The sequence below is a fragment of the Bos taurus genome, chromosome 20 (assembly GCF_002263795.3).
Source record: "Bos taurus isolate L1 Dominette 01449 registration number 42190680 breed Hereford chromosome 20, ARS-UCD2.0, whole genome shotgun sequence".
In the NCBI taxonomy this organism is placed as follows: Eukaryota; Metazoa; Chordata; class Mammalia; order Artiodactyla; family Bovidae; genus Bos; species Bos taurus.
Window position 1 is genome coordinate 22138583 of NC_037347.1, and position 59836 is coordinate 22198418.

A 59836-nucleotide genomic window follows, 5' to 3' on the forward strand; every position below is an offset into this window, starting at 1 on the left:
AAAAGAAAGAGCAGTCACTCAGTGAAACTGGCGTAAGTAGGAAGAAGGCAATGAGTTGGCTGACACCTCTAAACTGCTTATTGTTTTATTGGTAGTTGATGCGATGCGAGGTCCATGTGTTTAACTGGTATCTTTGGACTCTCTCTTTCTTGACTCTGCTCTCCTCAGTTAGCTTCATCCTCAGGTCTAGGCCTCATGTCTCAGGTTTCTTCCCTCATGCGGTGGCCACAGACGTCCCCGAATGCCTTGTTTTAACATTGCTGGTCGTTGAATAGTCTCATTCTTAATGGTTCCAGAGAAAGTCCCAGTGCTCTTGTTGGTCTGAGTTGCATGAAGCATTTTTTTAAAAATTATATTTATTTCTAATTGATTGATGATTGCTTTACAATATTGGTTTGTCATACATTAACATAAATTAGCCATAGGTGTACATATGTCTTTTTCCTATTCGGAACCAATCTGTTGTTCCATGTCCAGTTCTAACTGTTGCTTCCTGACCTGAATACAGATTTTTCAAGAGGCTGGTCAGGTGGTCTGGTACTCACATCTCTTTCAGAATTTTCCACAGTTTATTGTGATCCACACAGTAAAAGGCTTTGGCATAATCAATAAAGCAGAAATACATGTTTTTCTAGAACTCTCTTGCTTTATTGATGATCCAGCAGATGTTGGCAATTTGATCTCCAGTTCCCCTGCCTTTTCTAAATCCAGCTTGAACATCTGGAAGTTCACGGTTCATGTATTGTTGAAACCTGGCTTGGAGAACTTTGAGCATTATTTTACTAGCATGTGAGATGAGTGCAATTGTGCAGTAGTTTGAGCATTCTTTGGCATTGCCTTTCTTAGGGATTGGAATGAAAACTGACCATTTCCAGTCCTGTGGCCACTGCCGAGTTTTTCAAATTTGCTGGTATATTGAGTGCAGCACTTTCACGGCATCATCTTTCAGGATTTGAAATAGCTCAACTGGAATTCCATCACCTCCACTATATTTGTTCATAGTGATGCTTCCTAAGGCCCCCTTAACTTCACATTCCAGGATGTCTGGCTCTAGGTGAGTGATCACACCATCGTGATTATCTGGGTTGTAAAGATCTTTTTCATACAGTTCTGTGTATTCATGCCACCTCTTAATATCTTCTGCTTCTGTTAGGTCCATACCATTTCTGTCCTTTATCGAGCCCATCTTTGCATAAAATGTTCCTTTGGTATCTCTAATTTTCTTGAAGAGAGCTCTAGTCTTTACCATTCTATTGTTTTCCTCTATTTCTTTGCACTGATCACTGAGGAAGGCTTTCTTATCTCTCCTTGCTATTCTTCGGAACTCTGCATTCAAATGGCTATATTTTTCCTTTTCTCCTTTGCTTTTTGTTTCTCTTCTTTTCACAGCTATCTGTAAGGCCTCCTCAGACAGCCATTTTGCTTTTTTGCATTTCTTTTTCTTGGGGATGGTCTTACTCCATGCCTCCTGTACAATGTCACGAACTTCCGTCCATAGTTCTTCAGGCACTCTGTCTATCAGATCTAGTCCCTTAAATCTATTTCTCACTTCCACTGTATAATCGTAAAGGAATTGATTTAGGTCATACCTGAATGGTCTAGTGGTTTTCCCTACTTTCTTCAATTTCAGTCTGAATTTGGCAATAAGGAGTTCATGATCTGAGCCACAGTCAGCTCCTTGTCTTGTTTTTGCTGACTGTATAGAGCTTCTCCAACTTTGGCTGCAAAGAATATAATCAATCTGATTTTGGTGTTCATCATTTGATGATGTCCACATGTAGAGTCTTCTCTTGTGTTGTTGAAAGAGGGTGTTTGCTATGACCAGTGTGTTCTCTTGGCAGAACTCTATTAGCCTTTGCCCTGCTTCATTCTGTACACCAAGGCCAAATTTGCCTGTTACTCCAGGTGTTTCTTGACTTCCTACTTTTGCATTCCAGTCCCCTATAATGAAAAGGACATCTTTTTTGGGTGTTCTAAAAGGTCTTGTAGGTCTTCATAGAACTGTTCAACTTCAGCTTCTTCAGCGTTACCGGTTGGGGCATAGACTTGGATTACTGTGACACTGAATCACAGTAATCTGTGACACTGTTTGCATTGGAAATAAACAGAGATTATTCTGTCGTTTTTGAGAATGTACCCAAGAGCTGCATTTTGGACTCTTTTGCTGACTGTGATGGCCACTCCATGTCTTCTAAGGGATTCTTGCCCATAGTAGTAGATACAATGGTCATCTGAATTAAATTTGCCCATTCCAGTCCATTTCACTGATTCCTAAAATGTCGATGTTCACTCTTGCCATCTCCTGTTTGACCACTTCCTAGCCAGCAGTCTAAGGAGCAAGGGACTGGCAGTAGTTAGTCACCAATTCCTGTCTGTCACTGGCTGAGGTCTGGTCCTGGGGTGTGCTCTTTCTCTGTTACATTTGACTTTCCCTGATGGTGCTTGCAGCCGTGAAATTAAAAGATGCTTACCCCTTGGAAGGAAAGTTATGACCAACCTAGACAGCATATTAAAAAGCAAAGACATCACTTTGTCAACAAAGGTCCGTCTAGTTAAGGCTATGGTTTTTCCAGTAGTCACGTATGGATGTGAGAGTTGGACTATAAAGAAAGCTGAGCGCCAAAGAATTGATGCTTTTGAACTGTGGTGTTGGAGAAGACTCTTGAGAGTCCCTTGGACTGCAAGGAGATCCAACCAGTCCATCCTAAGGGAGATCAGTCCTGGGTGTTCATTGAAAGGACTGATGTTGAAGCTGAAACTCCAATACTTTGGTCATCTGATGCAAAGAGCTGACTCATTTGAAAAGTCTCTGATTCTTGGAAAGAATGAAGGCAGGAGGAGAAGGGGATGACAGAGGATAAGATGGTTGGATGGCATCACCAACTCAACAGACATGAGTTTGAGTAAACTCTGGGAGTTGGTGATGGACAGGGAGGCCTGGCGTGCTGCAGTCCATGGGGTCACAAAGAGTTGGACACGACTGAGTGACTGAACTGAACTGATACATACGTCCCCTCTCCTTTAGGTTGTCACAGAGCCCCAGTTTGAGTTCCCTGAATCATACAACAAATTTCCACTGGCTTTCTATTTTACATGTGTTAGTGTATATGCTTCCATGTTACTCTCTGCACTCATCTCAGCCTCTCCTTCCTCTCCTCCGCCCTTGTCCGTTAGTCTGTTCTCTACGTCTGTGTTTCTGCAAATTGCTGCTCTGAAAATAGGTTCATAAGTACCATCTTTCTAGATTCCATATATATGTTTTAATATACAGTACTTGTTTTTCTCTTTCTGACTTACTTCACTCTGTATAATAGCCTCTAGTTTCACACAGCTCATTAGATCTGACTCAAATGTGTCCTTTTTTATAGCTGAGTAGTATTCCATTGTATATATGAACCACAGCTCACAGGTAGCATTTTTGAACAAGTCACCGTGGTCATGCTGCAGTACAGGCATTCCTGAAAGACACTGTAGGTCTGGTTCTAGACTTCCACAATAAAGCAAATATTGCAATAAAGCAACTTGTTAATTTTTGGATTTCTTAGTGCATATGAAAGTTATGTTTATACCATACTTTGGCCACCTGATGTGAAGTGACTCCTTGGGAAAGACCCTGATGCTGGGAATGATTGAAGGCAGGAGAAGAAGGGGGTGACAGAGGATGAGATGGCTGGGTAGCATCACCAACTCAATGGACATGAGTTTGAGCAAGCTCTGGGAGATGGTGATGGACAGGGAAGCCTGGCGTGCTGCAGTCCATGGGGTTGCAGAGTCAGACACACAGAGACTGAACTGAACTGAACTGATACCATACCATAGGCCACTAAGTGTGCAATAGCATTATGTCTAAAAAAATGTACATACCTTAATTTAAAAATACTTTATTGCTGAAAAATGCTAACCATCATCTGACAATGCTGAGTTCCCACAAGCTTTCAGTTTATTAAAAAAGCAATATCTGGAAGCACTATAAAGTGAAGTGCATTAAAATGTGATATACCTCCACTTTCATTAGTCAGGACCAGGTCATGTGACCACCAGTGAAGTCAGTGTTGAGGTCAGTTCCACCTGAAGTACCATTGGAAGATGAGGAAGAGAGTTTCTCTAGAAGAAAACTGAAGGGTAGTTTCTAGAAGAGGGAATGCTGAAGGGGTGAAGATAAACATTTACTCTGTTAGGTTAGAATCTTATTACACACTCTTATAGCACTATGGACTTTTCCCTCTGGTACTATTCACAGCTGTAATTTTATAGTTTTATTTGTGTGATGATTTGATTAATGTGTATTCTTCCACTAGGCTGTAAGATTCATTTGGACAAGTATGTTTTTGTTTTGTTTTACCTTATTATTAAATCCCCAGTGTGTACCTGCTGCCAGTGGGAGCACAACAAATATCTTTTGAATAAATGAATAAACTATGTTTGGATATGTATTACATCATGGTGATTTTGGAGTTAGATGAATCTGAATTTCAGTGTTGACTCTATCACTAATTTGCTGTTACAATAATTAATAAGTTGACCTAAGATTTACTTCTCACATCTGTGAAATCAAAATAATTCATGGTTCATTGGACTATTTTGAGGATTCAATCAGGTCATGAATGCAAAGGGTTGGTATACTATAAGAACTGATTATTCTTTTCTTCCATCTGTTGCCAAGAAAACTGGTTATCCATACACCCATGGCAGAATTGCCGTATAGTTTACTCCCCAAACCAGACACTCCTTTAACTGTAACCATGGCATATATCCCAGTATTTTCTATTCCATAGGGCTCCACCCTTTAATCTGTTTCTGGAGAAAACTCAAGCTGCACTATAAGGTTCATGGACCATCCTCCAAGTGACTGCAAGAGACAGCAAGGGACAAGTCTAGTCCAAGCAACAGGCAGTGGTGGGGTGGGAGGGTGGCGTGGGGTGGGGGTGATGGGCTGGTATGGCTCTTGTCTCTTCCAGTCGGCAGTGGCTCATGCTTGCGCTTAGTCGTGTCCAACTCTTTGTGACCCATGGACTGAAGCCCACCAGGCTCCTCTGTGCATGGGATTTTTCAGGCAAGAAAACTGGAGTGGGTTGCCATTTCCTATTCCAGGGTATCTTCCTGTCCCAGGGATTGATCCAGTCTCATGCTTGGCTTTGTACATACTCAGCAATCAAACTGATTACACAACGGTCTTTTACTTACAGTCTCCACTTCTATTTGCATTTCTGTGCTTGTTTATAGCTTCATCTAACCGAGGGGGTCCATCCCACACCGAGTATCCAGTCTGCTGTAATAAGCAGGGAAATGGGTAGGTTTCACACCAGCTTGGGTGCTAAGCACCACAGATACCTGGTGCAATAGTCAGCGAACCGTAAGAACCTTCAGGCTGAGCGGTGCTAAAGGAAAGCGTACCACACGCCGGGGAGGTTCCGGCTACCTGGAGTGATGGAGTTATACTTGTTTCTCCCTCACTTTAAGTATATGGAGGTCAGTAGCTAGTAAAACACCAGATCTGGATAAGAAGAGAACAAATTCCCTGAAAAGGACTGGTATAGATATTGAAGTGGGCAGGACAAAACACTGGAAAGCTGGCATTGTATCAGTATAAGGACAGAGCTATGAGAGGTTAAAGGTGCTGTAGGAGAGGAATAGAAATGACCTGAACAATTGCTTTGACCCAGTCTGGGCCTTGAAAGAGTTATCAAAGGAGGCAGACATGAAAAATTACAATAATACAAAATAAAATTTTAATAAAAGGTTGTATAAAATTTTGTATGAGAGAGTCAACCTCTGTTTGGAAGAATTAGAAAAATGTTTAGTAAAGATTTCAAGAGCAGGGGACTTCTCTGGCAGTTCAGTGATTAAGATTCTGCACTTTCAATGCAGGGGATATGGATTTGATCCATGGTTGAGGAACTAAGATCCCATGTGCCACACTGTGGGGCCAATAAAAAATAAAAATAAGCCAAATAAAAAGAAAAAAATATTTCAAAGACAGAAAAGTATTTGGGATAAACTTCAAGCAAAGTGAGGTTTCTTGCATATCTGGTGGACAAGGGTGATCCAGTAGAAGTAAGAGTATGGGAGTAAGAGTATGGGGCCATACACGGCTAAGTGTTGGGCAGGGAATTTAGATATGGCTGAAAGTTAAGCTATGTTTGCAGGGATAGTAGGCATAGAGATTAGACATAGGACAGAGTTCAAAGCCGGGTTATTCAGAGTTTGAATGTGGCAGCAGAACATTTAAGCTTTAGACTTGAGCTTTAGAGAAACTCAAATGCAGTGTCAGGATGACACATTGTCATTCCAGTCCCACATCTTGGAATGTGACTCTCTGTGCAGGTAGCTGTTGAAGGCCTCAGATTCACAAAACAGGTGCTTTTCTCATGGGTCAGCCCCATGAGAGCTGATCTCTAGTCAATGGTTCAGTGATTCATGGGTGCTATATTATTAGCAAGGTTGTCTGCCTGGAAAATCCCATGGACGGAGGAGCCTGGTAGGCTGCAGTCCATGGGGTCGCTAAGAGTCGGACACGACTGAACGACTTCACTTTCACTTTTCACTTTCATGCATTGGAGAAGGAAATGGCAGCCCACTCCAGTGTTCTTGCCTGGAGAATCCCAGGGATGGTACAGCATGATGGGCTGCTGTCTTTGGGGTCACACAGAGTCTGGACACAACTGAAGCGACTTAGCAGCTGCTCTGGTTTCTTTAAGACATAAAGCCAGTTGACCCTATATGTTAGATATACCCTTTTATATACCCTTTTATACCCTGGAGAAGGAAATGGCAACCCACTCCAGTGTTCTTGCCTGGAGAATCCCAGGGACAGAGGAGCCTGGTGGGCTACCATCTATGGGGTCACACAGAGTCGGACACGACTGAAGTGACTTAGCAGTAACAGTAGCAGTATACCCTTTTAAGATTTTACTTAGTGTCAAAGATTAGAAAAAATTCAGAAAGCAGAAAGTTGGGTTGCAATGGTGAATGGATGCAACAGGAAGTGGAAGACAGTGTTGCAACAGACAATATCTGCTACTTCTGCCTTTATTTTATTCTTCTAAGCTTTATTTTGGTAAGCACTTACTTGGCAAATCCTTTTGTTCTTCCACAGAACTTTGGCTCATGGGACCCCAACGTTCTCATTTAGGCCAGGAAAAGCCTTCTGGTATACCTCTGACTTTACAGCTTACATTGATCTGGCACTAGACCTCAGATCTTCATTGCATTTGCCATGAGTGAGAACTTTGAACACACTGCCTGACACAAGACATTTGGGCACTAAGTAGTTTGTGATTAGTTAATGTTTCACCCATGTTGCCAAATACTTACACACACCTAAGATACCCTTTTCTATTTCATTCTTTTTTTATTCCAATTATTATTATTTTGCTAGAAATATGAGAGTAAGTTGCTGAGATCATGGCCTGTCACTCAGCTAGTAAATATTCATAAATTTTTTAATTAAAATATAGTTGATCTACAATGTTGTATTAGTTTCAAGTATATAGCAAAGTGATTCAGCTACATATATATTCTTTTAATACATTAATATATATATATTTAGATTCTTTTCCATTATAGGTTATTACTGGATACTGATATAGGTTACTACATGATACTGAGTATAGTTCCTGTGCTATACAGTAGGTCCTTGTCAGTTATCTACACTATGGAGTAGTGTGTATATTTTAAACCCAAACTCCTGACTTATCCCCTCCTCCCACTGATAGTAAATCTCAAGAACAAGAACATTCAGATAGAAAACTGCAGAGTGGGGGCTTCCCTGGTGGTTCAGTGATTGAGAATCTGCCTTACAATGCAGGGGACATGGGTTAGATTCCTGGTTGGAGAAATAAGATCCTGCATGCCTTGGAGCATCTAAGCCCTTGACTTGCAACTACTGAGCCCTTGTGCCACAACTAGAGAGTCTGTGTCCAACAACCAAAGATCTGGCATGACCAACAAAGATCTTGTGTGTTGCAGTTAATAAATTAATTAACTTGGGAAAAAATCTAAACATTTAAAAATAACTGCAGGGTGATGATCTAACTCAAGAAATTTAATGTTGATAAAATACTATTATCTAATATATGTCCATATTCACTTTATGCTGATTGCTTCAATATTATCCTTAATGGCAACTCCCCTCTCCCCCTAATCTAGAATTCTGTCCTGTCTCATTACTCTGGAACACTTCTTCAACTTTTCATTGAAATAGTGAAAGATATATTGAAAGATTCATTGAATATTCATTGAAAGATATTCATTGAATATTCACTGAAAGATATATTAATAATTTTTATGAATAAACACAACACAAATAATATAAGTAATGAGATGTGCTGGGGAGAATATTTTTGGTATCATTTCATAATAGGAGACCTTTGCAAGAGTCCATGAAAGAGATGATGAAGTTAAACCAACTAAAAAGATACAGTTTCTAAAATAGCCACAAAAGGACTCCATTTAGTGGGAGAGGTAAATGAGAAAGATTTGTGAAGACTCCCCAAAGTTTCTAACATGGTAGTCAGTGTGGACAATGATGCTGCACACTGCTAGAAAGAATACTGGGAGAAATCATATTGAAGAGGAAGAAGATCAATGAATTTCAACTATGTTGAGTATTAGGTGCCTCCAAAGTCATTTGAGTTATTTAATAGTAAGGTGACCAACTTATCTTAGTTTGCTTGGATCTTTCCTGGTTTTACCAATGAAAATTCATGTCCTGGAAGTCCCCTCATTCCTGGGCAAAATGAGACAGTTGGTCACCCTATAATCAGGAGGTTATTTGTGACATTAAGTCTATAGCTCAGAGAGTAGATGAAGTTAGTGACTTCATAGAGAGGGGCATATCCATGTAAAGGCTACAGTTGGAAACATTGGCAGGACTGAGACAATTCAGGGAGAAAAGACAAATGAGAAGGCTTCAAAGCCTAGACTGGAAGCTGAGACCCAGAGCGTCTCTCTTTCCAGACAGGCAATTTCCTTAGCCAAGCAATCATAAAACAAGCACTGATTTCCTTACTGTGTACAGGTTTCTCTTGCTATCCACAAGTAGAGTTCCTATGAAGCTTTTCCTAAATTGAAACAGCATAAAGCGAAGAAGCAATTATCTTACTTCACATCTTGCTAAGGGATGCACAAAATAAATGGAGAAAAAGCAAGGATGCTCACAGACACAGTTCAAAGCTAGGGCGGCTTGATGCTGAGATATGAATGTAAGCTCCTGGGACTGAGTTTGGCGGTGTCACTCTAGCTGCTGAGGGCGCCCTGCTTGCCACAAAGCAAACGCTGAATGCTATTTTTGCCTTTTTTTTTTTTTTTCACGTAAAAGGAAATTGTCATCGGATTTCTTTCAGTTATCGAAAATCTGTACTAAGTGAAGGATAACTGTATATCGCATTATATCTCATACCACTGCAAACTGTTCATAAACCTGCCATCAGGAACAGAAATGAAATCAAATTCATTATGCATCAAGGTGGTTATCATCACCCCTTCAATCTTTGACTTCTTTACTAGACTCAATAGCAATTTGGGAGATGTCACTCCCTTTTTAGTATCACTCATTCTTCATTCATTCACTCAGTTTTCCACATAATAAGTATCCCAGCCCCTGGACTTTTTGGAGGAGAATTGAAGTTTAAACGCTTCCATGCCCAGTGCGGCTCACCTTCATGCCCCTGCCCAGTCAGGTCTACTTGCTCCGGGATTGCGCGCTCACCTGGCTCTCCCGGTCGTGTGCTTCCCCGGTCTCTAGGTCATGTGCACACACACGCCTATCCCCAGGTCACGTACCCCTGGGGTCTGTGTTACGTGATTCCAATCTCCAGGAGTTGTGTACTTCCACACTCCTATATCCGGGTCACAGGCCCCTTGGCCTCCAGATTACTCCTCCACCCCCAACTTCTGGCTCACGTGCTCCCCTACGCCTATCTCGGGATTACATTCCACGTAGCCCGGTCACGTGCGCCACCCCTGCCTCTAGGTCATATACCCTCCACCCTTCTCCAAGGGTCACGTGCCTCCCTGGCCTTGGGGCACACGCCATCCCCTCTCACGCCCCCCTACACACACATGCACATGTGCGCCCGAGCACACTTCCCCCGCTTCCAAGGTCACAAGCTCGCCTGGCCTCCAATCTCAGGGTCTCATGCTTCCTCCCCCACAACCCCTGTTAAGTGTTTCCGGGCACAAGGTCAAGTGCCCCTCCACACCCCATCTCTGGCTCACCGACTCCACATCAGTGTGGCCCAGCTCTGGTCAAAGGCATCTCCCCTGCTGACACCTGCATGCTGATATGTGCACCCTGGCTGCGGAGTCACCTGAAGGAAAAAGGCATATCTCTCACCCTGTTCTTAAATATTTTTCAGTTTTGAACTCAAAGACAGGCATTGCTGCCTGATGGGAGGGACGCTTGAGCCAGGATTGCAGGTCCCACCAGGACAACTGCCTAGGTTCCAGGGGATGGCTGGGTTTGCCACCACGTGGATCCCCAATTTTGAATTGCTAGCAAAACCCTTTGAATGACTCTTCTAAAGAAGAGACCATGACCCTCTAGACTGAAACCGTCGAGGATAAACGTCCGGAAGACCAGTTACATCCCTGCTGGATGGGACCTTGTGACAAACGCTAGTGAGAATGGAAAATGCGCTGCTAAAGAAAAACTGTGACTACGATCATCCAGAACTGGGCTAGTTCCGGAATCCAATGCTGACTTCTCACAGGGGGCAGATGAACCCTGACGGATTATAAGTTGCTTTCCTGAAACTGTGAGAAAGGCACCAAGGTGAGTGGGTTTGCTGCAGTGTTGGATTTGCTCAAGTCAGACTCTTAAGAAGGCAATTTCAGTTGCTTGCTGGGGTATAAGAAAGTCTGGTGTTTTGTTAGTCCTTTTTTTTTTTTAAGATTTATTTATTTAATTAAATTTTTGGTTGCACTGGGTCTTCACCGCTGCGTGTGGGCTTTCTCTAGTTCCTTGCGGTTCACAGGCTTCTCATTGCAGTGGCTTTTCTTGTTGCGGAGCATGAGCTACAGAGTGCGGGCTCAGTAGTCATGGCCCTCGGGCTTAGCTGCTCCTTGGCCTGTGGAATCTTAGTTCCCCAACCAGAGATTGAACCCAAGTCCCCTGCATTGGCAGGCAGATTCTTAACGACTGGACCATGAGGGAAGTCCTCTATTTGAGTTTCTCAGTATAGCCTTTTCTACAACATGGTCCATTTTTTGCATTAAGAAGTTCAGCAGAGTGGAACTTTGGTTGAATACAATGAAAATACATTTAAAAGCTTGCTAAGCTCTGTACCTTATAAAAATCATAAGAGCTATGATTTTTTATTATTTTTCAAAAAGAGTGCGTATACCTGGACCTCGGTCTACCTCTAGATTCACTGTATTAATATATTAAACACAGCTTTGTCATTTGTTAGTTGACTCACACTTCGGCAAAACTGTTTTGATTTATGTCAGGCATAAGTAATTTGTTGGTTCAGGGCCTCAGTTACAGATATGACAGGGCCTCAAAGGTCACATATATTGCATTCCCATTCAAAGCTGCTCCTGCTTTTGCTTCTGTACTTTAGCCCTCTGAAGAAAACAGATGCTCAACTTGACACTTTCGTGTAGCACTGGAAAACCTTATATTTCCACAGCAGTTTCTCATACTTAACCTTATTTGATTCCTCCAGGTCAAGGGTTGCAATCATTCTCATTTCAAAAAGGAGGCACTTGAGACCCAATGTCACCAAGTGTCACAGGATGAATCAGTGGAGATATCAGCAGTGTTTATGAGACAGGTGCTGCTCACCATGCAAAGAGGGCTGCCTCCAGCCACATTTACACGTGTTCAAGTCTCTCCCACCACTCTCAGCCCTCTGTGCCTTTTCACACTTGAATTACTTTACTTTTTATTATTTTTAACTTTAAAAAGTTAACATATACCCAAGAGTAATGAAAATATATGTCGACACAAAGATGTGTAAAAAGGTTCAGAGAATCTTGATTTATAATATCTCCAAACCGGAAATAAATGTCTGTCAATAAATCAAAAGATCAATGAATTGTGGTACATCCATACAATGGAATACTACCCAGAGGTGAAAAGGACCAAACTGCTGAAAAATGCTATCACATGGGATTATCTCAAAAACATTATACTAAGTGAAAGAAGCCAGACACAAAAGAGTACATGGTGTATGCTTGCATTTCCATAAAACTAAAACTAATCTATCTCATGTCAGTTGTTGCCCAGGGCTAAGGAGCAGGTGGGGTTGATAGAAGCTTTTGAGAGTGATGGATATGTTTTATATCTTGATTTTGTAATGGTAGTTACTCAGCTTGTATATATTTCTTGAAACTCAAGGAACTGAGTCTTAGAATGGTACATTCTATTGTATGCTAATGATTTCTTAATGAAGTTGCTTTTAAAAATTAAAAATATTTTGAAATAATAAATACAGAAAAATGTACAAGCCATCAGAGAACAGTGTTGGATTATCACAAAATAAAAGCTGACCATCTTCCAGGTCAAAAACGTGAATATTGCTAACAGCCAAGAAGCCCCTCTCATATTCCTTCCCAGTTACCCCCCAAAGTAATCTCTTGACTTTAACACCACAGCTTAGCTATGCCTGTTTAAACTTTATATGAAATAAAACTCATATTTTGTGGCATGACAAGAAAAAATTTAAACATAAAGTTCTCTGCCCTTTGGCCTCCTTTCTCCCACTATGCAGTGTGTATCTGCATTTTAAGTATCAACCAGACCTTCTTTCCCACCAGCAAGAATACCTGCTCAACCATAAAGAGCAACATTCTCCCAGTTCCAACAAAATAACTCCTTAGAAGATAACATTCCTTCTTGATCTTATAAGGGACACATGACCCACCATGATGGCGATTAGATCTGAATTATGTAAACTGTCAATAATATGCCATTTGATGTACAGCCCTCTGTGTCAAGGAATTTATATAACTGTATCTTGACTTCTTTAAAGTGGAACAGTTCTCAGAGCTTTCTGAGATGCTCTTCCAGGGTAATAATCCCTAAATTTAGTTCAAATAAAAATTTCCTTTCCTTTCTTAGTTCAACTGATTAATTTTTCATCAATATTTATGTAAGCAGAATTATGCAGTACGTAATCAATGTCTGACTTTTCTTGTTACTCATGTTTGTAAGATTCATCCATATTGATTCATGTAGCTATTTCTATGTAGTATTTCACTGTATGTACATTCCACACTTTATTTATACATTACATTTTTGATGGGCATTGTGTTATTTTTTGAATATCATAAATATATTGCTATAGACAATTCAGTACATGTCTCGGTTAATTTTCTATTAGATATGTATCTGGGAATGGAATTGCTGGGACATAGGTATGTACATGTTTGGCTTTAATGCTATGCTATGCTATGCTATGCTAAGTCACTTCAGTCGTGTCCGACTCTGTGTGACCCCCTAGACGGCAGCCCAGCAGGCTCCCCTGTCCCTGGGATTCTCCAGGCAAGAACACTGGAGTGGGTAGAGAATGCCAAATATTTCCCATATTTCTACCATTGTGCACTCCCACTAGGAGCAGATGAGTTTTCTTTGCTTCACATCCTTGTTAAAACTTTTGTTGTTGTTCAGTTGCTAAGTCATGTCCGACTCTTTGTAACCCAATGGATCACAGCATGCCAGGCTCCAACTCTTCTGTCCTTCACTATCTCCTGGAGTTTTCTCAGATTCATGTCCCTTGAATCAGTGATGCTTTCTAACCATCTCATCCTCTGCTGCCCCATTCTCCTTTTGCCTTCAATCTTTCCCAGCATCAGGGTCTTTTCAAATGAGTTGGCTCTTTGTGTCCGGTGGCCAAAGTACTAGAGCTTCAGCTTCAGCAAGTTTGTCTGTTAGAGTTAAGTTTGTTGAAACGTAATACTGTGAATCATTTTAATTTTAAGCTGTATTTAAAGGTGTAGTCTAATGTTGGAACTTTACTGGTGGCTCAGTGGGTAAAGAATCTGCCTGCAATACAGGAGACACAGGTTTGATCCCTGGGTTGGGAAGATACTCTGCAGGAGGAAATGGCAACCCATTTCAGTATTCTTGCCTGGGAAATCCCACGGACAGAGGAGCTTGGCAGACTACAGTCCAATGGGTCACAAAGAGTCTGATATGACTGAGCAACTAAACACAACGAGTATATCACTAGAGCTTTAATTTGGATTTCTTTGATTATTAATGAGTTCCAGCATATTTTCATATGTCACTGGCCATTTGTGTATCTTTTTATGTGAGGTGACTTTCAAGTCTCCTGCCCATTTTTTCATGGATATAAATTTTTAAAAATTGAGCTTTTTAATGGGAGTTTTTTTTTCTTTAACATATCTGAGATATGACAACAAGCTTAGTTGTTCTGTGGCACTTGGAATCTTCTTGCACCAGGGATAGAGCCCTTGTACCCTGCTTTGGCAGGCAGATTCCTATCCACTGTACCACCAGGGAAGTCCCTCCAATCTTCTTAAAAGGTTTTTGACTATTCTTAGCCATTTGCAATTTCATGTAAATTTTAGTATTACCTTCTCAAGTGACAAAATTCTTGTTGAGGTTTTGATTGAATTTACATTAAACTGAAAGTCAATTTAGGAAGACTTGACATCCTTTTAACATTAGACCTGCTAATCTAAGAACATGTTATATCTCTCTATTTTGTTTTTTTTTTAATTTATCCCAGTAACATTTCATTTGCTGAATTTGCTACCACATATTTGATGTTTTGAAAGTGTAGAAAATTGTCTTTAAAAAAACTTATTTCTATTTGTTGCTTGGGTATCAAGATAGAATTGAGCTTTGTATATTGATTTCACACCCATCAATTTTATTTGATTAAAAAAATGATTTATTTGGCTATGTAGGATCTTTGTATGTGGGTTCTTTCATTGTGGCGAGCAGGCTCAGCAGTTGCTGCTTGTGGGCTTAGTTGCCCTTCGTCATGTGGGATATTAGTTCCCTAACCAGGAATCAAACCCACATCCCCTGCATTGAAAGGCGGATTCTTGACCACCAGGGAAGTCCTGTACCCATCAATTTTAATGAAATTTTATTAATTCCAATTTATCTATGGGCTATTTTGAATTTGTATGTTTAAAATTATATTATTTGAAATTAATCACACATTGTTTCAGTTCCAATCTTTGTAACTTTTATTTCTTTTTCTTGGTGCTGTCAAAATCTTGGCTGTCTGTGCCCTGATGCCAAACAGAAATAGGGAGACAGAGTTATGGAGGAGAAAGGGGGAACACAGTAGGCTAGTGCCTCAAGAACTGGGATCCCTCTCCCTGGGAAACAGGGAGAGGTTATATAGTCAGTCAGGGCTATGTGATAAGGGTTAAGGCAGTAACAGTTTTGTGTTCTTTCTTCTGCAAAGTTTCGAAAGAATGGGCTTGCTGACAGGTTTATGACAGGGCGTGTGAAGAGTATCAGGTGGTTAGGTCTCCTAACCTTGATGAGATTCTCTGGTCCCTTTAATCTTGTCTCAGGTGGGTTCATGACTGTTCCTACCTTGAACAGCAACTGTTCTGTCTTTTGGAACTCAGAGAAGGTCATGAAGACTGAAGTTTTACCTGTAAGAAATGGGGGACGAAAAGTTCTCTGGGCCTGGGAGTCCCACAGGGCCCTGCTTGGCATCACTGACTAGTGCAACATTGAATGGAGAGCAGACATCCCTTTCTCATTCTTACCTCAGAGAGAAATCTTTCAACGTTTTACTAATAAGTATATAGTTGTTCTAGGTTTTTTTGTAGATATCAATTGTCATATTATGTAAGTCCTGTTTAATCCCTGGTTTTCTTAGAGTTTATTATAGACATATAATTGCAGATCTACAGTCAAAGGCTGTTCCCACTATCCCTTATTTTGAATTATTTTAAAATAACTAGTTATTTTTTAATTGAAATTTTACACAGAACTGTCATATACAGAGGATAGAAGTTGAGCTTCTCCACTCACACTCCTTCCCCCTCCTCTTCTGGCTTCTGCTGCCCCTCCCCTCCCCCGCTTTCTCCTCCTCCTGCTTCTCCTTCCCCTCCTTCTCCTTCTTCCACCAAGCAGCAGCCTCAGCAGCAGCTCTATAGAACCATTGCATTAAACAAACTTGCTTTCTTCACATCCTTGCCTTGCTGTTTAAAGCTCTTGTGTGTGTATCCTCAGTCAGTCGGGTCCAGCTCTTTGTGACTCCATGGACTGTAGCCCACCAGGCTCTTCAGTCCATGGAATTTTCCAGGCAAGAATACTGGAGTGAGTTGCCACTTCCTCCTCCAGGGGATCTTCCTGACTCGGGGGTCGAACCCGAGTCTCTTGCATCTCCGGTACTGGAAGGCGGATTCTTTACCACTGCGCCACCTGGGAAGCCAAAGCACTTACATATGCAATTCAGAAACGTGGAAGAATAAGCAGGTAACGTCTGTGGAACGTTTACTCTGTACCAGGTGTGTTTGTTATTAAGGGTTTACATGGATTAACTTGTTCAATTGTCACAACCATCCTAGGAAGTACATACTATTATTAGAGATAATTTCTCAGTTTATTTTAAAAATTATTTTTATTTATTTCTGGCTGTGTTAGGTCTTTGTTACTGTGCATGGGCTTTCTGTACTTGCAGCAAGCAGGGGCTACTCTTGGCAATGCGTGAGCTTCTCTTTGCGGTGGTTTTCTTGTTGCAGAGCACGGGCTCTAGGCACATGGGCTTCAGTAGTTGTGGCTCACAGGCTTAGTTGCCCCCTGACTTAGTCCCTTAGTTCCCAGACCAGGGACTGAACAAATGTCCCATACGTTGGCAGGTTCACTCTCAACCACTGGAGAACTGGGGAAGTCCTATTTTCTCATTTTATAGATGAGAAGTCTGAGGCTTGGAAAGTTAAGTAACTTAGCTCAAGATCACATAACTAGCAAGTGGTGGATTTTATTCCATTATCTACCAGTCTTAATGGATAAACTAAGCTGTTCTCTAGTGCAGACACCTTTCATCTCCAACCAGTGTAGCTAGCCATGTTTGAAAACATCTCATGCTTTGAGTTCTAGGAACATCTGTTACATGTTTGCTTTTGCTTGCATAGCAGCACATCTGGCTAAATAGGTGACGAAAGACACATAATGGGAGGTGGCAATAAGAAGTGCTGTTTATTATTTGAAAATTTGCATCCAGGATAACACATCCCTTCTAAAAATGTATTATTGATGCTAAATATATTATTCAGATGTCATCTCAGATGTGGTATTTGTCAGAAATGGAGAGAGCTGTTTTCTCAAAACACATCACACTCGATCCTAATATCGGAAGCTGTTTATGTTCATTCTAAATTACTTCGGTGGTTCAGTTTGGACCTTATCTATTAAGTATGCATTACCTTAGGTGAGTTATTTAGTTGTGTTAAAATATCTAGGGACTGAGATACTGATTTATGTTCCAAAACGTTGCAGTATCAATGACACAGAACTTGGTCTTTTTTTTCTTTTTCCTGGTAGAATTTCTGAAGGATTACTTCCTCTCTGTCTCTCTCTCCCACTCCCTTTGCCTCTTCTTTCCCTCTCCTCCTTTCTTTCACAAAAACCAATTCTTGTATTTACTTCCAGAGATTCATTCTTCGGGTTTTGTTTGTTTTTGGCTGCACTGGCTCTTTGTCGCCGTGCTTGGACTCTGTTGAGGTTGACAGGCTCTGCAGCACGTGGGCTTAGTAGTTGCGGTGCACAGGCTTCTCTGATCGTGGTGCGCGGGTTTAGTCGCCTGGAGGCATGTGGGCCCAGGGATTGAACCTGTGTCCCCTGCGTTGGAAGACAGACTCTTAACCACTGGACCACAAGGAAAGTTACACATTCTTTTTGTTTAACATATCCTAACCTGGAGGTGTATAACGCTGTATATTTATTTATTTGGCTGCGTCAGGTCTTAACTGCAGCACATGGGACCTTAGTTGTACATTATGTAGAATCTTTCATTGCAGCGTGGCTTAGGCTCAGTAGTTGTCTCCCGCAGACTCCGGAGTGAGAGGGCTTCAGTAGTTGCAGTACTCAGGCTCAGTTGCTCATGCTGCTGCTGCTGCTGCTGCTAAGTCACTTCAGTTGTGTCTGAGTCTGTGCAACCCCATAGATGGCAGCCCACCAGGCTCTCCCATCCCTGGGATTCTCCAGGCAAGAATACTGGAGTGGGTTGCCATTTCCTTCTCCAATGCATGAAAGTGAAAAAGTGAAAGTGAAGTCGTTCAGTCGTGTCCGACTCTTCACTACCCCATGGACTGCAGCCTACCAGGCTCCTCCATCCATGGGATTTTCCAGGCAAGAGTACTGGAGTGAGTGCCATTGCCTTCTCCTCCGTTGCTCATAATTCTGTGCATTTAGGTGTTAGACTACAATGGCATTTTTCTATTTATTTACATTTGTGACCAACATTCTTTTCAAGACAAGGCAGAGAACTCTTCTTTCTGAGCGAGAGGTATGCTGATGGAAGCCCCCCAAAGGAAATTCCACATGACCTTATCCAGGACGCAACCCCCGTTAATGCATGTGTCATTCTCGCTCCATTTCCTCCCGCCTTGGGCATTTCTAGTCTTTTTCACCCCTCTTCTACTCCTCTCTCTTTCCTTTACTCTGACAAAGATTCTTTTAGTTCCTCCCACTCTTTCTATCCTGAGTGTAGGTCAGGGCCAAGAGAAATAAAGTCCTAAAAAAATGTATCCGTTTATTACTTGATGGGAATGAGCAGGTGAGGTATATATACAAAAACAGTGCTTTGGGTGAAAATATGACATGGACGGAGGAGCCTGGTGGGCTGCAGTCCATGGGGTCGCTAAGAGTCGGACACGACTGAGCGACTTCACTTTCACTTTTCACTTTCATGCACTGGAGAAGGCAATGGCACCCCACTCCAGTACTCTTGCCTGGAAAATCCCATGGACAGAGGAGCCTGGTGGGCTGCAGTCCATGGGGTCTCGAAGAGTCGGACACGACTGAGCGACTTCACTTTCACTTTTCACTTTCATGCATTGGAGAAGGAAATAGCAACCCACTCCAGTGTTCTTGCCTGGAGAATCCCAGGGACGGGGGAGCCTGATGGGCTGCCGTCTATGGGGTTGCACAGAGTCAGACACGACTGAAGCGACTTAGCACTTAGCAGCAGCATGACTAATTCAGGCCTCTGCTGCTGCTGCTAAGTCACTTCAGTCGTGTCCGACTCTGTGCGACCCCAGAGACGGCAGCCCACCAGGCTCCCCCGTCCCTGGGATTCTCCAGGCAAATCTAGGCCTCTATCAGTCTTTAAAATTGGATTCTCCACAGACCACTGGCCATTCAGACCTTTCTCCTAGCTTTAGAACTATCTTTACTACTTAGATCCCTAAATAGTTCTGTATCTAATTATTTTAATGTTCTTTTAAAGAAAACAAATTGTTTTTGTTAACAGCTCATGTTAGGGTTTAACGGTTCTGCTTTGATCACAGGTAATTATTTTCATGAAACACTTGGATCTGTATTTCAAGTTATGCATACATGAGTAAGAGTCAGTCTCATTTGATTTTGTCTTCTCTGGCTGCACTTGGGGAATTAAAAAAAAATACTGCACAAGTGTCTAGGATGCTACCAAATAAAAATTATAGGGAAAACAAGACAGATTAGTAAATACAGAAAATTGACAGAAGGATACTTCTGGGTAGCAAATGAAAATCAAACATGAAGCTAAGTTTCTGGAGATGGGAGGTGGGTTATACATGAAGAAAACAAACTACTCAGCAAGAGGGGAAACCTGTAAAACAACAGAACCAGAGAGGGGGAAGAAAAAAATTTCTTCTCTGTTCTCTTAGAGCCTCCAGCTCAGCCTAAGAATTAAACTGGTCGAACAGAGTCAGACATGACTGAAGCAACTTGGCAGCAGCAGCAGCAAGACAGGTTAACAACAGGAAAACATAGGAATTTTATTAGAATTTTACATATACATGGGAATCTTCACAAGAAAATGAAAGCCCAAAGAAGTGACCCTTTAGAGAAAGAGACAATACATTTCTGAAGAACTGATAAGTCAGAGGTTTGAAGTGAAAGTGAAAGTGCTAGTCACTCAGTTGTGTCCAACTCTTTATGACCCCATGTACTATAGCCCGCTAGGCTCCTCTGTCCATGGAATTCTCTAGGTAAGAATACTGGAGTGGGTTGCCATTCCCTTCTCCAGGGGATCTTCTGGATCAAATCTGGGTCTCCTGCATTGCAGGCAGATTCTTTACCATCTGATCCACCAGGGAAGCCCAAGAGGTTTGAAATAGGGGCATACATTGTGGGGAAGTGACCAGAAGATACACAGGGGAAACCAGGGCAAGATGAAGGGTTATTCTAGTGAGTTCTGTGTGTGTTGTTGCGTGCATGTGTGCTCAGTCATGTCTGACTCTTTGCAACCCCATGGAGTGGGGCCCACCAAGCTCCTCTGTTCATGGGATTCTCCAGGCAAGAATACTGGAGTGGGTTGCCATTTCATCCTCCAGGGGATCTTCCCAACTGAGGGATCGAACCCGTGTCTCCTGGGTCTCCTGCATTGGTAGGCAGATTCTTTACCACTATGCCACCTGGTAAGCCATTCTAGTAAGTTTATACAGATCCAGTTGAGCGTCAGTTTCTAGTGATAAGGATGTTCTTTTCTTCCTGCTATAGGAAGGGTATTTTCTTCTCATGGGAGATTTTATGGCCTGTTTTTCAGGAGAAAAAGAGAGATCAGAGAGCCCTCCCTGCACCTGTTTTTTCTTAAGTGCCTTCAGTTCAAAATAGTCACTATGGCAGAGTGGCGTATTTTGGGATGGTGTGTCCTGAATTGTTTGGGGAGATGTCTGTGTGGAAGTCAGGGGGATGTTCTGAATATCTGTTGCTCAATGTACCAAATCACCCCAAAGCTTAGTGGCTTTTTATAACGGTAGTCATTTATAATTTCTTATTGTTTTCATGGGTCAGAAATTTGAGTGACTTGATCAAAGGGTTCTGGCTTAGGTGTCTCATGAGGTCACAGTCAAAGGATGGCTGGGAGTGGTGTCAGAGACAGAGACACAGAGGAGAATTAGAAGAAAGGGAAGCCAGGCCTGAACCTTTAAAAATTTCCACCATGTATAGATGATTTGGCAGTGAATAATGAGAAGCTCTGATTGAGAGACTGAAAGGCAGTCAGGAGAGTGTGATGTCATAGTAGCAGTGGAAGAGAATGGCTTCAAAGAGGATCCCCAACAGACGCTACTGAGAGGGCCAGTATGATGAACACTGATGCACAGAACACATCTGATTTGTGGTATGGAACTTAAGGGGGACTATTTTATTCAGGTAGTGGGGAATGGATTGAAGAAGGAATGGGAAACAAGGAAATGGAGACGAGTGTGGACACTCTTGAGAAGTTTGGCTCTATGTAGGGTGAGAAATGGGCTCCCCTCGTAGCTCAGCTGGCAAAAAATCTGCCTGCATTGTAGGAGACCCCAGTTTGATTCCTGGGTCAGGAAGATCCCCTGGAGAAGGGATAGGCTACCCACTCCAACATTCATGGGCTTCCCTGGTGGCTCAGATGGTAAAGAATACGCCTGCAGTGTGGGAGACCTGAGTTTGATCCCTGGGTTGGGAAGATCCCCTGGAGGAAGACATGGCAACCCACTCCAGTATTCTTGCTAGAGAATCCCCATGGACAGAGGAGCCTGGTGGGCTATAGTCCATGGGGTCTCAAAGAGTCGAACACCAATGAGAAACTAAGCACAGCACAGCACAGAGTGAGAAATAAGAGCTAGGCTCTTTCTCCTCAAAGGTTGATTCAAGGATTTGCAACATCAGCATCTCTTCATCTCCTAATTAGAAATTCAGCATCTCGGGCCTATCGCCAACATACTAAATTTGAATCTGCTGTTTAACAAGATGCCCAGGTGATTCTTATGTTTATGAAATTTTCAGAAGCACTGATCTGGGGTGGATTGTTTTTAATTTGTTAATGTATTTAAATACTGGTGAGAAGAATCCAGTAGAGAGGGAGGGATGGAAAATGAGAGAACATTGTCTGGAATTTCCAAGAAAAATGGTCCACTTAATATCTCCAATGTTGTGTCTCAATCTCTGGACTGGTGCTAGAAGGAGTAATCATAAAACCTGAAGTCTGATAGAGAGTGTTGACTTGAGGTGGCTACTTCAAGAAAAGCAAAAAACGGAAGTGCATCCTGATCCTTGAATCTAGTAAGAGAAAACTATAATTTAGGCTCAAACTTTGCAAACCTATTCCAAATTATGGAGAATAGCACATAATGTTTCAGTTTGTTTTTTTATTATGGAAATTTCCAAAATTATTCAGAAATGTAAAAAAGATTAACAATGTACTCTTCACTCAGTTAACAATCTTTTTTTTAACAAGCACTTTTATATTTTTTTGCTAGAATATTTTAAAGCAACACTTAGGCATCATATCATTTCCTCCCTAAATAATCCAATAGGCCACCCTAAAAATAATAATTTTTCATAAGTAACAAAATAAAAAGTAATTTCTTAATGTAATCTAACACCCATTTCTTATTTATGCTTCTCTGATTGTCAACAAAGTTTTTTTTTTTTCTTTCAGTTAGTTTGTTCCCAAACAATAACCATATAGTGTATTTGGGTATTATGTCTCTCAAGTATTTTTTGTTTGTTTGTTTTGGCTTGGCTTGCCAGGCCACTTGGCTTGCAGCATCTTGGTTCTCCTACCAGGGACTGAACTGGACGCCTGGCATTGAAAGCACTAAGTGCTAACCACTGGACCACCAGGGAATTCCTTCTCTCAAGCAGTTTTAATCCAGAACAACATTCCTCCCTTCTCTCCCCTACTCTTTTATGCTACTGATTTGTTTTAGAAACTGGTGAGCCGTGCTGTGGGATGTTCAGCAAAAGAATTTGAATGCATATTTCTTCATGGTGTGGTTTAACTTGTTTCTTTAGCTTCTAAATGTTCCGTGTGTTGAAAATTAGATCTAATCCCTTGAGAAGGTCTTTTTGGCGAGAATATTTCATAGGTAGTACTATGTACTTCATAATCCATCATATCAGGATGTACATAATGTCCAATTATCCCACTCAGGTTTTTTTTTGTTTTGTTTTTAATTTTTGGCTGCACTGTGAAGGATGTGAGATCCTAGTCCCCCCTGACCAGGGATGGAACCCACATGCCCTGCATTGGAAGGATTGAGTCTTAACCATTAGACTTCCAGGAAGTTCCCAATTATCCCTCTTTGACAGATAACACAAGTGGATTCCAGCACTGAAAGCTTGAGTCTTTCATTATAAAGTTTCCTATTAATCATTTACTCATTTTTTAAATATCCACTTATTTTTACCTTAATTAGTTATTTTATTAGAGGTTGAAAAATAATGCCTTTAAAAATTTTATGTGGAAAATGTAAAATATTTACAAAATTAGAGAAAATAATACAATGAATTTCCACATAGCTATCACCTAGCTTCACTATTTATCAGCACAGTGCCAATATCTATACCTTCCATTTCCACCACCCTAGATTATGGTTTTTCCAGTGGTCATGTATGGATGTGAGAGTTGGACTGTGAAGAAGGCTAAACACTGAAGAATTGATGCTTTTGAACTGTGGTGTTGGAGAAGACTCTTGAGAGTCTCTTGGACTGCAAGGAGATCCAGCCAGTCCATTCTAAAGGAGATCAGTCCCGGGTGTTCTTTGGAAGGAATGATGCTAAAGCTGAAACTCCAATACTTTGGCCACCTCATGCGAAGGGTTGACTCATTGGAAAAGACTCTGATGCTGGGAGGGATTGGGGGCAGGAAGAGAAGGGGACGACAGAGGATGAGATGGCTGGATGGCATCACTGACTCGATGGACGTGAGTCTGGGTGAACTCCGGGAGTTGGTGATGGACAGGGAGGCCTGGCGTGCTGCATTTCATAGGGTCGCAAAGAGTTGGACACGACTGAGTGACTGAACTGAACTGAGATTGTGTTATTTATTAAAACAAATCCCAAATGTCATAGAATTTTATCTGTAAATAACTTAAATATGTATTACTGAAGATGTAGAATTCTTTTAAAAAACTTAACTGTATTGTTCTTCTACCTAAATAGTTTTTAAAAGAATTCATTTATATCATCAAATAACCTGTGTTCGAATTTTTCTTATCCTTTTCCTTAAAAAAATTGTTCAGTTGTTTTGTCAGTATTAGAATCCAAATATGTTCCATTTATTATTGACATATGTCTTTATTTATTTTTTAAATTTAAATTTATTTATTTTAATTAGAGACTAATTACAATATTGTATTGGTTTTGCCATACATCAACATGAATCCGCCACGGGTGTACACGTGTTCCCCATCCTGAACCCCACTCCCACCTCCCTCCCCATACCATCCGTCTGGGTCATCCCAGTGCACCAGCCCCAAGCATCCTATATCCTGCATCAAACCTGGACTGGCGATTCATTTCTTATGTGATATTATACATGTTTCAATGCCATTCTCCCAAATCATCCCCCCGCCCCACCACAGAGTCCAAAAGACTGTTCTATACATCTGTGTCTCTTTTGCTGTCTCACATATAGGGTTATCATTACCATCTTTCTAAATTCCATATATATGCGTTAGTATACTGTATTGGTGTTTTTCTTTCTGGCTTACTTCTGTATAATCGGCTTCAGTTTCATCCACCTCATTAGAACTGATTCAAATGTATTCTTTTTAATGGCTGAGTAATACTCCATTGTGTATATGTACCACAGCTTTCTTATCCATTCATCTGCTGATGGACATCTAGGTAGCTTCCATGTCCTGGCTATTATAAACAATGCTGCGATGAACATTGGGGGACACATGTCTCTTTCAATTCTGGTTTCCTCGGGTGTGTATGCCCAGCAGTGGGATTACTGGGTCATATGGCAGTTCTATTTCCAGTTTTTTAAGGAATCTCCACACTCTTCTCCATAGTGGCTGTACTAGTTTGCATTCCCACCAACAGTGTAAGAGGGTTCCCTTTTCTCCACACCCTCTCCAGCATTTATTGCTTGTAGACTTTTGGATCGCAGCCATTCTGACTGGCGTGAAGTGGTACCTCATTGTGGTTTTGATTTGCATTTCTCTGATAGTGAGTAATGTTGAGCATCTTTTCATGTGTTTGTTAGCCATTTGTATGTCTTCTTTGGAGAAATGTCTAATTAGTTCTTTGGCCCATTTTTTGATTGGGTCATTTATTTTTCTGGAATTGAGCTGTAGGAGTTGCTTGTATATTTTTGAGATTAGTTGTTTGTCAGTTGCTTCATTTGCTATTATTTTCTCCCATTCTGAAGGCTGTCTTTTCACCTTGTTTATAGTTTCCTTTGTTGTGCAGGAGCTTTTAATTTTAATTAGATCCCATTTGTTTATTTTTGCTTTTATTTCCAATATTCTGGGAGGTGGGTCATAGAGGATCCTGCTGTGATTTATGTCGGAGAGTGTTTTGCCTATGTTCTCCTCTAAGAGTTTTATAGTTTCTGGTCTTATGTTTAGATCTTTAATCCATTTTGAGTTTATTTTTGTGTATGGTGTTAGAAAGTGTTCTAGTTTCATTGTTTGACAAGTGGTTGACCAGAGTTCCCAGCACCACTTGTTAAAGAGATTGTCTTTAATCCATTGTATATTCTTGCCTCCTTTGTCAAAAATAAGGTGTCCATAGGTGCGTGGGTTTATCTCTGGGCTTTCTATTTTGTTCCATTGATCTATATTTCTGTCTTTGTGCCAGTACCATACTGTCTTGATGACTGTGGCTTTGTAGTAGAGCCTAAAGTCAGGCAGGTTGATTCCTCCAGTTCCATTCTTCTGTCTCAAGATTCCTTTGGCTATTTGAGGTTTTTTTGTGTTTCCATACAAATTGTGAAATTATTTGTTCTGCTGCTGCTGCCAAGTCGCTTCACTTGTGTCTGACTCTGTGCGACCCCATAGACGGCAGCCCACCAGGCTCCGCTGTCCCTGGGATTCTCCAGGCAAGAACACTGGAGTGGGTTGCCAGTTCTTTCTCCAATGCATGAAAGTGAAAAGTGAAAGTGAAGTCACTCAGTTGTGTCTGACTCTTAGTGACCCCATGGACTATACAGCCCACCAGGCTCCTCCATCCATGGAATTTTCCAGGCAAGAGTACTGGAGTGGGGTGCCATTGCCCTCTCCTAGCTCTGTCAAAAATACTGTTGGTAGCTTGATAGGGATTGCATTGAATCTATAGATTGCTTTGGGTAGTATACTCATTTTCACTATATTGATTCTTCCAATCCATGAACATGGTATATTTCTCCATCTATTAGTGTCCTCTTTGATTTTTTTCACCAGTGTTTTATAGTTTTCTATATATAGGTCTTTAGTTTCTTTAGGTAGATATATTCCTAAGTATTTTATTCTTTTCATTGCAATGGTGAATGGGATTGTTTCCTTAATTTCTCTTTCTATTTTCTCATTATTAGTGTATAGGAATGCAAGGGATTTCTGTGTGTTGATTTTATATCCTGCAACTTTACTATATTCATTGATTAGCTCTAGTAATTTTCTGGTGGAGTCTTTAGGGTTTTCTATGTAGAGGATCATGTCATCTGCAAACAGTGAGAGTTTTATTTCTTCTTTTCCAATTTGGATCCCTTTTATTTCTTTTTCTGCTCTGATTGCTGTGGCCAAAACTTCCAAAACTATGTTGAATAGTAGTGGTGAAAGTGGGCACCCTTGTCTTGTTCCTGACTTTAGAGGAAATGCTTTCAATTTTTCACCATTGAGGATAATGTTTGCTGTGGGTTTGTCATATATAGCTTTTATTATGTTGAGGTATGTTCCTTCTATTCCTGCTTTCTGGAGAGTTTTTTTTATCATAAATGGATGTTGAATTTTGTCAAAGGCTTTCTCTGCATCTATTGAGATAATCATATGGCTTTTATTTTTCAGTTTGTTAATGTGGTGTATTACATTGATTGATTTGTGGATATTGAAGAATCCTCGCATCCCTGGGATAAAGCCCACTTAGTCATGGTGTATGATCTTTTTAATGTGTTGTTGGATTCTGATTGCTAGAATTTTGTTAAGGATTTTTGCATCTATGTTCGTCAGTGATATTGGCCTGTAGTTTTCTTTCTTTCTTTTTTTTTTTTTTTGTGGCATCTTTGTCAGGTTTTGGTATTAGGGTGATGGTGGCCTCATAGAATGAGTTAGGCAGTTTACCTTCCTCTGCAATTTTCTGGAAGAGTTTGAGTAGGATAGGTGTTAGCTCTTCTCTAAATTTTTGGTAGAATTCAGCTGTGAAGCCGTCTGGACCTGGGCTTTTTTTGCTGGAAGATTTCTGATTACAGTTTCAATTTCCGTGTTTGTGATGGGTCTGTTAAGATTTTCTATTTCTTCCTGGTCCAGTTTTGGAAAGTTGTACTTTTCTAAGAATTTGTCCATTTCTTCCATGTTGTCCATTTTATTGGCATATAATTGTCTATAGTAGTCTCTTATGAGCCCTTGTGTTTGTGTGTTGTCTGTTGTGATCTCTTCATTTTCATTTCTAATTTTATTGATTTGATTTTTCTCCCTTTGTTTCTTGATGAGTCTGGCTAATGGTTTTTCAATTTTATTTATCCTTTCAAAGAACCAGCTTTTGGCTTTGTTGATTTTTGCTATGGTCTCCTTTGTTTCTTTTGCATATATTTCTGCCCTAATTTTTAAGATTTCTTTCCTTCTACTAACCCTGGGGTTCTTCATTTCTTCCTTTTCTAGTTGCTTTAGGTGTAGAGTTAGGTTATTTATTTGACTTTTTTCTTGTTTCTTGAGGTGTGCCTGTATTGCTATGAACTTTCCCCTTAGCACCGCTTTTACAGTGTACCATAGGTTTTGAAGGAGATCAGCACTGGGATTTCTTTGGAAGGAATGATGCTAAAGCTGAATCTCCAGTATTTTGGCCACCTCATGCAAAGAGTTGACTTATTGGAAAAGACTCTGATGCTGGGAGGGATTGGGGGCAGGAGGAGAAGGGGACGACAGAGGATGAGATGGCTGGATGGCATCACTGACTTGATGGACGTGAGTATCAGTGAACTCTGGGAGTTGGTGATGGACAGGAAGGCCTGGCGTGCTGTGATTCATGGGGTCGCAAAGAGTCGGACACGACTGAGCAACTGATCTGATCTGATAGGATTTGGGTTGTTGTGTTTTCATTTTCATTTGTTTCTATGCATATTTTGATTTCTTTTTTGATTTCTTCTGTGATTTGTTGGTTATTCAGCAGCGTTTTGTTCAGCCTCCATGTTGGAATTTATAATAGTTTTTCTCCTGTAATTGAGATCTAATCTTACTGCATTGTGGTCAGAAAGGATGCTTGGAATGATTTCAATTTTTTCGAATTTACCAAGGCTAGATTTATGGCCCAGGATGTGATCTCCTGGAGAAGGTTCCGTGTGCACTTGAGAAAAAGGTGAAATTCATTGTTTTGGGGTGAAATGTTCTATAGATATCAATTAGGTCTAACTGATCTATTGTATCATTTAAAGTTTGTGTTTCTTTGTTAATTTTCTGTTTAGTTGATCTATCCATAGGTGTGAGTGGGGTATTAAAGTCTCCCACTATTATTGTGTAATTGTTAATTTCCCCTTTCATACCTGTTAGCATTTGTCTTACATATTGCGGTGCTCCTATGTTAGGTGCATATATATTTATAATTGTTATATCTTCTTTTTGGATTGATCCTTTGATCATTATGTAGTGACCATCTTTGTCTCTTTTCACAGCCTTTGTTTTAAAGTCTATTCTATCTGATATGAATATTTCTACTCCTGCTTTCTTTTGATCTCTATTTGCATGGAATATCTTTTTCCAGCCCTTCACTTTCAGTCTGTATGTGTCCCCTGTTTTGAGGTGGGTCTCTTATAGACAACATATATAGGGATCTTGTTTTTGTAACCATTCAGCCAGTCTTTGTCTTTTGGTTGGGGCATTCAACCCATTTACATTTAAGATAATTATTGATAAGTATGATCCCATTGCCATTTACTTTATTGTTTTGGGTTCAAGTTTATACACCATTTTTGTGTCTCCTGTATAGAGAATATCCTTTAGCATTTGTTGGAGAGCTGGTTTGGTGCTGCTGAATTCTCTCAGCTTTTGCTTGTCTGTAAAGCTTTTGATTTCTCCTTCATATTTGAATGAGATCCTTGCTGGGTACAGTAATCTGGGCTGTAGGTTATTTTCTTTCATTACTTTAAGTATGTCTTGCCATGCCCTCCTGGCTTGGAGAGTTCCTATTGAAAGATCAGCTGTTATCCTTATGGGAATTCCCTTGTGTGTTATTTGTTGTTTTTCCCTTGCTGCTTTTAATATTTGTTCTTTGTGTTTGATCTTTGTTAATTTGATTAATATGTGTCTTGGGGTGTTTCGCCTTGGGTTTATCCTGTTTGGGACTCTCTGAGTTTCTTGGACTTGGGTGATTATTTCCTTCCGCATTTTAGGGAAGTTTTCAACTATTATCTCCTCAAGTATTTTCTCATGGTCTTTCTTTTTGTCTTCTTCTGGGACTCCTATGATTCGAATGTTGGAGTGTTTAATACTGTCCTGGAGGTCTCTGAGATTGTCCTCATTTCTTTTAATTCGTTTTTCCTTTTTCCTCTCTGATTCATTTATTTCTACCGTTCTATCTTCTACTTTACTAATCCTATCTTCTGCCTCCATTATTCTACTATTTGTTGCCTCCAGAGTGTTTTTGATCTCATTTATTGCATTATTCATTATATACTGACTCTTTTTTATTTCTTCTAGGTCCTTGTTTCTTGCAGTTTCTCAATCCTTGTCTCCAGACTATTTATCTGTGATTCCATTTTTATTTCAAGATTTTGGATCATTTTCACTATCATTATTCGGAATTCTTTATCAGGTAGATTCCCTATCTCTTCCTCTTTTGTTTGGTTTGGTGGGCATTTATCCTGTTCCTTTGTCTGCTGGGTATTCCTCTGTCTCTTCATCTTGTTTATATTGCTGAGTTTGGGGTGTCCTTTCTGTATTCTGGCAGTTTGTGGAGTTCTCTTTATTATGGAGTTTCCTCACTATGGGTGGGGTTGTATCAGTGGCTTGTCAAGGTTTCTTGGTTAGGGAAGCTTGTGTCAGTGTTCTGGTGGGTGGAGCTGTATTTCTTCTCTCTGGAGTGCAATGAAGTGTCCAGTAATGAGTTATGAGATGTCATTGGTTTTGGAGTAACTTTGGGCAGCCTGTATATTGGAGCTCAGGGCTGTGTTCCTGTGTTGCTGGAGAATTTGTGTGGTATGTCTTGCTCTGGAACTTGCTGGCCCTTGGGTGGTGCTTGGTTTCAGTGTAGGTATGGAGGCATTTGATGAGCTCCTATCAATTAATGTTCCCTGGAGTCAGGAGTTCTCTGATGTTCTCAGGATTTGGACTTAAGCCTCCTGCTTCTGGTTTTCGGTCTTATTTTTACAATAGTCTCAAGTCTTCTCCTTCTATACAGCACCATTGATAAAACATCTAGGTTAAAGATGAAAAGTTTCTCCACAGTGAGGGACAACCAGAGAGGTTCACAGAGTTACATGGAGAAGAGAAGAGGGAGGAGGGAGTTAGAAGTGACCCGAATGAGATGAGGTGGAATCAAAAGAGAGAGCAAGCTAGCCAGTAATCAGTTCCTTATGTGTGCTCCACAGTCTGGACCACTCAGAGATGTTCACGGAATTATACAGAGAAGAGAGAGGGAGGAAGGAGACAGAGGTGGCCAGGAGGATAAAAGGGGGGAATGAAAAGGAGAGAGACAGATCCAGCCAGTAATCAGTTCCCTAAGTGTTCTCCACCATCTGGAACACACAGAGATTCAGAGAGTTGGGTAGAGAAGAGAAGGGGGAGGGAGGAGACAGAGGTGACCTGGTGGAGAAAAAGGAGAGTCCAAAGGGGGAGAGAGCAGTCAAGCCAGTAATCTCATTCCCAAGTAAAAATGGGTACTGAAGATTGGGTTCTTAAAAGTACAAAATTGATAACAAATACCAAAAAGCAAAGATTAAAATTCTAGATTAGAGGTTGGATTTTCAAAAATACAATATTAAAGAAAAGAAGAAGAGAAAAAAAACAAAGTCACAAAAATTATTTTTAAAAATATATATATGAAGTTTGCTTTAAAAAATACTTTTTTTTGAAAAGTAATAGTAGGTTATAAAAATGAAAATTAAAGGAGTAATAGAGGACTTAAAATTTTTTTTTAAAGTTAAAAAAAAAAAGAAAAAGAAAAGAATGATCGTAAAAATAGTAAAAATATATCTAGAACTTTCTCTCTTGTTATTGTGGCCAGTGTGGGGTCAGTTCATTTTCGGATAGTTCCTTGGTCTGGCTTATATTTCTCAAGATCTATAGGCCCCTTCCTATGTAGTTGGTACGAACTACAGGGTTTTAATCTATTGCACCTGTCACTTCCAAGGTGGTTCCCTCGGTTTTAGTTTCTTCTGTTTGCTGGTCTCTTCAGTGTCTGATTTCTGCCCTGACACAAGGGGGGCGGTGGAGGACACTTTTTTTTTTTTTTAGGCTCACTTGTTCAGTCGCGCTGTGGGGAGGGAGGGAAGCTGCAAACAAATAACACTGGCGTGTGCTCGCAGTGCCTCAGCCTCACTGGGTCTGCCCCCGCTCATGGTGCATGTACCCTCCCTGCCCACACAAGCTCAGGCTCTAGGTTGCTCCGCCGGTAACCGTCTGAGGCCGGCCCTGGGCTGTATGCACCTCCCAGGTCTAAGCCGTTCAGGTTCAGGCACTCGGGTAATCCTCAGAGGCGCAGACTCCGTTGGGCCTGCGTTTTGTGCCCTTGCCAGGTCTGAGCAGCTGAGATGATGAGGTGTTTGGCCAGCCCGGTCACTGCAACTTAACGCCTCTCCCATCCCTGCGGGTCGGTTTTCTGGGTTTACAGCCGGCGCACCTTCTCAGGCAGATGATGACTCCTTTCGAAGACAATGGGCTGCTTTTCTGGGTGCCTGATGTCCTCTGCCGGCATTCAGAAGTTGTTTTGTGGAATTTACTCAGCGTTTAAATGATCTTTTGATGAATTTGTGGGGGAGAAAGTGGTCTCCCCGTCCTATTCCTCTGCCATGTTAGGACTGCCCCTATTATTGACATATGTCTTTAGTTAATCTCTTTCAATCTAAACTTACCCCATTGTGCTAGATAATTTTATATGTCAACTTGACTAGGCCACGGAGTTCTCAGATATTTGGTCAAATACTATTGTGTTGTTTCTGTGAGAGGTTTTTTGGTTTGTTTGTTTTTGGTGGTTTTAACATTTAAATGAGTAGATGGAGTAAAGTAGATTGCTCTCTCTAATGGGGGTGGGTCTCACCCAATCAGTCGGTGGTCTGGATAGAACAAAAGGCTGTCCAGCTCCTGAATAAGGGAGAATTCCTCCTACCCAACTGCCTTTAGGGCTTCCCTTGTGGCTCAGCTGGTAAAGAATCTGCCTGTAATGCAGGAGACCTGGGTTCGATCCCTGTGTTGGGAAGATCCCCTGGAGAAGGGAAAGGCAACCCACTCCAGTATTCTGGCCTGGAGAACTCCATGGATCATATAGTCCATGGGGTCGCAAAGCTGGGTTATTTTTCCCCCTGCCTTTGGGTTCAAGCTTCTTCAGCTTCAGCTTCTCCTAGGTCTAGAACCTGCTGGCTTTTGGAGTAGAAGTATGCTATCAGCTCGCCTATGTTTCTGGCTAGCTGACTGCAGACCTTAGGACTTGTCAGTCAACCTGTAACCAAGTGAGCCAATTTCATAATAGTTCAGTCTTCTCTAGATCTGTGTGTCTGTCTGTCTGTACTATAGATTCTGTTTCTCTGGAGAACCTTGATTAACGCTCCCATAAATCTCCTTTTCTCCCCCCTTCTTTTTGCCCTTGTTGTTTTTTGTGTTGAAGAAACTGGGTTGTATTTCCACTGCCCACTGGAGTTCGCATCCCAGTCTTGTCATTTGACATGTTTCTCTGTCCTTTATATTTCCTGTAAATTGAATCTAATGATTAACCAGATTGACATCGGAGTTTTAATTTCCAAGAGAGTTTTGTGAGTGGTGATGTGTGTGCTTCTGTCATGTGGTACGGAAATCCAGTTGTGTTCTTTGTGATGTTAGCAGCCTCACTGATGATCACTGACCAGATTAATTCATTAGAGATGGTAAGATGCTGATATTCTAATTCTGTTGTTCCTTTTTTCCATCTGTAATTCTATAAAGACCAAATTTAATCATCAAGTATTGGTTACTCTGAGGTAGTGTGTATAGGAAATACAGGAGTAATGATGAAATCTTTGCTCTGTTTACCAGTTTCCAAATATAATGAATCAGTTCACTAGCACCTTCCAAAAGTGACCAATTAGTTGGATTTTTTTAATTTAAATTTTAATTTTTTTTTGATTTTTTTTAAAGTATCATTTTAAACACAAGGCTTACATACACTTGATGTGTTTTAATCTGTTGCAGTTATTAACCTCAGTAATGTTCAAATTTACCATTCTTGGCCAGTGAGAGCTTAGTCTAGAAGGTTCCTAAGTTCTTTTGATATGAACCTAGTAGCGGAGAAGGCGATGACACCCCACTCCAGTACTCTTGCCTGGAAAATCCCATGGATGGAGGAGCCTGGTGGGCTGCAGTCCATGGGGTCGCTAAGAGTCAGGCACGACTGAGCGACTTCACTTTCACTTTTCACTTTCATGCATTGGAGAAGAAAATGGCAACCCACTCCAGTATTCTTGCCTGGAGAATCCCAGGGACACTAGGAGGAGCCTAGTGGGCTGTCGTCTATGGGGTCGAACAGAGTCAGACACGACTGAATCGACTTAGCAGCAGCAGCAGCAGCAGTCTCTGGAATCAGCCACTCCTCCACAGAAGCTCTTAATGAGGAATGGTCTGTAGCGAACACAGTCTGGCCACTAGGGTTCTCCTCGCTCCATGTGAGCTCAGAGATCTCCTTTCCTGATTCTTGGACTGAAGAATTCCTATAGAAAGTCACTTTGCCTTACAGACAAAAATTTATCCAATGTTTAAGGGTTAGATAAGAAAGAGATTAGAGGTGGAGAGAGCTGGTGTGGATTCTGGCAGATACCTCCAGTTTATAATCCCTGTCAGAAAAATCAAGTGTTTCTGATCTGAAAATACCCTGGGGCAGAACTTAACTATGGCTTCCGTGGGGAGTGGGGACAATGTAAAGGGGACATCCCATAGTCTACCTAGGCCATCCTCAGGGTCTGCATGGCTTCAGACTGTGCCCACAAGCTAGTGTCTACTTGGGATGAAAAGAAAAAGGCCAAAGACTCAAAATTTAAAAATAAATATTTGTTGTTTCCAACAATTGCATGGCAATTAGGAAGCAAGGAAATGCTTACCAGCAAGTAGCCAAAAAACCATCACAGCCTGGTTCCTTAACACACCAAGATTATATGATTCATTTTATTCTCAAAAGGACAACTTGAGATCCTGTGGTCAGTGGGGATATTGAAACCTTGAGACTCTCTCAGGTAAGGAGAAGAGGACATCCTGACACTTAGGAAGCAGAGATGAAATTCTGTGATATTCATGAGGGAAGAAGAAAGTGGACTTTATTTATAACTGTAAGTTAGAAAAGGTGAAAATGCTGCTCTATGTTATTCTTATTTATTTATGGCTGCTCTGGGTCTTCATTGCTGCAACGTGGGCTTTCTTTAGTTGTGACAAGCACGGCTCCTCTCTGGTTGCAGTGCATGGACTTCTCATTGTGATGGCATGGGCTCTAGGGCAAGGGTTTCAGTAGTTATGGCTCATGGACTCTGGAGGGAGGGCTCAGTATTTGTGGTGGATAGGCTTAGCTGCCCCGAGGTATGTGGGATCTTCCCAGACCAAGGATTGAACCTGTGTCTCCTGCATTGCTGGGCAGACTTTTAACCACTGGACCACCAGGGAAGTCCAAAAAAATGCTATTTTAAAAAGAGGCCGAAACATGTGTTTGAATAAGATCACAGTGTTAATCCCGTAAAATATTAAGGATTCATTTTGTTGAGACTTCAGCTCTCTTTCTGTCATTGCAACCGTTTACTTTCTTGCAGAGGGACTGATTTTATCTTCGTTTATCAATCAGAACTTGCATCCGAGAACTGCCCCTTCACCCCTTCTCTGGTACACTGATTATATTGCCCCTTGCCAAGACTTTCTGATTAGGTGGCTCTTTTGTTCTTCTCATGAAGCAGGAAAACCAGTGTAGGCCGTCTTATAACCGGAAGGATCCCACTGTCCAGGATGCAGTAGGGAGTGTTTTAATAATGTTGGTCACCTCTCTTTCTTAGGTTTGATCTACAGTTAGATAGCCCAAATTTCAGATCCTTCTTCCTTATCTACAGAGCCATCTCATCAGAGGAGCTGTGATCCTCTTAGATCACCTCCAAGAACCCGGGTCTGAGGAATAGTGACTGACACTCATGCACCCGCACCATGGGGAGGGTGGGTTCTGGCATCGGATTGCCTAGGTTCAACTTCTAGCTGTCACTTACCAGCTGGGTGACCTCAGCCACGTATTTAACTCTGTTTCATGTGTTCTTGCATCCTCACCTCTAAAATGGTGATTATATTATTTCTCTGCCTTGTATGACTGCTATGAAGAATGAGCCAAACACTATGAAAAATTCTTAGCATGATGTTTTAAGTTCTGGTATATTAAAAAAAATGCTCGATGAATGATATCTGTTATAATTTTTTTTAATATTTGTTTATTTTTGGTTTTTGGGTCTTAGTTCACATGCTCTTCATTGTAGCTTGTGGGCTTTCTAGTTGTGGCACACAGGCTTAATTGCCCCCTGGCATGGGGCATCTTAGTTCCCTGGCCAGGGATCAAACCCTAGTCCCCTGCATTGGAAGGCAGACTCTTAACCACTGGACCACCAGGGAAGTCCTGATAATTGTTATTATTATCCTTCATGTGGTAATGTAGTCTACTGAAGCAGAAACAGTTCAACATCCCTGGAGGGACAATTCCAGCCTTAGTCATTGTCACAAGTGCTGCTTTGATATTGGATTACATTCTTTTGTTTGAACGAATAACCTTTGTTTCTAGAAAAGAAGAGTTGGCTTCTCTAATTTTACTTTTCAGAAATCTTTAAGGGGCCAATTGAAGAGAAAAAAGAAAATGGATACTGTGAATGTAAGGAACACCTAAGGAGTTTACCTGGGAGTGAGAGGAGAGAATGGATATAAAATAGGTTTTCCAGAATGATCAGCAGGAAAATTCCTTAAAACAAGCATGATTATGGCCAGGGAGACAGGGATGAAGGATGAAAAAAGCAACCTGTGTCCCAGAATCTGGTGCAAGAAGAAAAGACAAGTCAGTTAAGACTTTAGCATGAATTTTTTGTGTTTTTAGACATGATAAAATATATATAAGATCATTTTGTGTATTATGATCCATACATATAAGTCAGCTATAGTTAGATAACATTAATACAGTACAAGGAAAAGTTAGTGAACAATGTATTATTTTTTTATTCCTTATTGAGGTACAAAAGGAGGATTTTTGAAAAATAGTGTAACCATTAATTTTAATTTGTCTTCAGTTTCTGTACCCCAAATGAAAGGTTTTCTTGCCCTAACACCAGGGTAATAATTTTCTTCCAGTAATTGAGCCCACTGACAGTGGCAACATTCACATGAACTCCCCGCCCCGCCCGGCCACCACCCTGAAGAGGACAAAAAAAAGCTGCTCCTAAATACAAGGTAAGTCTCATTCAGCCCTCCTTTCCTTTGCTTGGTTCCTGTTTTGTTTTAGATAATAGACTAAGGATTTTTTGGTTTTGGTTTTGATTTTTCCTTTGTTGACTCTTTCTAGAAACTCTTGAATCCTAATTCTAAAATGAAGCTTCCGGCCAGGGAGCACCATCACACTTTCATTCTTTGTCTTCTACATCAAAGACCACCTTTACTGGACTTTGTTATCATCTCGTTTGATTTTTCTGGTTTATTGCATTTATCTTTAGTCAGTGAGTTGAAACATTCCTTATGTACAATAAATCTCCCCAATTTCAGTGGGTTGCTTCTTGATGTTTTTAAGGTACCTATAGAGTTCTTTGTGGCTTCATTTTATATAAGAACAAACAACTACCACAGAGATGTGGGGCTTGACTAAGTTTACGTATCATTAAAAAAAAGCCAGTCTTGCAGATAAGCAACTATTACCTTCTGTAACTTTAAATACATGTTATTTATATTTAATAACTGAATAAAAGATGCAAGGATAAGTTATGAGGATATAATATAACTTATTATTAAATATAATAAACACATTTTTGTTTCTAGGGTTTATATGAGATGAACATGACTACTTATTCATTTTGGTTTATGTTTAATGTGTTTGATTTCAGAGCTTTGTCTTATGAGTGAATGTTCATAGAACAATTTATACACTGGAATATAAAAGCATATATAGAATTTTTAACAGCTTCTGTGAATCCTTCATATAATTTTGAACTAAGTGGGAAACAAAAAATAGTAAATATTTTTCTTTCTAGTTTACAGAAGAGCAAAGACTAAAGTAACTTTTTAAATGATCTCATTAGTTTAAAAGTAGGGAATTAATTGTATAATTAAAACTGAAAACAGTTTGATTTGTGGTAGCATTGGGATTATGAATGAAATTTTCTTCATTTTATTTCAATTTATGTTAAGGCTGTATGGCTATTATATGTGACAAATAAATAAAATTAGCTATTGAAAAAACAGCATTATATATGATATATATATAAAGTAAATTATTTTTCAATTCTATGTTTAAAACATTGAAAACTATTAAAATGTCTCTATTTTTATAATTGCATCTGAAGCTAATAATTTTAAAAAGATTGGTTATTATCATAGACAGTGTTAAACCAGGTAAAGAATCTGATTTGTCGTTAATAATTGACTAGTAGAAAGATATAGCTATTATCTAAAGAAAATGCTGAAGCATTTTAATTTAGTTGCATAGCATAGAATACAGTGAATTCTCAATTGGAACAAAATAAACCCACAAATAATCAGAGTTTTCTCCGGTCAATGTTTTAAGGAGAAGCAGGAAAAATTAAGAACGTATGTATACTGTGTGTCTATCTTCAAATTTCCAGTAGGTGTTTGGCTCCATTAGAAACTGAGGTCAGTTGTTTTGTCTAGATTTAGACAATTTTTTATAAAGTTTGAAGTTAAAGGTCAATACTGAGTTGAACAAAAATCAATTAAAAACACTGATGTCCTCAAAGAAAATCATTATTCTTTATTCACTATGAATTAAATAATATGTAGCAAGATAAACAGATGGGTTCCAAATTGGGAAAGGAATACATCAAGGCTGTATTTTGTTACCCTGCTTGTTTAACTTATATGCAGAGTACATCATGAGAATTGCTGGACTAGATGAAGCATAAGCTGGAATCAAGATTGCTGGGAGAAATCTCAATAACCTCAGATATGCAGATGACACCACCCTTATGGCAGAAAGCAAAGAACTAAAGAGCCTCTTGATGAAAGTGAAAGAGGAGAGTGAAAAAGTTGGCTTAAAACTCAACATTCAGAAAACTAAGATCATGGCATCGGGTCCCATCACTTCATGGCAAATAGATGGGGAAACAGTGGCAACAGTGAGAGACTTTATTTTTTGGGGCTCCAAAATCACTAAGATGGTGACTGCAGCCGTGAAATTAAAAGATGCTTGCTCTTTGGAAGAAAAGCTATGACCAACCTAGCAGCATATTAAAAAGCAGAGACATTACTTTGCCAACAAAGGTCCATGCAGTCAAAGCTATGGTTTTCCAGTGGTCATGTAGGATGTGAGAGTCGGACTATAAAGAAAGGTGAGTGCTGAAGCATTGATGCTTTTGAACTGTGGTATTGGAGAAGACTCTTGAGAGTCCCTTGGACTACAAGGAGATCCAACCAGTCCATCCTAAAGGAAATCAGTCCAGAATATTCATTGGAAGGGCTGATGCTGAAGCTGAAACTCCAGTACTTTGGCCACCTCATGCGAAGAGTTGACTCATTGGAAAAGACCCTAATGCTGGGAGGGATTGGGGGTAGGAGGTGAAGGTAATGGCAAAGAATGAGATGGTTGGATGGCATCACCGGCTCAATGGACATGAGTTTGAGTAAACTCTGGGAGTTGGTGATGGACGGGGAGACCTGGCATGCTGCAGTCCGTGGGGTCTCAAAGAGTCGGACACGACTGAGCAACTGAACTGAACTGAAGATAAACAGAAACACAGAACCACAGCAGCATTTTGTCTTGACATGGAGTAAAAATGAGAATTTTAGATGTAGCCTGTAGGCTCTACAAGATGTTTACTCTTTCAAAGCATGTCTCATTGCCTAGGCCAGTTTGGTTTAGCCAACATTACTATATAGGTCTTTTGCCTGGGGTAGACATTATACCAGGAGCTAGAGACTCCAAAATCTTTGAAGTTGATCATTTTCCCTCCTGTTCTCACTTCGCAGGAATCAAGCAATGGTATTTTGTTTGCGTAGCCATTTAAGCAAGTGTGAAACATTGCAGAAAAAGATATAAAACATAAAAGTCTGTTTAATGAATAATTAGAATAATGCAGGTATAATCACCCACAAGAAATAATACAAACAGTAGTGTGATCACTTCCCATAGCAAAGGATAAGATAACACTAGCATCCCCAGAACACCTACAACTAACTCCCTGTGACCTTTCCCCTTAATATCCCTTGTCATCTTCCCTAGAGGTAACTTCTCACTATGGTAATCACTTCTTTGTTCTACTTTCTAGTGTTCTTTTAAAACCATCTCAGTAGGTATTTCCTCAATAATACAGTTTAGTTTTGCTTACATTTGAACTTCATGTAAATGAACATTTTGTAAATCCTATCCATATTATTTTTTCTTGTTTCTGTCATTCAGCATTGTTAGATTCACCCATGTTGCTTCATGTAGTTGGTTTTTCCATTTTGATTATTCTGTACCATTTTTACTTACCCATTCAACTGATGCTGGAAATTAACATTGTTTTCATTTTGTGCCTCTTATAAACTATGCTTACTCTTGATATGTCCCCTGGTTCTCATATGTATACATTTCAGTCTTGAGTGTGTATAGCCAGGGGAGGAACTGGGTGGGCATATTGTTCACTTTATGTATCCGGCTGTTTTTCAGTCATTGTACCAATTCACATTCCCTCTGCAATGTATGGGAGTGCTCACATAGAACAGGGGTGTGTGTGCTATGCTCCACAAAGCGTTCTTCAGTGGCTGCAGAAGAGGGCAGGGCAGGAGGTGGCCAGTTCTATGTTCCTACTTCAATTCACTCAGTGCAGCTGTCATGTTTCCATATTGAGCATCAGCAAACTTTTAGCGGGAAAAAAATTTGCATGAATTGAAAGGGATTGAAGATAACTGATCAGGAAGGCAAATTATATACCTAAAACATAGGTTCAGTAAATGTTTGTTGAATAATGAATAAATGAATGAATGACAAAAAAAATGAATGAATAGATTTTCAGAATTGAGGGCTGTAAGAGAATATCTGTGGGCTTCCCAGTTGGCTCAGACAGTATAGAATCTGCCTGCAATGTGGGAGACCTGGGTTCGATCCCTGGGTCGGGAAGATCCCCTGGAGAAAGAATGGCAGCCCACCCCAGTGTTATTGCCTGCAGAATCTCATGGACAGAGGAGCCTGGTAGGTTACAATCTATGGGATCACAAAGAGCTGGACATGACCGAGCAACTAACACATTCACAAGAGAATGTCTAGCTCTTTCCAGCTATGGCCTCTGTTCACAGGCAAATGGGCTGTAGGGAAAGGTTATGTGAAGAGCAGGGATTTGTCTTGCTTGTATTTCTGTTTTCTAGTATCCAGAGAGGAACAGAGAGAGTCAGTGTGAGTTAGAAGAGAGAGCGGATGGAGACAGAGATATGGAAAGAGATTAGAGGAAGGGGGGAAGAAGTGAAGCAAAGGGGTCATTTTTTTCTCTACAAGTCATCCTCTTCCATTTTGCTGAGGGCGTTCCCAGAGCACAATCTGAAAACCAGTGGCCACCAGAGAATCCCTTTCTTGGTCTCATCACAGCTCAGCTTCTCCACCTTTGAGTTATTTTGTTCTTGATGTTCCTTGGGAGCTTGGGTTTGTGTCAGTCTGGAGAACTTCACAACATCTCATTGATCTTACCAGCTTCCCTTTGACAGATTCTTAAAACTCCTTAAACGCAGCTGCAAGGACTTCCCCATAACTGGGTCTCAAGGTTGCTCAGGAGGCCAGGGGCTTCCAGAAGCTGTGTTCATCGTTGATGTCCTACTTGCTGATGCCCCTCAACCACAATTAGCTTGTAGTCTCTTTTAGTTCAGGCAACCCATATATAAGTATGTACGCCTGCTATATACTTTTATAATCCTTGATACTATATTAACCAAAAAGGAAAACATTCAAGAATCCTGGGAGCCGTTTATTCCAAAAAATGATTTAACTAAAAGGAATGTGATCTTCTTAATAACATCTTTTCTGTCCTCATTTTATTCAGAGTGCTTACATAATTAAATTCTAATGGTGATGAAAGTGGTAAGCTACCTGAAAGTAATCAACACTATCTACTTTAACTTTTCTCTTTTCTTTAAGGCTCTATTTCAAGTTCTTTCACTTGTGGGTATACACATTTCCCAATTTCAATAGAGGCTTTTCTCCACTTTAGGAAAAAACCTACATAATTTTCTTTAAGGTTAACATTAATATGGAATTCAAACCCACTCATACAGTAATTCTGTCATTCACATCTATGGCTATAATTGAGAATCTTGCATTATTTGATCTAAGGATAATCAAAGTGAATAGGACTATGGTCAGATCAAAGTGGGTTTTCAACACATGCAACAGCAAAACTAAATGGAGTAATTTAATACTGACTAATATAATATTCAGTATTCATGGAGTGCGTCCCTCGATTTCCTTAGACGAAGTTATTATTCCCTCTAATGGACAAATCTGAATAAAGAAACCATCACACACACACAAAAAAGAAACCATCACAGACGCAACTGCGTATCAGTTTTGACACCTGGAAATTCTTACCATATGCGAACTACTTTTCAAAGACATTCATTCATTGTATAATCATCTGTTGAGTGCCTATTAGGCCCTGTGTTTTGCACTGAGAGTACAAAAGCAAATTAAAAGAAAACCATAAGTGATTGGTCCCTTACTGATTATTTGAGTGGCAAAGAATTGAGAGAAAGACTAGAAAAGAAGTGAGACAGCAATTAAAATTACTAGGTAGTGGGATACATGCTATGATTGAGGTAAATGGAAGGTGAAATGAGAATTTGGGATCAGATGGCATACAGCAATGATGGATGGGACTTGGGAAAACTTTCTAGAGTCCCTGAATCTGAAAAATTGTAAGAGCCAGGCAAAGGGAGATGGCAAGGACATTCTAAACAGAAGTGGGCAGGAAATGCAAAAATCCAGAAGTAAGTCTTTCTTGTGTCTTATGGCCCCAGAACTGCAAAAGGCTATTATGACTAGAGATTATATGAGGGCTGGAGAGTGATAAGAGATGAGGCTGGAGAGGTGAGTAGACACCATATCATAAAAGGCCTATAGCCCGTTGTACTGGGTTGAGTAGTGTCCCCCTAAAAGGTCATGCTGGGTTAGAGTTCAGGTAGTCTTAGTGAGTCATATATTGGCAGAAAAATCAAGTTCACAGAGGGAGGAAACAGATGAAAGTTAAAAGAAAAAAAAAAAAAAATTCAAGTGAAGTTGTGTTGGGAGATACAGAGTTTGAGGAAAGAGATTCCTTTGGGAACCAATTTTACCTGGAACCTCAGAATGTGAGCTTTTGGAAATAGGGTCTTTACTGATGAGGTTGGTTAAGGATCTCAAGGGGAAATCCTTCTGGATTAAGTGTGGGCCTTAATCCAATGACTGGTGTCCTTAGAAGAAGAGGAGAGGACCCAGACACACAGAGAAGGAGGTCACGTGAAGCTGAAGGTGGAGCTTGGAGTGATGCGGCTCAAGTCAAGGAATGCCAAAGATTGCTGGGAGACACCAGAATCCAGAAAAGAGAGAAGAAAGATTCTTCCCTAGAGACTTCAGAGAGAGCACGGTCCTGCCAACATATTGATTTTGCACCTTTAGCCTCTAGAACTTTGAAAGAATACATTTCTGTGGTTTTAAGTCATTAAATTTGTGCCAATCTGTTACATCAGCCCTGGGCAACTAACATAATCATAATAAGGAGTTTTAACTAACATACAGACATGTATGTCAGGTGTCAGCCTTGACATGTCCTATGACAAGATTTAAGTAAAGAAGTGACATTATTGGTACTTTAAAAAGGTCACTCTGGCTACATTGTAGAGGTTGGGTGTGAAGAAAGAGAGACTGAATATGGGGATATGTTGGGAGGATCTAGGAAAGGGCAGCGTTAAGTTGTGAAGTGAGGAGGGGATGAAAAGAAGTGGCTAGATTTGTGAAATAGTATAAAAGGTAGATTTGGCAGGATTTCATCATTATTTCTTAGATATGAAGGATTTGTGAAGAGTAAAATGTCAAGAACTCTCGACATACAGTCTATCTTTCCCACAACTCGTTTGAAAAAACATCTATTCCTATCTACAGCTCCAGTTAAGGCAGAGGACGTAGGCATGACATATTTGCACCATTTGAGTCAGTTTAGGTTGGGGCAATCTGAGTCTCTTCTGGTATGAACAGCAACATCAGAGAAATGCTGATGTGGGCTTGGCCTGAAAGGTCATGCTGCTGCTGCTGCTGCTGCTTCTGTTAAGTCGCTTCAGTCGTGTCCGACTCTGTTCGACCCCCGTAGACGGCAGCCCACTAGGCTCCCCCGTCCCTGGGATTCTCCAGGCAAGAGCACTGGAATGGGTTGCCATTTCCTTCTCCAATGCATGAAAATGAAAAGTGAAAGTGAAGTTGCTCAGTCGTGTCCAACTCTTCGAGAGCCCATGGACTGCAGCCTACCAGGCTCCTCTGTCCATGGAATTTTCCAGGCAAGAGTACTGGAGTGAGCCATATATTATCAGAAAAATCTGGTTCACAGAGGGAGGAAACAGATGAAAGCAAAAAAAGAAAGAAAAAACTCAAGTGGGAAATACAGAGTTTGAGGAAAGATACTCTTTGAGAGCTGATTATAATTCTTACAAATGCCTTCCATGAGATTATTCTTAAGCATGTGATAAATCTTCTTTTGCAAAATCCAGTGGTTTTTCCATTTTGTAATCACACTATCTCATACTGTCATACAAGATCTCTGGCATGGATCACTGGATAGATGGCAGTATGATTTATCAAGAGGGAAGAATGGGAGGGAAAACAAGTTTTGAGGAAAAATAATGAGTTCAGATTTGGACACATTACCTTTAGGGTGCTTTTATAACAGGTAGACAAGTCCACTGTGGACACAGAAGATATTATGAGAATGTTTTGGACTAGAGTTCAGCTCTGGAAGCCATCACCCCATAAATATTAATTGGCACCCTTTTCTTCCAAGGTAAGTGGGAAAAGAAGGCTCAGGGTGCTAGAAAGTCTGACATCTGAAGGTCTTCCGTATTCCAGAAAGAGGAATCCACAGAGGAGGACAAGAAATAATAGCTAGAAACGTAGAAGAATAGTCAGAAAAAGTGTGAGGGTGGGGTGGGGTGGACTGTTAGAAAGTTGAGAAAGGAAAGTACTTCAAAGAGGGCAAGAGCATCGTCAGCTGCTGGGGTGAGTACATAGTGTTTTTAAATTTATTTATTTTTTTAATCAAGGAAGAAGCCACTGGTGACTTTGGCAAGAGGAGATTTGAGGAAGTAATGGGAGCAGAGGAAGACTATGAGTGGAAACTACAGATGACGTTTTCAACGGGCTGGCTGTAATGGGGAGAAAGACGTTGCGGTAACCAGACGGGAACATAGGACAAAGGGAGGTATCTATTTGCCTAAGATGGCGGACACTTAGACTGAGGGAAGAAAGCTGGTAGCATTTGATGCTAATTGAGAATCATTAATTAATTAATCAAGGTCTCTAGAAACGTTGCAGAGATAGATGCAGTGCCCTCTTTCATTGTGGTGAAAGGGAATGGGAATAGAGTTTTGTTTTTTTTTTTTAAGGCAAGAATGCAAATAAATTTGTTGACAAGAAAAGTAAAAAGTGGAGGAATCTTTTCCTGATGATTTCTAATTTGTCTCTGCATAGTAAAGTGAGGTACTGGAAGTTAAATCTGTGCTGAGGAAACATAACGTAAAGGTAATTTGGAACTGCAAATTACCTGAGAAATGCCTTATCCACCCTCCAGACTAATTCCAAATGTGAAACAGGTGTGAGTACTTAGGAAGTGACCTGTAGAAGGGAAAACAACTTCTGGGGTCATCAAAACTATATAAACTCTAAATGAGTTCTTTGTAAAGATCAGTATAAATGCAAACACAGATGTGTGTGTGTGTGTGCACACACATATGTTTACACGTACATATGTATGCATATGGGCTTCCCTGGTGGCTCAGCGGTAAAGAATCCGCCTGCAATGCAGGAGCCACAGGAGACTCAGGTTCAGTCCCTGTGTTGGGAAGATCCCCTGGAGGAGGGCATGGAAACCCTCTCTAGCATTCTTGCCTGGAGAATCTCATGGACTGGGGAACCTGGCAGGCTATAGTCCATAGGGTCGCAAAGAGTAAGACATGACTGAAGCGACTGAGCATGCCAGCATGTGGACACATACCATTTTAAGTTTGAAAAAGAAAATACAATAGAGGTCAAAAGAATTATACAAGAATATCTTGTGTAGTCCATGGTAATAAACTGAAAATGTGGAGGGAACAAATTTTTTTCTGGCAAAATATAAATAACTGAAAGTTAAAAAAAAACCCAAATACCAATATCATAGGAAGTATTAGACAAGTTAAATCTACTACTTAAGAAAAGGTTCCAGCCTGTCTTTTCTGTTTGAACTGTATTTTAGAGTAACTAAAGAGTTGATAAGGGAAGATTCTTCTTTGTTGAGGAATTTTAATTAATAAATGCAGAAGGAAGGATACAATAAGAAAGTCACCATTTTTATAAACCCTAATAAAACAGTGGCTTTAAGGAATGCTCATTAATGGCTGCTAAAACTATGAGGTGAAAGGTTGATGGGGAACTTTATAATGAATAGATCAGACTGTCAATAGTGGAATTCATGCACCAATCTCAATGTCATTGTAAGTGGGACAACTAGACATTAAGGACAATCATCATGTGATGTAGTATGCAGAATACCTCGCCACATATGAAGAATCCTCCATGAAAAAAAAATTGAGCTTAAATATAATCAAGCCTTTATCTGATTTTAAGTCTACAAAAAATGAGAAAAGAGGAACAAGTTAAGCAACACTAAAAGGAAACAATGGGCTTCCCTGGTGGCTCAGATGGTAAAGAATCTGCCTGCAGTGCAAGAGACCCGGGTTTAATCCCTGGGTCAGGAAGATCCCCTGGAGAAGGGAAGTCTAGAATCTGGAATATTCTGTAAGACAAATAATCATTTATTTCAACAAATGATATGGCAGGGCAGAGAGGGGGTGGTTGAGAAGGTAAGAGGGAACTTTTATAAACTGAGAGAATCAACATACAATGCTGTAGATTTTGTTTGGATTCTGATTCAAATAAATGAACCATAAAAGGATCTTTTTTAAACAATCGAAAAATTTTTTGTTAGGTGTAATAAGGTGGCTGTGGAAAGGACACTAGAGTGGGGACTTACAGAAAAGGAAATGGCAGTAGCAGTAACAGAGGAAAATATAAAACAGAAGAAGGGTATTGAATGAACCACTAAAGATAGTAGGTAATATACTGCAGAGTATGGCCAGTTCAGTTAGGTACATGTAATGTCTCAAAAATACAAATATCTTATTTGTTGATACTGTAATCCCATGTTCAGTAATTTTGTAATAGAAAATTAGTATAAAGGGATATATGAACTGGGATGTTTATTGTATCATTTTTTGGTTGTAGCTGAAATTAGGACTTGTATTACATCCATCAACAGGCAAATGACTGAATAGTTTGCAGTCTGTCCATATAATGGAATATGCAGCTATTGAGAAGACTTAACTTAGTGTTAAATATATTGATCTGGAAAGAAGTCCATGAAACAAGTGAAAAAATGCAAGTTTCAAAGTAAGGGGCATGGATTATTCCATTTATTGTAAAGCATACATATATAAGGAGAAGAAAAAAAATCCAATATGTGTATATTTCTGTGTCATTGTCTAGTTATCAGAAGAGAGATATAATATAGTTTTATATTTTATTATGTGATTTTATGCATGATTAAATATAAAATATTAATTGTGATGAACTAGCATGATTAATTGGAGAAGGCAACGGCACCCCACTCCAGTACTCTTGCCTGGAAAATCCCATGGATGGAGGAGCACAGAGTCGGACATGACTGAAGCGACTTAGCAGTAGTAGCAGCAGCATGATTAATAGTGGTGAAGGAGGTACAAATTTGCTAACTAGAAAGAGAACTTGGAAAAGTCTAGGTTAGGAGGTGTGATGACTCTGGTTCTACAATTGTTTGAAAACCAACTGGGTTCAGCTATTGTCTGGGGCCATGGCTGCGGCTGCAGGACTGAAGAAGCGTTGGTCAGGTGATTCTCCTGGGGTCCATTAGCAAACCAGAAAGATACAAGGATCCTAACAGGAATCTAAGGAGTAAAGGAGAAATGTAGTTTTCAAAGTTACAATCCCAGCATCATGAAACAAGGAGAGTTTGGAACTGAGAGACAAGGGCTTAATAACTAGTACCACATGTTTGCACGTAATTGTGTGGATATGCAGAAAAGTGTTAAATGATACAACTCAACCATCAGTACCTCAGAGGTAAGAAGAGACTGGGAACTTTAAAAAAATAAAAAATAACAACTCCCACATACTGAACTATGGATTACAGTGTGGATATACTATTTATGTAGTGATAATTTTTAGAAATACACATAACCAATGAAGCGGAAAAATTTTTTTAAAAATTAAAATTAGGAGTAGGAGTACCCTGGAGTGTGCTCTTGGGAGAGAATAGATCTGTTTCTTCACAGAGCTGTTAGTGTCCTTGAACCTGAGAGGCAGCTGCTTCAAGGGACTGGTTTGTACTGTTAAATACACAGCTAAATTTATGCTTAATTTTCAAATGTATCTACACTGTGGCAACTTCTTAATGATATTGAATCTGGATGATGGGCAACTGGAGGTTCATTGTGCTGTTTGTTCATGCTGTTTTTGTGTATGTTGACTTTTTTCTTTAAAATATTTATTTATTTGGCTGCATGGGGTCTTAGTTGTAGCATGTGGGATTTTTGTCGCAGCATACAGGATGTTTGTTGTGACTCTCTATCTTCTCTCTAGTTGTGGTACTCAGGCTCAGTTGTTGTGGCCAAGGGGCTTAGTTGCTCTGAGGCATATGGGCTCTTAGTTCCCTGACCAGGGATCAAACCCACGTCCTCTGCATTGGAAGGCAGATTCTTAACCACTGTACTACCAGGGAAGTTCCTAGGTTGATATTTTTTCCCAGATGAATACCAACAAAAGAAGATTCTGATAAAAAAAATCATGATTTATGTTACAATCATAGCCCATGAAAGGAAGAAAACAGACGTATTTTTCCTAAGTCCAAGAGATTTGAAGAATCCATTATACTTTTTGAATTAATTACAATAAGATCAGTTACAATTTGATGAGTTTAATTCAAGTTGAACTTCATGTAATAAACAATGAGGAAATAAAATTTCTCAAAACCAACAAGTAAAGCAAGCATCATTATCTTCAAAATTAGGGATAATTTTATAATAAATTATTGTAGTTAAAAATCAAGAAATAGCTGGTGAACTTCTTAAATGTACACGAGCCAGAAATTTCATCATAATAAGAAACATAAATCTGTCAAAAAGGGACTTTCACCCCCACCTGGCTAATGTTTACGTTTATAGTTGTCCTCAAAACATCTGATTGGTTCATAGAGTCTGCCTTTGATCTTTATCTCTCTAATAAGCTGCAATGATCAGCTCAATATTTTATAACCTTAAAATGTCTGTGTCAGCATCTCATCTGCCCAAGGTTCCTGTTATTGATATCCTGTTACTGTATTTATATATGGCACCTCTTCTTTTATCTGGAATTCAATTTAATTTTTATTTATTCCTTTCCTCTGCGTTAAGTCTGTAAATTTGAGAATCTTAAGAATGGAGGAGGCTTGGAAGAGATTATTATTATGTGAAGGAGACTGCCCATTTTTGTTGACTCCAGATAGTGCCTTCAGGATCGTCAGAGAACTAGTTAGTTTGGTTAAGTATCAGTAATATGTGTGCCCACAAGAGGCCAGGAAGTGGGTCCTAATCAGACTCCAGGGCCGTGTCTACCGGGATGTAGAAGGCAGACTGACCCTCAATGGCTGTGAAAACTCTTAGGGCTTTAAGACAATTCAGAGGAAATGTGGAGACTTCTCAAAGGAGATACTGAGGTTCCCTCTAACAGCGCTTATGGACTGTGGACTGCGCAGTGCTGTGATCCTCCAAGCATGTGGGCCACCTCCAACCGAATACACTGGTGAAGGACAGTCAGTGTCCTCTCCTGAGTCTGTGGTGTAGGGGAGCCAAGGACGTGGTAGAAGTTTGAAATAGCTGCCATGAGGAATGGGAGAAACATCTGATAGAAGTATTCACTGGAGAAGTTTTGGGCTGTGAGGAAGAATAATCCAAGGTTGGAGGACCTTAGCACATGATTTTCTCAGCAGCCCCAAAGCAACCTGCGTGCAGGGACTGAGAGGATGGATGGATGAAGTGATGAGAGCCATAGGGGCAAAGATGGTGAGCTCACGGGTGAGACTGAACTGATGCGACCTGGCCTCTAGCCTGAGTAACGAAAAGAAAGAAGACAGAAGGGAGGAAGGTTAGGGGAAAACACAAGAGACAATTCAGTGTGAGGGGGTTACTTGACTAGATCAAAGGCCAAGGGGTGGAGTAAGATGTGGAAGAACTAGAAGGCTGTGGTCAGTGAGCAATTCACTGGAATTCATTATATCACAGGTGGGGCACATAGATGTGCAAAGGTCCCCAGGTGTGCCCATGGGAGGAGGTAGTTGTTAGGGAACAAAGGTCAGTGAATATATCAAGCCACGGTGAAGCTAGAGTTTTGGATGACTTATCCATGTGTGTGTTAACACTGATGGCAAGTAGCAGAGAGAAAGACTCTCTGGTATGAATTTAAAAATACCAGAAGATTAATAGATAACAGGTCACTTTTATTTATTTTTTAAATTTTATTTATTTGGCTGTGCCAGGTCATAGTTGCAACACTTGGGATCCAATTCCTTGATCAGGGATCGAATCTGGGCTTCCTTTCATTGAGAACAGAGTCTTCACCATTGGACCACCAGGGAAGTCCCCAGGCCGCTTTTATTCGGGACTATCAGTCCCAGCCTCTGATCTCTAGCCACTGATTTTTGGAGTACTGTAAAGGAATTAAAGGACCTTGGTCCTCTATTCTCTGAATATTCCCCACCACACCCACACCCATCTCCCCCCTCACACACACACACACACACACACACACACACACACATCCCAGAAGCCTCTCTCATTCTAAATTAGCAGAGAGTAGTGGAAAATTCCTAAATATAAATCTCTCATTAAATCAAAAGAGAAAAAAGTGAAGATGACAATAATTTATGTGGTAGATGAATGGTTTATAGAATTACGATGAGTCAAGAAATCTGGGTATTTATTGCAGGTTTACTTTGTGCTTAGCTTAGAGTTTAAGTGTAAGGGTTTTGGAGTTCAACAGTCCAAAGACCAGATATTCTGCTTAATAGCTGCGTGAGCAAAGCAAATTACCTCTGGAAACTTCAGATTGTTGTCTTAAAATTATGATCATACCGCCTACTTCATAGAATTGCTACGAGGATTAAATGAGATGTTCCTTATAAACTATGAAGTATTTGGGAGAATAAGTGCTCAACCTCTGCTCAGTATTATCATCCTTCTCCTTCCTTGTTCCTGGGTTTTTTTCCCACATACTCCCCTTTCCTCATTCCAGAATGAAGAGAAATTCATCCACCCGTGTGTCAGGGGATGTGATGGGTTCAACTTATACCAATACCAGAGTTGTTTCTCTCCCCAGCTTGTGGTTCAGTGATACTGGTAGCTGAGATCCACCACAGTGGGAGTATTTATACTATGGCAATTGTCAAATACTTGAGAATAGGGCTTTTGAAGGGTCTGGTTTTCCAGCACACGACTGCCTTTGGGTTTCTGGCTGGGTGTTTCCCTGTCAGCTCAGGAGCTAGATGGCAGGCTGGTGTGCAGCTCCTAGGCAGTTCCCAGCCTCTTGCAGATTTTCGTTAGTGAGACTCTGCTAGCATGAGATATCTGCTATCTTCTCCTGCCTCAGTGCCTCTATCACCTTCTGACTGCTGGACTCTGGGAAACATCACCATTGCCAGATCCCTGTATTTCACAGCCCTTTCCTGATGTCTCTACAGTGTTCACTGGTGTCAGTCGCTCAGTCATGTCTGACTCTGTGACCTCATGGTCTGTAGCCCGCCAGGCTCCTCTGTCCACGGGATTCTCCAGGCAAGAATCATCGAGTGAGTTGCCATTCCTTTCTCCAGGGGATCTTCCCGACCCAGGGATTGAACCCAGGTCTCCTGCATTACAGGCAGATTCTTTACCACCTGAGCCACCAGGGAAGCCCAGTGTTCACTTAGGGGACCACGAAATCTCCAGTGTTATCCCAGCTTATGCCTAGTTTTTTTTTTTTTTTTTTTTTAATTATAATTTTATTTTATTTTTAAACTTTACAAAATTGTATTAGTTTTGCCAAATATGCCTAGTTTTTATCACAGAATTTAAATATTTTTGAAAGAGAGGGGAGGAAGGACTAAGAGCACTCCAGATCCCTCAAACACAGCTCCAATACGAGGAAAGTTTGGCCACCTAATTTTCTCATTTCTTCAGTTTTTTATTTTTTCCTTCAGAGGCAAAATGCTGGGCTTTTCCACCTGACTTTTTCCTTGCAAGTTTGCCATTTTCCCCAGCGGCCTAGAAAGGGAGAGCAATTGATTAAACTTTTCTAGGTGATTCTATCTGACTTATCCTTACTGGAGTTTTCCCTTTGCTTCTGGCCTATAGATTAATTGTCAGTTTTTATTTTTATTTGGGTGTTCATCTTCTTTCTTCTTCTTAAGTATTTTGATCAGAAGTTGAAAAAGGTTATGTCAGAATCTGCTGGTTGAATGTCATTTTACACTGGAAATCATCCTAAGAGAAACTCAATTTTGCTTACAAACTTTATGTTTGTTTGGTTCCTTTTCACACCCTGCCCCTCTGCAAAGTTGTTATTAAATAGAATTATTTTGCATTATATTTCCTTACAGAAAGTACAGAGAGCAAGGACAGGATCCAATTCAATTTTGAGTTTCTAGGAATTTCTTGGACTGTACCACAGTACCCTGTCTAAAAATATTCCTTCAGTATCCGCAAATAAATGAACAGAATTATGATCCTTGAAGGAGAGCTCAGAGCCAGGACGTACTCAGATACATTAAAGTATGTTTTCAAAAATTACATTTTGGAACCATCTTACACTGTTGGAGAAAGCAATGGCACCCTGCTCCAGTACTCTTGCCTGGAAAATCCCATGGACGGAGGAGCCTGGTAGACTCCAGTCCATGGGGTCGATAAGAGTTGGGCACGACTGAGCGACTTCACTTTCACTTTTCACTTTTCACTTTCATGCATTGGAGAAGGAAATGGCAACCCACTCCAGTGTTCTTGCCTGGAGAATCCCAGGAACACTAGGAGGAGCCTAGTGGGCTGCCGTCTATGGGGTCATACAGAGTTGGACACGACTGAAGCGACTTAGCAGTAGCAGCAGTACACTGTTGGAGGGAATGCAAACTAGTACAGCCACTATGGAGAACAGTGTGGAGATTCCTTAAAAAACTGGAAATAGAAATGCCATATGACTCAGCAATCCCACTGCTGGGCAAACACACCGAGGAAACCAGAACTGAAAGAGACACGTGTACCCAAATATTCATCGCAACACTGTTTGTAACAGCCAGGACACGGAAGCAACCTAGATGTCCATCAGCAGATGAATGGATAAGAAAGCTGTGGTACATATACACAATGGAATGTTACTCAGCCATTAAAAAGAATACATTTGAATCAGTTCTAATGAGGTGGATGAAACTGGAGCCTATTATACAGAGTGAAGTAAGTCAGAAAGAGAAACACCAATACAGTATAATAATGCATATATATGGAATTTAGAAAGATGGTAACAATGACCCTATATGCGAGACAGCAAAAGAGATACAGATGTATAGAACAGACTTTTAGACTCTGTGGGAGAAGGCGAGGGTGGGATGATTTGAGAGAATAGCATTGAAACATGTATATTACTATATGTGAAACATATCGCCAGTCCAGGTTCGATGCATGAGACAGGGTGCTCAGAGCTGGTGCACTGGGATGACCCTGAGGGATGGGATGGGAGGGAGGTGGGAGGGGGGTTCAGGATGGGGAACAAATGTACACCCCTGGCTGATTCATGTCCATGTATGGCAGACCAATACAATATTGTAAAGTAATTAACCTCCAATTAAATAAATTAAAAAATAAATCTTAAGAACATAAAAAAAAATTACCTTTTAACCTCAATAAATAAAACCTGTATGAATTTTTAAAATCCCCTCCAAACTAGTGGCTTTAACAAGAAACAAAGCCCCAGTCTGAGTATGTACTGGATACCATCTACCAAAATAATTTCTGGCAGAGAAAACATTTTATCAGAAGACCTTTCTCTACCAGAAAGACCTGTATTTTAGGGTCATCCTTAGGAATGTGTTATACAGTTGATAGTGGATATTTTCTGAATAAGAAAGTTGGCAGAAGAGGCAGTGAGGAGGCTGACAGTGATTATTTACAGGCTGCTCTTATGCTGGGGATCTCTGTGGACTGTGTGTGGGTGCTGGGAATCAACAGGGGTGAGTCTACACCCCTCTTCCTGCCTCTCTTGTCAATGGGCAGTCTGGAGAGTGAGTAATATCAGCTTGATTTACTTTACCTGTATGCCGCCAGGTTGTGATTAGCTGTCACAGGGAGTAACCTCTCTTGTCTGAGTGAGTCATCAAGTTGTTTTATTTCTGGAGCAGTAATACCTTTCCTTTCCATGTGGGGAGAATCAGGTGAGCATGAGTGTTGGGCTTTGTTAAACCAATCAGAATCCTTTTATATGGCAGGAGGCGCCAGCCTGGGTTCATCGGGAGCAAGGCATGCTAAAGTAAGCTCATTTACTTCCTTACAAGGGATTGTAGTAGAAAGGTGATAACTTTTGGTAATTACGTGTTGGTTAGTGAGACACCAGACAAACATATGATATCCTTAAACATGAATCCAGGAAATGTGATATGGAATATAATACAGTGGATTGTGTAGATTTGATTTTTAGCTAATTTAATAATAGAGGCCAAACATTTCTAATTAATCAACCCATGTTGGCTTAAAGGGTTTTTTTCCCAGTGTGTGCAGTTTTATGCAGGATTCATGAATTATAGTTTGATAAGCTACCTCAACAAAGACAGATGACTAAAAGCTGAATGCATGGATTATAGGCTGGGTGATAGAATCAAGATCTCAATAGACTACATGATAGACTTTCAAAAGATAAAATTTGGCATGGATTAATTAATGTCTACACTTAAATTTTAAAGAATTAACCTCACAAACAGAAGTTGAGGGAGATGTAGAACAGAACAAACTTCTTAAAATATAAACCAAAGAGTTTTGTTGATTTTAAGCTTATGCTACCTAATCGTTTGCTGCTGCTGCTGCTAAGTCGCTTCAGTAGTGTCCGACTCTGTGTAACCCCATAGATGGCAGCCCACCAGGCTCCCCCGTCCCTGGGATTCTCCAGGCAAGAACACTGGAATGGGTTGCCATTTCCTTCTCCAATGCATGAAAGTGAAATGTGAAAGTGAAGTCGCTCAGTCGTGTCTAACTCTTCGAGGCCCCATGGACTGCAGCCTACCAGGCTCCTCCGCCCGTGGGATTTTCCAGGCAAGCAAAATGAATTACTAGATTGTGTTATTAAAATTATAACAGAAGAGGAATGGAGGCCAGTCTTTTCTGTAATGATCAGAACACACTCATGCTTATTTATTACTATGACTCAGGTCATCATTCCAGAAATTATGGGAATCTAAAAATATGCCTGTTTTTTAATAACCACAGCAGAAGATAGGAATTGAGGTATCATAAGAGAGGTAAAGGTATAGGTGAATTCAGAGAAGCCAGGGATTATTTCTAGGAATAGAAATTAAGAAACACTCATTGAGGAGAAGGCATGCATATTAAAAGCTGGAGGAGAGAACACGGTCACATCTCTAGTGTCTGAATCTTAATGGGGTGTAGCCATCAGATACATGGCACATGATTACAGAGGACCAACCTGAAGTGTCAGAAACAAAAGGAAACTAATCAGAAACCCCAAGTGTAGAAATGGTAGAGAGAGTAGGTGAGTTGGGCTGAGTTTGTCAGTGACAATAGTTTAAAAGAAGATTGGAAAGGTGAATTGGAGCCAGATATTTGTGCCTTGTTAATATCAATGGGAAGCAGCCACAAGTCTTCAAAGAGGTCCTTTCCTCTCAAACAAGGACTGAATTTCCCAGCTTTGTCTCTGCTCTCTGACCACCACATTCTAACTCTGGATTATTATTCTCTAGCTCGAGCCATTGGGGGTTCTATACCTTCTGTCTGTATTCTAGCCAAAACCAACCCAAATCCATCTGTGTGTTATTAATATTTGTAACAACTACAGTTCATGCAGAATGTGTTTGCATTTTACAGAAGTGATTTGAACAACTAATCAACCATAAAGGGAAGATAGAGTAGAAGGAAAAAGATTGAGGCAGAGAAAGAGGCAATGAAAGTTAGACTTAAAGTTGTACTTAGAGGAATATAGAGGAAGGAGCACTTTTAAGAGATACACGTAATTACCTCTGGAGCAGGATCTTACTTACTAAAAACTATACACATCCCTGTTTGAGTTAGGAACCAGGTAAGAATGATCCCCGGGCTTTGCAGGTGGCTCAGTGGTAAAGAATCCGCCTGTAATACTGGAGACACAGGAAATGCAGATTTGATCCCTGGGTCGGGAAGATTCCCTGGAGAAGAAAATGGCAACCCACTCCAGTATTCTTGCCTGGAAAATTCCACAGACAGAGGAGCCTGGTGGGCTACAGTCCGTGGGGTCGCAGAATCACACACAGCTTAGTGACTGAGCACGCAAGAATGGTCACCATCTCCACAATAAATTAACTCCATCAATCAAAGTGGAAAATAATTAGAAGGTTAAAATTTGAAAAGGAAGAAGCAGAACTCTCTCTTTTTTTTTTACCCTCCCAGCCACATTATGTAGCATGCAGGATCTTAGTTCCCTGACCAGGATCAAACCATGCCCCTTGCAATGGAAGCACCTAGTTTTAACCAGTGGATTATTTCCAGATTATATGATAGTTTACCTGAAAAAAATAAACCTCTAAAATTGAAAGCAAAATGAAACAAATTAATCTAAACTGTATATCAAGTTGATGATACAGCCATAAAGAAAAAGGGATTATTTCAACTGTCTTTAGAACAAGGACTCTGACTATATATCCTTAGTGAGATACACCATAATACTGAAAAATAGGGCAAGGCTATCTTGCATTTTACTTAGTAATAACTATGGTATTGCTCCTGATGTCATAGTTTTGAAACTAGCTCATGTGTATCACAGGGCAAAACAAAAAAATTATGTTTACATTATTAGGAACCAGTATTTTCAGTGTGAGAGAAGAGATATAAATCCAAAGAAATTTTTAAACGCCTGTGTCATTCTCATCAAACTAGACAGGGAACTTCATCAATTTGCTAAGGCACACACAAAAACAACAACAGTCAGTGTGACTTTAATGGTGAACTATTTAACATTTCTCCCGTAAACTGGGGACAAGACAATAATATGTATTTTTACCACTTCTATTCACATTGTACTGAAGATCCAGCACTAGAAATTGTACTAGAGATATTGTCAGTGCAATAAAACAATAAAAAGAAATAAAAGGCATTCAGTTGGAAACGTGAACATGAAAGTCGCTCTGTCGTGTCTGACTCTTTGCGACCCCATGGACTGTAGAGTCCATGGCGTTCTCCAGGCCAGAATACTGGAGTGGGTAGCCTTTTCCTTCGCCAGGGGATCTTCCCAACCCAGGAATCAAACCTAGGAAGAAGTAAAACTCTCTTTACTCACAGAAAATCCAATTGAGTCCACAGATAAGTGATAAGTTTGAATTTAGCAAAGGTATCTGGATACAAGGTCAACAGGAAAAAATATTTTTACATATTAGCAACAATCAAGTAGAAAATAAAAATGTTAAGACTACCATTTATGACAGTACAAGGTAGTAGATACTTAGGAATGACAAAGATATGCAAACTTCTACATTGAAAACTACAAAACATTGTCAAGAGAAATTAAGGAAGACCTAATTAGAGACACCATTTCAAAGATTGGAAAACTCGGTATTGTTAAGGTGACAATTCTCCTCAAATTTATCTATTAGATTTAATACAATTATATAAACTCTCAATAGGTTTTTTATAGAAATTCACAAGTGATTTAAAAAATTTATAAGAAAAAAGCAAAATATCTAAAATAGTTAATCTTGAAGAAGAATGGATTTGCAGGACTAACCTGCCAGACATCAAGAATTAATCTAAAATCTTGTTTACAAGAGTAAGTCTATGTGCTATTGGCACAAAGACAGACAAATCAGTCAATGAAACAGAATAGAGAGTCTGGAAATAGACCCATGTATGTGTGTTTACTTGATTTCCAGCAAAGTCACCAGTGCAATCCGGTGGGAAAAGAATGAATGTCACTGGGACAATTTAATATTTACATGGAATAAAAAGACCCTGGTAACAGGCTCTTCATTATAATGTGCTCAAAAAGCAACTTGAGATTAAATCATATATATAAATGTGAGAGGTAAAACTGTAATATTTCTAGAAGAACACAGAAGATAGTATATTCATGGATTTAGGGTAGGCAACAATTTATAATTAGGACACCAATGAATTAACCATAAAAAAGAAAAGTTGACAAATCAGCCTTCATCAAAATTAAAAGCTTCTGTTCATCAAAAGCACCATTCAGAGAGGGAAATAAAATCATATATCTACAAAGAGAATTATACTAGAATATTTATGGCAGTTTTACTTATAACAGCCCCAAATGGGAATGGCTCAAATGTCCATCAACAGAAGAATGGAGAAACAAACCACATGTGTATTCACTTGGACAATTCTTTCAACTTTTTGGACAGAAAAACACAGGAAAAAAACAAACACAATGGGGTACTAACCATGCTTTTGAATTATTCCTGGATATTTAGATCTGGAATGCATTTATGAACTGGCAAGGACACACATCACATTATATAAAATCATTTCTATTTTATCTTTTATATATAGCATGGCTGAGTATTTTTAAAATGAGTATAAATATTTTAATAAATCATGAATTTCGCTTTATCATATGGTGTAAAAGAAAAAGAAACATATGTATATCCTGTTACTACAGCTACACCTACATTCTATCCCATACAAACTTAGTATTTTCAGTGAGGTTTTTGGGGTATATGTGGAATTGTCTGACTTTTTCATAATTGCTCTTAGAATTCATCTTACCAAATAAGATACTTATCTGAAAGACTTGGGAAATACAGAAACAACTGTCGTCATCAGCAAGCGGGATGTATTTCTTTGCTATTTAAGTTGGAAATTTCTTACATTGCTAAAACTACTTCTAGAATTTGTTTAACGTAAAAACACAGGCAGTATAATTCACAGAAGTAAATGTGCAGTGATTTGAAGTATTTAAAAATGAAGGTATTGCATGGCTTTCCAATATAAAATATACAAAGACAAAATTTTTAAAAAAGGAAGATAAGGATAAGAACTGACTGGGAGATGAGGCAATGACACCAGTCAGAGAAAGCACAGCGCTTTAAGGTTGAGTGAACCCGTGCCAACCGCATAGACAGGGCTTGAAATGCTAGCTTGGTCCACAGGCTCCTCTAAGAGGTTCCTTCCCTGAACCATCACAGAGGGGAGCAGCCCCGGGCGGGGCCCCTGCCTCAGCACTGCAGTAGGTTGTCCCAGAGGAATTGCAGTGATTTTTTTCTGGACCCATCAGATGTCTCCTGGGGAGACTGGCACATTTCAAGAGATAGCCAAGCAGTTGGCAAATTGTGGAAGTTAAACTCACATAAGAGAAAACATGCAGATGCCACGAAGAAGGGGAAGACAAAAGTAATCCAAAGCCGTCAATGAGCAGAAGTCATGAGCACTGGAAAGGATAGGGGGTATCAATTGACAGGAGTGAGAAGCAGAAACAGGTTCTAGTTGTGTCGATGATGCTCAGATAGTGCTTACAGCGTGCCAGAGAACTGTCCTAAGTATTTGTATATCAACTCACCTAATCCTGAATTTAAGGCAGATACTATTATTCTCATTTTCCCAGATGAGAAACTGAGGCAGGAAAGCATTAAGTATCTTGGCGTCTGGTTCCAGGGGTCCTCCTTTTAGCTATTACACTGTTCTGCCCCACCACATGGTCCCACCAGGATGGGGGAGTGGGGGTGGTGGGCGGGGGTGCTGCTGCAGAGGCAACCTGTGCACTGCAGCGTGGAGGGTTCGGGGCCAGCTCTAGAGCTGTTTCCGTATTTTTCCCCATGAGGCCTACCTGTGTGACCTCTCTGAGTTTTTTTATGAAGTCTAGCTGGAGGCCTGAGGGTCTTAATTCAAACCAAGGACACAA

General features: G+C 40.3%; 1 long non-coding RNA gene across 2 annotated transcripts; it reads left to right on the forward strand.

Moving 5' to 3' along the window:
- Positions 1-20543: 20543 nt before the first annotated feature.
- On the forward strand, positions 20544-46974 carry LOC112443032 (uncharacterized). Of its 2 annotated transcripts, XR_009491930.1 has the most exons (4): positions 20544-21272; positions 36583-36681; positions 38323-38786; positions 44707-46974. It is a non-coding gene; the product is annotated as an uncharacterized lncRNA (long non-coding RNA). The 2 variants fall into 2 exon arrangements; XR_003031316.2 differs by lacking the exon at positions 38323-38786 and having other exon boundaries at positions 20556-21272.
- The last annotated feature ends 12862 nt before the right edge of the window (positions 46975-59836 follow it).